The 72089-nt window shown below is 45.7% G+C and overlaps 1 protein-coding gene across 14 annotated transcripts; it reads right to left on the reverse strand.

Moving 5' to 3' along the window:
• Positions 1-10618: 10618 nt before the first annotated feature.
• Positions 10619-46918, reverse strand: LOC139278904 (uncharacterized). Of its 14 annotated transcripts, none has more exons than XR_011596373.1 (5): positions 46819-46918; positions 33546-33610; positions 15312-15393; positions 12002-12162; positions 10619-11688 (listed from the first exon to the last, which is right to left on the reverse strand). XR_011596373.1 is itself a non-coding variant. In XM_070898161.1 (4 exons), the coding sequence occupies exons 2-4, from the start codon at positions 18641-18643 to the stop codon at positions 11345-11347; spliced, it is 498 nt and encodes a 165-aa protein (XP_070754262.1). In that variant the 5' UTR covers positions 18644-18726; positions 46819-46918; the 3' UTR covers positions 10619-11344. The 14 variants fall into 14 exon arrangements, 6 of the variants coding, with proteins under 6 accessions (XP_070754262.1, XP_070754264.1, XP_070754263.1 ...); XR_011596372.1 differs by having other exon boundaries at positions 11913-12162; XR_011596375.1 differs by having other exon boundaries at positions 10619-12162; positions 15351-15393.
• Between the last annotated feature and the right edge of the window lie 25171 nt (positions 46919-72089).

Below are 72089 nucleotides of genomic sequence, written 5' to 3' on the forward strand. Positions count from 1 at the left end.
TAACTATACCATCCACCACAGGCCAGGCACCGAGAACTGTGCAGATGCTCTCAGTCTGCTACCATTGCCCACCACGGGGGTGGAAATGGCGCAGCCTGCAAACTTGTTGATGGTGGCGCAGCCCGCAGACTTGTTGATGGCCATGGAAGCATTTGAAAATGATAAATCACCTGTCACGGTCCGCCAGATTAGGACTTGGACCAGCCAAGATCCTCTGCTGTCCCAAGTAAAAAACTGTGTACTGCATGGGAGCTGGGCCAGCATCCCCGTTGAAATGCAAGAGCTAATCAATCCGTTCCAGTGGCGAAAGGAAGAGCTGTCCATTCAGGCAGACTGCCTGTTGTGGGGTAACCACGTAGTGCTACCCAAAAAGGGCAGAGAGACGTTCATCTCGGATCTTCACAGCACACACCCGGGTATAGTAAAGATGAAAGCGATAGCCAGATCCCACGTGTGGTGGCCCGGTGTCGACTCTGACTTAGAGTCCTGTGTACGGCAAATGCAGCGTGTGTGCTCAGTTGAACAACGCGCCCAGAGAGGAACCACTAAGTTTGTGGTCCTGGCCCTCCAGACCATGGTCAAGGATCCATGTCGACTATACGGGTCCATTTCTCGGTAAAATGTGGTGGATGCTTTTTCAAAATGGATTAAATATGAAATAATGTCAGGAAACACCGCCACCGCCACCATTGAAAGCCTGAGGGCCATGTTTTCCATGCATACCGGCCTGCCTGACATACCGGTCAGTGACAACGGGCCATGTTTCACCAGTGCCGAATTTAAAGCATTCATGACCCGCAATGGGATCAAACATGTCACCTTGGCCCCGTTTAAACCAGCCTCCAAAGGGCAGGCAGAGCGGGCAATACAAACAATCAAACAGAGCCTTAAATGAGTCACAGAAGGCTCACTCCAAACCCACCTGTACTGCTCAGCTACCGCACGAGACCCCACTCGCTCACAGGGGTGCCCCCGTCTGAGCTACTCATGAAAAGGACACTTAAAACCAGACTCTCACTGGTTCACCCCAACCTGCATGATCAGGTAGAGAGCAGGCAGCAGCAACAAAATGTAAACGATGGTCGTGCCATTGTATCACAGGAAATTGATCTGAATGATCCTGTGTATGTGCTAAACTATGGACATGGTCCCAAGTGGATCGCAGGCACAGTGATAGCTAAAGAAGGGAGTAGGGTGTTTGTAGTCAAACTAGACAATGGACAAATTTGCAGAAAGCACCTGGACCAAACGAGGCTGCGGTTCACAGACTGCCCTGAACAACCCACAGCAGACACCACCTTTTTCGAGCCCACAACACACACCCAAAGGATCAATGACACCACCCCGGACCAGGAAATTGAACCCATCATGCCCAACAGCCCAGCAAGGCCAGGCTCACCTAGCAGCCTTGCAGGGCCAACAACACGCCAGCCCAGCGAGGGCACAGCCAACACACCAGAACAGACATTTGTACCGAGGCGGTTCACCAGGGAAAGAAAGGCTCCCGACCGCCTCACCTTGTAAATAGTTTTCACTTTGACTTTGGGGGGGGGGGGGAGTGATTTGTGTATCTGTAAACCATGCACTCCCATGTTCCGCCACCAGGGAGTGCATCCCCTGAAGTCCCAAGGGGTCCCAGCATGGGAGCACTGTATATAAGCCGGCCCCGAAAGCCTGTTCCTCACCCTGGAGTGTCTTAATAAAGACTGAGGTCACAGTTACTTTAACCTCCCTGTGTGCAGTCTCATCTGTGTTAGGCACAGAACAGCACCCTTACTAGATTCTATGCAGGTGACCGGAAGGGCTTAATCGACAAGATATACTAGATTGGAGGCCGAATGGCTCACTTGGTCGATATTTTTCGGACAACCATAAAAAAACCTGATAGTGACTATCTTAAGTGACGTATGGATCCAAAAGTAGAGCCAGCCAAACAATTAATAAGCTTTGTTGAATGAAAAGAGACTTTTGTGAATGTCTGTCTTTGAATGAAAGTACTTGTGTGATTTTTGACTGCGGAATATTTGAGGTGGGAATTAATCAATTTTTCATGTGTCTGAAAGCGTGTTTGAAAAAATGGTGGAGCTCTCTGTTTGTTTTAGCTCCACCCACTTTTTCAGACAGAGTCAAAGTTTTTTTTAACTCTTCATAGTGTTGTCCTGTATGTGGGAAGTTTTAAGAAAGTGTGAACTTCGAATTGAATTACATTTTACGCTAGAAACGCAGGAGCGTATTTATTCGGATGATAAGTTACGGAGCTAGGAAATGTACAAAGGATAGGTTTGTTGAGCAAAAGATAAAAAATACATGGTCCCATTGGTTTATAAAAAAAAATTCGACACGCTCACTTACTTGTCAAAAGAAAACACGCAATCATTGATTACATTGGGTTGAAAGACAATAAATTTAGTCTAGGAATGAGATAAAGAACGGAGAAGGGATGTTGTAATGCCTTTAAAAAAAAGCTTGTGTGGGTCTCTCGAGGCTGCAGGCTGGGGAAGTACGCCCCCATTTTCCTTTGTGTAAAATATTGACTTGAAAGCTTCTAGCTCAGTAAAAAGAATTTTACATAAAAGATTGGCAGTACAATATTTGAATTGGGATTTTGAGATATTTCAGGTGATTCTCCTCGATAAACATTTTGATTGTATTGGAAAAGCTTGGGTTTCGAAGCCTTTTTAATAAAAGTACACATACTGCGTCAGAAGCTGAAGATTAAAAAGATGTAATTTATGAGATACTGCATCACAAAATTGAAGTTACAGAGCAAAAGATTAGAGTTTTTGATGTTCAGCTTCTAAAACAGAAGTTAGGCACATAAGTATAAAACAAGTCATTTGCATTCTGTGATCTGTGAATCACTATAAGCATAAAGGAGAAGTCCGATATAAAAAAAACGGTGTTACCATATTTGACATTTTGTAATTCAACAATAAAAACAAATATTACAAAAGTGGAGCAGAAATTAGGATGGGAACAGTAAGAGTTAATTTTGTTGTGAAGGTTTCAAGTACCACTGGTTAAGAAAAGGCACAACAAAATCCGATACATTTAAAATAAAAAGTTAAATCTGATCTCTTTTTTTAAAAAAAAGAGAAATAAAACTAAAAGGTTTGGAAACAATCTGGAAATATCTTAAGGGATCAGGTCAAACTCCTGGGCAAGTGGGGAACTATCTGCGAAAGGGACTTTGGAAAAATTAAAATGTTAAAACGGTAGGCTTTAGCAGTTTAGAACAAAGGACAATATAAGTTGAACGTGACTTCAGATACGGTGGTTGACGAGCCCCAGAAAGTGAGATGTAATGATCTTGAAACTGGAACATTTGAGATAACGGAAAGCAGCTTTCAAAGCCTACGTGCTAGACCCTGTTCTAGTTATGGAAAAGACATTTGAGATAAACGGAAAGTAAATCCCAAAAAGGCACAAATCGGACAAGCTGTGGTACAATACCTGGGACACGAAATATCCCAAGGAACTAGGACCATGTCCAATAATAAAATGGATCTGGAAAAGAGTACATGCCCGGAGAAACGTGCAAACAATCTAGTTGAAATAGAAATGGTAAGACTCTAACTAAAAACCTGGAATATCCAGGATGTGTTTTATCAACAGAATATAAACGTGATCACCACCGCCCTTCCAATTCTACAAGGATAAGCTACAAGGCTGCCCCTAGGGGGCCCAGAAGCATATACCCACAGCGGAGGGTACAACAACTACATAAAGCAGCCCCTAGGGGGCGGCATCTGAGTGTCAGTAGCGTTTATCTTGAAGCCACAAGAAAAGTGGGTAACAAAATGTTACCTAAATATTGTAAACCAGGGGAATTAACCTTGGGAAAGTTCGTGGTAGTTAAACTGGAACAGAAGTAATGTTGTTATTTGACAATGTGCAGCATGAAATATTACCTGTGAGCATAAATTTAACAGCCCAATACCTGCCAGAAAAGTTTAACCCCAAGACTAAAGCGTTGTACACACGATTGCTAGACACAATCCTGAGGAGAAAAGCTAGTGACACATCAGGAGCAAGGGAGATCACAAGCAGCTGAGACACAAAGGAGGAAGACAGAGGAGATCTACAGGGAATGACGTATTAACTGGAGTAAGTTCAGGGACCTCTCTAGTAGATGCACTAGATATACAGGCAATCCAGGCAGGAGTAGATCGTTTGAGGGGAACGATGGAGGTACTAATGAGGAAACAGGCCAGGATAGGGATAGGATCTTCAGAGTTAGGATCTAAATACTGCTAGAGAGTATATCCATATTGGAAGGCCATGCATGAACAATTAACGAGGTAAGTAAGCAGGAATGAGAGGACGATGCTGAGGACAGGAAAAGAGACACATGTCATGCCTATGGGAGATGGATGATTGGTCAGGTGAGACACAATATGGATCAGATACAAACCGGGCGAGTTCCAGATTGGATAAATAGCACCCAGTTGAAAGAAATGGCACAGCATACTGGGCCATTAGACGCCTGCACCCTGAAAGGAATGACTAGGGTGTATGCGGTTACAGGAGGATATGAGGGGATACAAACATAATACGAGGGGAAGAGTACATCCGCGATGGACCAGTATGAGATCAAAAAGAATGGAAATATAAGAGGAGTATCTTTATCCGGGTGCCGGAGAGAAGGAAGCCTAACTATATGCCCTCATCCAGAGGGAGACGGGAGCAAGAATAGCTGCAGGTTTGACAATACTACGGAAGGATGTGTCATTGGAATAAGCCCTGACCGAACCGAACCCACACATTACACCTATCAAAGGCGAGGAGAATATTGTGTGGTAACTAGCCTGGGAACTTACGATTACAGAGGCTTGACTTGTAACATTACAATGCCTAACTTTTGCTTTACTCCCAGAGTATCGGTGGCAGTGGGAAGAGCACGCATGACATATATACACGCCAGGAAGACAATGACATTAAATATAAGTGATGAGATTAAGCAAGATATTGATGATTACATGGAAAAGCAAGCACCAGCAATTCCCCTGTTACTTGAAGATTTAACTGAGCTCAAAGAACTATTAAGAAATAACATTAAAAGATATTATGAGCTAAAGGATAAAGGCAAAGAACTGGACAGCGAAATAAACGATAACCTGAAAAACCCGCCTTGATATTTGAGATTATACATCTGTGGATAAGGATCCTTTCACGTACTCTAGTGGCAGTACAGATAGTAAAAGCCTTGAGTTGGTTGGTGATGTTATGTAACAAGTGCAAAGGCAGGCGAGGCATACCCGAGTAAAGTTACAAGATAGGGATTAGAATTATATCCCATGTGTTAGTCCTAGTGCAGCTAATAGTGGTGCTGATGCTCCGGGGAGAATGTGCAGGCAGATACAAGAGATGCAGAGCGAAGAAGTTGGCCAAGGCCCGTAACCAAGAACGCAGAACGCCTTTGCTAGATCCAAAGAGGGGTAATCAAACGGCATGAATACCTAATATGAGTTGTGAGTGTCCCAATCCTATTGCCTGATCAACGAAACCGAGGCGGGAGACACACGAGACAGAGAAAGGAAAAATTGTTGTTCATGGTGGGTATTAGGGGTTACCACCTGATCAAATGGGGGATTGTAAGGGCAAAAACCTTAATTAGGGGTAAAGTATTTCGGTGTAATTAAAATAAAGTAAGAAAGACTGAGAGTAAGGTTTAAAATGCGTTCATAGTAGAATAGCTGAATTAGGCAGAAAAACTAAGGTCAGAGAAATTCTCTTAGGAGATAAGAACACCCACACAATTTACGTCGACAGCTCACAGAAATAATGAGAGAAGGCCACGATGTTCCAGACACAGGAGATAAGAGGGACAAAAGTCTCTTTAAAGCAGAGTGTAAACAGACTCTGGCAAACATAACAAGCCTGGGAAGACGTTCCCAGGAAAGTACACATAACCTGCAGGGGCTGTTCCCTAGCAACAGCTGTCAGAACTGAATGTACCAATAGAATCATTAGAAATTATTGTAACCAATGAAATTGGATGTAACCAATGTATTAATAGTAGGTGGGCGGGGACTGGTTGCAAATAACCAATGGAACATTTCCCCGCCTAGTTTCTGTATTTCGACTCTATAAACATGTAATTGCACCGCCTGTCCTGTGAGATCGGTGTTGAGAGCACTCAGTAACGGTACTGATGAGGCCGAATCTCCCTTGATTAATCAGGTTTTAATAAACAACTCTTTTCTCTATAAAAGACCTTCCGTGTGAGTGTTATATTTTTAATACTCCACAACAATTACCATCGCCAAACCCCCCACCATCAACATCCTGGGGGTCACAATTGACCAGAAACTTAACTGGACCAGCCACATAAATACTGTGGCAACAAGAGCGGGTCAGAAGCTGGGTATTCTGCGGCGAGTGTCTCACCTCCTGATTCCTCAAAGTTTTTCCTCCATCTACAAGGCACAAGTCAGGAGTGTGTTGGAATATTCTCCACTTGCCTGGATGTTCCAACAACACTCAAGAAGCTCGACAGCATCCAGGACAAACAGCCCGTTTGATTGGCTCCCCATCCACCACCTTCAACATCCACTCCCTCCATCGCCAGTGCACCGTGGTTGCAGTGTGTACCATCTATAAGAAGCAGTGCAGCAATGCACCACGGCTTCTTCGGCAGTACCTCCCAAACTTGTGACCTCTACCACCTAGAATGACAAGGGCAGCAGGTGCATGGGAGCACCATCACCTGCTAGTTCCTCTCCAAGTTACACACCATCCTGACTTGGAAGTATATCGCATTCCTTCATCGTCGCAGAATCAAAATCCTGCAACTCCCTCCCTAATAGCACTGAGAGTAACTTCACCACACGGACTGCAGCGGTTCAAGAAGGCGGCTCAGCACCATCTTCTTAGGGGCAATTAGGGATGGGCCATAAAAGTTGGCCCTGCCAGCGACGCCCACATCCCAGAATGAATAAAAAAAGGACGCATTTATTAGTACTGTAAAAATGGCCGCCCCTTGTCTCTGATTGGTCCCCTTGGAGGATAAGCCACACCCTGAAATTTCTCTGGAATGTGCAACTGGAATTGCCCAGTCTAAGTTCTCACTGACTTTGCAAATTGTAACTCGATCCACTTTGACTTCCAGAAGCCACAGAGGACAGAGCTCCCCAGAAGCCACCAAGTGCCAGCCGAAGTTCCTTACCTCAGCGCAAGTGCATCCCTCCCCCAGCCTAAGTCCCTTACCCAAGCGCAAGTTCATGACCTTATCCTCACCCCTGCTATAGATGGAGCATTGTGTGCGGATTGTTTATTGGGTATGAAGTGTCGGTGTCGTGACTTCTGGATTTCATCCATTCCAACGATGTCAGGTGTGGGTGTAAAGGGGGTTCGAAGAATGTGATTTGCCTTCCGAGTTCCCGCTCTCCCCCACCCCCCAACCAGGCTCTCTTCCCCCCCTGGCTCAGGGCTCGGCGGCCCAGCGGGGAGCTCGGCTGCCTCTCTGCCTGCCCACTCGGCAGCGGAGGATCAGCAGGCTCGGTCCGTCGGCAGGCTCTTGGAGGATCAGCAGCACACGTGGTCGGACTGATTCCGGTTTTGGGGCCTCATTTCCAGTTCGGGCAGGAGGATCGGGGCCAGGGACTCGACAGAAAAAGCACAGTACAAATAGTCACTTCGTTAAAAAAAACCTGTGGTACAGTTCTAACACCAGCCACCCTCCAGTACCTCATCAAAGTTGCCATTGTGAGCAGCTAGACACAATGCAGGTTATTTTACCTGAGTACTTTAGGCGCTCAAGAGGCTCCTAGGTGATCGAGATGGGGTCTTAAGCTGAAACACCGGTTTAGCCCGCGTTTAGCGCAAGATGCCACCTTGGTAAAGGCGTTGAAGCTTGTGCTAGGAATGACTGTCCGGAGGATCATTAAGAAGCTGATTGCCCCATACATTGACTGCTAGAGAGGCATTAAAGAGGCTGCACAGCATCTTGATGGCTAGCATTTGATCTAACACCCTCTCCCTACAGTGATCAGCTAATTGGGAGTAAATTAGTAATTGCAGAGGATTTCGAGCGCTACTTAATAGTCTTTCAGATTCTACTGTTCACTTGCTGCTGCAGGATTGGAAAGGACATTTGAAACACAACAGGAGACTTTCTGGAACAAATTGTCAAGACTTCACCAACACTCTATCAACATTTATTCTGTAAATTCTCTGACGACTTCACCTAACAAGAGTGAGTGCTGTGCTACTCTACCTTATTGAACACTTTATAGGAGTCACCATGAGAAAGGGAGTGCTTGGTCATCAGCATCTTGCTTGGGGTCCCCCTTGGTCTGCAGGAGGAAGGGATGGAGGACCTGGGGCCGGGCAGTGCAGCACCAGCTGCTACAAGAGAGAGGGACAGGGGGAACAGGAGGGTGAGGTGGACTCCTTCCCTCTGCAGGTAGGGGACATCCCTACACCCCTCCTCCTCTGGATCTCCTCCGCCAGTGGGCGCCCTTTCTCCAGGTCCCTGAGACATCCTTCCCCGTAGGCTTCTCTATCAGCCAGCGCACGCCACACTTTCAGTGGAAGTGGGTGAGTGCAGGCTACACATACAGTTCCAGGAAAATTGCATCTAATCAGCGCTTGAGTGCTAAACCTGCAGTTGTCGGTTTCTGCGCCTGCAGGCACATTGAAATCATGATAATCAGCAATTCGCCCCAAAATTGCGTGCTAAATCCACAATTTCAAACACATGTTTCTTATATAACACAGCGCCCATTTAGGGCCTTTTTTCGCCCTTTGGTCGAAATAATTTCCCCCCCCCCCCACCCCCCACGTGTCAGCAGCTATTCTACCATGAAGCGGCCGTCACAATTGAGCCCCATGCACGTTCCAGCAGAGGGTCAGTAGATATAACCCTGTCTGATTGTCCTCCCTATGCCTAGTCTAAGCTGAGATCACCTAACTCAGATTGTACTTAGTTCAAAGTTGACACCTTACTTGTATGGCTTCTTGTCATGCTGGATAGTTCACTAACTTGTGTGCCTTTGAGAAAGCTCATTTTAACACACTGTGCCATTTTATCCCCTTAGATTTCAATAATTTCTGGTGCAAAATAATTTTTATTACATCTGGAGCCACGGCTATATTGCTACTAGAGATATGGTCTATCCCTAAGACCAGGGTGACTGACCTATCTGCCTACTTGAGTGTCAGATAGAGGATGTACACAGCTTCCACTGGCCAACAGAGATACTCTGCCCAACCAAATCACCACTGATTTGCCTCTTCTCATGTGTTCTTGGTTTCTATAATGGGTGTCCAGCCTGGATCACCAGTTGTATGCTCCAGCGGTAAGTTGGAAACTACCCCCCATATATTCTACTTTTCCTCTCATTGTATAGTTATACTGGGGAGAGGGGGTACATTTCATTGTCATATGATTTTCCCTGATTGACCTGTATTATTTCCACCCCTAACCGCAACAACGTTTATAGCCGAGAGGTGATGCCAGTAAAGACCAAGGCCAGGAACTGGAGGTGGCAATTTTTGAAGCCGGGCGACAGGACACATCAGGGAATGGACTCTGGAGTCGAGGAGCAATAGTACGATCTATGGATATGTGGGAAATGGGGAGTGGAGTCACAAAAGATACATAGATGGGTCTGGGCAAAAGTCTGCAATTGTATGTCACAGAAATGCTTTTTTGTGGAATATAATTGGTTCATTTAGTAAAACAGCCAATTAAAAATCATACCACAAATATGTTTCTAAGATCTGATTGATTGAAGTTGTGAAATGTGATTTGTTTAAGGTTCAGTAATCTCTGGTTCAGAGATCTGATTGGTCGAAGAGACAATATAAAATACATTACTATATTTCTATAGTCATACGTTGCTTCAGTCTGACAGACATGAATGTTTATATAATGTCTGTCTGTCTGTCTGTCTATAAATTCACCAATGCTGCAGAGGTTGGAGAATTGTAGGCACAGTTTAGTAAATGCAATATCTGATTTACAGTCCCTTCAAGCAAAATTGCTTTCTTGGGGGCCGAAATTGGTCGACATACCGCCAACATACCGCCCAAAAATGCGATTTTGGTCAAAAAACACCTACATGCCACTCGGCGGAATATTCATCATTGACATACCACCGGGCGGTATGCACAACGTCCGCCATGCAGGGCTGCCTGCAGACCGCCCAAAAAGTCCGATTTTCATGGCATACTGCCGACATACCACCGGAGCTGCAAAACGTCCTGTAAAAGGTGGTTTTACACAAGAGTAAGTGCATGAATCTGCCATTTTGGAAATCGGTAACTGTCAGCCAAAGCAGCAGCTCTGTATCTCTGAGATGAACAGTGATTTTACAGTACAATTTTGATTGGAAAAGGTATATTTACTACTACTGAATAACTTATTAAGATAGAAAGGCATTTTAGTTATATTTTTTTCATCAAAAAATATTGTGGAGATTTAAAAAGAATGAGACCGGTATTATCTCAGCCTGTATTGCTGACAGCCTGTCTAATGGAGGAACCAGATGTGAGGAAGTTTATTGAGCAGAGTTATAAGGATAATGAAAGAGGTTGCAGAATGATGATGAGGAGGAGGAGGCCTTACCAGCAAAGGATCTTCAGGGAAAAGTTTGACACTGTACAAGAGTGCTTAAATTCAATTCAAACGTTTATGCAAAAATGTAAAAAATATACAGTTTAAAAATTTTATAAAACTTATAACTATAAAACAACTGTAACAACTTTAATAACAACTTTAACAAAACTTTAACAACTTTAATAACAAATTTAACAAAACTTTTACTACTTTAATAAACTTTTACAATTAAAACTTCAAATACAACAAAAAGACCCTTTACTTTCCCCGTCCATGCCCTCTGTCCCTTCCATGCCCGCATGCTACACCACGCTTGGGACTATTCCCCCCTTTCTTACTCCCGCCCTTCCCTTTCCCAATGCCTGTGGGCATGGACCTCCCCGTGTTGATACCAAGCTGGTGTGCAGCACCACACCCCAAGTGCCGTCGCTGTCGTTGGGGGGGGGGGGGTCAGACATTGCAGGCGCAATAACTGGGGCCTCAGGAGAAACTCGCGATGTGGAAGGTAAGGCTTCAGGGCTAGGAGATGATGTCAGCTCCCCACCCACAGTTGCTGCTGACCTGACTACTATGACACTACCATGTCTTGATCCCGTCGATTGCCGCATGGCTTCGACAGCGTCGACGGTTCGCTCCATCGCGGGATCATACGCAACCTTTCCTCCAACTGCCGCTCTGATAGAGCCGCGATGTTAGTGGCTATTGTAGTTATGGCCTTGAGCAGCTCTCCACCTATGTCGGTGCTGGCCTGTGACAGATGCACCATGTTCTGGTACACGCCTACAGTAACTGACCTTTTCTGCACCAACCTCCGTTGCTGTGGCAAAGGCGCTGTAACACTGGGGGTGCCTTGCTGCGCTCCGCTTGGTCCCGCAGAATCAGAGGAGCCACGGGGGAATCCCTGAATACAGACTCCATGGTGGAGGATGTTCCAGCTCTCCCACATGGAGCTGGTGTATCCTCCTCCGTCTCCACCCCCAGCTCCACTGGCTGCCGGATCAGCGGCTCTTCCTGTTCCTCTCCCTCTTCATCTTCATCTTCCTCGTCAGGAGAGGGCTGGGTGATGCCAAAGGTGGAGGCACTGGGTCTGTCATCTGTGTCGCTGTGGTCTGAATCATCCGAGTCTGGAAGTACAAAACAACATTTGAAAAAGCTTGGCACCAGGGAAGGAGTGAGGGTTACATTGGTACATAGTACAGTGACTTATTGCAGTCTTACTTAAATGTCCACCACTGCTGCAGTACTGCATTACATATCGCAGACAGACAATACATGTATGCATTGCGTAACATGCCCCCAACATTTCAGTACATCACATGAGGCCAACATTACAGTGCAATAAACTTACATTACTTAACATCAGGCCAACATTACAGTTACAGTTACATTGCATGACATGATAGGACTGCAACACAGACTGGATTGTATTCAACTGACTATCCTGTGTGAGTGGGTCAGCTCCAATGCCAGTGGTGGCACGGTTGCTATCCCCGAGCAGGGACAGGGCACGGATCTCAATGTCAGTAAGAGGCTCCTGGGTCAGTAAGAGGCTTCCCCCCTGGGCGACACTGATCGGCTGCTATTGTAGATGTCTTCTTCTGCAGAAAGTAAAGTAAATCAAAGTAAAAATCTTCAATCCATTTAACATCACACAGACATAAAAAAACCACTGCGTTGATCCTCTTGTCATTGCCGGAAAAGCACAAATACATTACCAAAACTAGTGGGAGGACAGAAGACTGGGAAGAGTTTAAAAGCCAGCAAAGAACAACAAAAAATGATTAAGAAGGGGAAGATAGACTATGAAAGTAAACATGCACAAAATATAAAAACAGATAGCAAGAGTTTCTATAGGTATATAAAAAGGAAAAGAGTGGCTAAAGTAAATGTTGGTCCCTTAGAGGACGAGACCGGGGAATTAGCAATGGGGAACATGGAGATGGCAGAAACTCTGAACAAATATTTTGTATCAGTCTTTACGGTAGAGGACACTAACAATATTCTGCCAGTGGATAGTCAAGGGGCTATAGCGGGGGAGGAACTTAACACAATCACAATCACTAAGGAAGTGGTATTCAGTAAGATAATGGGGCTAAAGGCAGATAAATCCCCTGGACCTGATGGCTTGCATCCTAGGGTCTTAAGAGAAGTAACGGCAGGGATAGTGGTTGTAATTTACCAAAATTCCCTGGATTCTGGGGAGGTCCCAGCAGATTGGAAAACTGCAAATGTGATGCCCCTATTTAAAAAAGGAGGCAGAGAAAAAGCAGGAAACTATAGACCAGTTAGCCTAACACCTGTGGTTGGGAAAATGTATTGGAGTCCATTATTAAGGAAGCAGTAGCAGATCATTTGGAAAAGCAAAATTCGGTCAGGCAGTCAGCATGGATTTATGAAGGGGAAGTCATGTTTGACAAATTTGCTGGAATTCTTTGAGGATGTAACGAACAGGGTGGATAAAGGGGAACCAGTGGATGTGGTGTATTTGGACTTCCAGAAGGCATTTGACAAGGTGCCACATTAAAGCTTACTGCACAAGATAAAAGTTCACGGGGTTGGAGGTAATATATTAGCATGTGTGTGTGTGTGTGTGGGTCTGTCTGTGTGATGTTAAATGGATTGAAGATTTGTACGTTGATTTATTTTACTTTCTGCCGTTGGCTAACTAACAGAGAATAGAGAGTCGGGATAAATGGTTCATTCTCAGGTTGGCAATCAGTAACTAGTGGGGTGCCGCAGGGATCAGTGCTGGGACACCAACTATTTGCAATCTATATTAACGACTTAGAAGAAGGGACCGAGTGTAACATAGTCAAGTTTGCTGATGATATAAAGATGGGAGGAAAAGCAATGTGTGAGGAGGACACAAAAGTTCTGCAAAAGGACATAGACAGGCTAAGTGAGTGGGCAAAAATTTGGCAGGTGGCGTATAATGTTGGAAATTGTGAGGTCATGCATTCTGGCAGAAAAAAAACAAAGAGCAAGTTATTATCTAAATGGAGAAAGATTGCAAAGTACCGCAGTACAGTGGGACCTGGGGATACTTGTGCATGAAACACAAAAGGATAGTATGCAGATACAGCAAATGATCAGAAAGGCCAATGGTATCTTGGCCTTTATTGCAAAGGGAATGGAGTATAAAAGCAGGGAAGTCTTGCTACAGCTATATAAGGTATTGGTGAGGCCACACCTGGAATACTACATGCAGTTTTGGTTTCCATATTTACAAAAGGATACACTTGCTTTGGAGGCAGTTCAGAGAAGGTTCACTAGGTTGATTCCGGGGATGAGGGGTTGACTTACGAGGAAAGGTTGAGTAGGTTGGGCCTCTACTCATTGGAATTCAGAAGAATGAGAGGTGCTCTTATCGAAACGTATAAGATTATGAGGGGTCTTGACAAGGTGGATGCAGAGAGGATGTTTCCACTGATGGGGGAGACTAGAACTAGAGGGCATGATCTTAGAATAAGGGGCCGCCCATTTAAAACAGAGATGAGGAGGAATTTCTTCTCTCAGAGGGTTGTGGAAGCTGGGACATTGAATAAATTTAAGACAGAAATAGACAGTTTCTTAAACGATAAGGGGTTATGGGGAGCAGGCGGCGAAGTGGAGTTGAGTCCATGATCAGAACAGCCATGATCTTATTGAATAGCGGAGCAAGCTCGAGGGACCGTATGGCCTACTCATGTTCCTATTTCTTATGTTCTTATGTTCTTTTAACCTTAAGATAAATAACATCAATCTGTGTAACACTGAACCTACATTTACATGGTACATAGCACATAGGGAGGGGGGGGGCATAATTAAAATCATTACTTATTCTTGCAACCCACACCAGGTCGTTCCACCTATTACAGCACCTTTCCCCGGTGCGTACCATCATAGTTTTCGAGGACACAGTCTCCCCGATCTCGTCCCATATTTGGTTGTACTCCTTTGGGAGGGGCTTTCCATGACCACCCTTGGTGAGGTCGGAGTGGCTCTCTGTGATGTGCTCCAGAAGGGCAGGTAACTCCGGTTCCTCGAAGGCAGGAGCCCTCAACCTCCCCTCCTTCTCGATGTTCCTGCGCTTTGATGTCTTTTTTAACATTGCCATAATCTTTTTACTGGCATGAATTTTGGTTTGTTAAATATCTCTTCTTGTCTTCAAAGTGAAGAATTATTTGTTGTTAGCGATATATTTCCACTGTGCTATGTTTTTTTAAACTCACTGCCCATCGACTACCTTGCTGCTCTTCTCACTCTCTCTCTCTCTCTCTCGCTCTCGCTCTCTCTCTACTCTTTAACTCACTGCGCATGCATGGGTGACCCCTGACCCCCGAAATCGTGGGTAAAACGCTTGTGTAAAAAAAACGGAGAAAAAAAAAATTTGCGCATGCGTAGTTCCGTGCCGTACCACCCATTGAACAGAAAGCCAATCTGGATCAACTACTAAGATACATAGCATCTGATGCAGACCTCTGACATACTACCAACATACCGCCGGAAAAATATTGAACAATTTTGTCCTCTTCCATCTCGGCGGTATGCATAGCGCCGAGAAATGGGCGGACCTTACCTATCGACCAATTTTGGGCCCTTGGTGTTTGCAATCAGTGAATTTACCCTTAAACGCTTGTGTTCAGCATGCATTTCCTGTAACAATTCACTGTCACTTTTTCTGTCATTCTTTCCATCTTTCTTGTGTGTTACAAGTTTCCATTGTGTTTAACTGAATATTTTTAATCCTTTTTTTTCTTATATTTACCTCTGATTGGCCCATTTTGTCCAGATCGCTCACTCTTACCTCTGGTCCTCCCAATTTCTGAATTACGGGTGGTGCTGATCTTCTGTAACACAAAACAAATGGAAGAAAAGATCAGGGAGGAGACCTGTGTAAGACTGGAATCAAGTTCTGTTACATAAATGACTGCGTTTGGTGCTACTTCTTGCATTAAAACATTTTTAAAAACAGAAAGAGACAGAAAGGCAAATGTAGAGAAACTTTCCATCGACAGAAAATGCCTTTAGATTTCACATAAAAATACTGATAAATATGTCTCCTCTCTAAATGATTTGGAAGTCTGCATAATAATTAGCCTCTATGTGACTCAGGAAACCATAGCATTTATAGTTTATGGCTTTAGAAAGGGACACACCAACATCCACATAGCAGAATAATAATTTGTTTGTTACACGGTACGTTGCTGTCCTTTTATAAAACATATCCTCTGCCCTATTGAGTAGTGCCAGGTGGTAACCAATAGTTTAGATAATGTAGAGCCAACAGCATTCAACAACATAAAAAGAAACTGATTCTATCATGTTGTATAATTCAGTCTGGAATGATTGATCTCTTGCCAAATTTATTTTCGTAACATTTTTCCAGTGTTGCCTTCAAAGTTCTTCTGTCTTCATTTGTCAACTCATCCCCCATGAATATGTAAGGGGTCAGAAGTAGCATCATCTTCCCTGTGGTGTTGAGACAATTTACTGTAATAAATTATTTCTGAGACAATGATTATCCAGCTATTTAGGGAGAAAATATGGAGAGAAATTTGAATTTCAAGACATACTATAGTTCAATTTAGAGTACCAGGTAATTAGTTTTCCACTTAATGATCTACTTCGATCAAGCTTCTATAAACAGCTTACAGCACAGAAGGAGGCTATTTGGCCTGTCGTGCCTGAAAGAGTTGTCCAATTTAGTCCCACACCCCAGCTTTTGCCCCATAAACCAGAAAATTAGTCCTCTTCAAATACATATATAATTGCCTTTTGAAAGTTCCTGTGGAATCTGATTCCACCACCCTTTCAGGACTTAACAACTCTGTGTGAAAAATGTTCTCCCCAATTCCCCTCTAGTCCCTGTGCCAATTATTTTAAATCTATGACCTGTTGTTACCGACCCACTTGCCAGAGGAAACAGTTTCTCGCTACTTGCTCTATCAAAACCCCTCATCATTTTAAATATGTCAATTAGATTTCCCTTTACCCTTCTCTGCTCTAAGGAGAACAATCCCAGCTTCTCCAATCTCTCCACGTAACTGAAGTCCCTCATCCTCGTTATCATCCTGGTAAACCTTTATGTACCCTCCCCAACACACTGACATCTTTCTATAGTGTAGTGCACAGCATTGTATGCAATACTCCAGTTGAGGCCTAACCAGTGATTTGTAAAGGTTTAGCATGACTTCCTTTTTGTATTCAATGCCCCTATTTGCAAAGCCAAGTATCCCATATTTTTCATAACCGCCTTATTAACTTGGCCTGTCACCAGCAAAGATTTGCAAATATGCACCCCCAGGTCCATCTCTTCTTGCACCCACTTCAAAATAGTACTATTTAGATTATACTGCCTCTCCATGTTGTTTCTCCCAAAGTGCATTACTTCACACTTATCCTTAAATTGTATCTGCCATGTGTCTGCCCATTTCACCAATCTGTCTATGTCCTCTTGAAATCAATCACTGAACTATGAAAGGACTGAGTATGGTAATTGTCAAGATTGTTACTTTGCCACGACTAATTCATATCCCTGCCTTTTGTCTTCCAAGACCTTCACGCATAGAGCAAGCGTCGCTGGAGATGCATGAGGACGATTCCTCAGAGGACCTCATTCCTGCTGAGGGGGCACCGTCACAGGATATACAGCCATGCACCAGCGCAGATACTCACGCTTCGATGGATCTACTTAGACAGTTAGTTGGATTTTCACTTGGTGAGTCACACCTCACAAGTGAGCATGAGAAGGCACTGGTGGCAGGGACAGCAGCGGAGAGTTCTCGCCGGAGGGGTGGGGGCACAATCTTTGCTCAGCTGGACACAGATGCTGAACCGTGGGGACCATCATTGAGAAGCAGAATCTTTGAGAGGTACGAACAGATGTGCCATGCACATTCTCCAAAATAGTGGAGAGGATGGAGCTGTCCAACTTGATCACTAGTGGATTGATGGCGCAGGGAATTGCGAGATTGTCTATCATGGAGAGAAAGTTTGCCTCCATGGAGCCTCAAGCCCAGCTCTCAAATGAGTCTATGCAGGACATGATCACGGCCATGCAGACTTTGGATGCCAACATGTCTGCTACCTTAAACAGGATGACATATACCTTATCCATGGCCTTACAATGTGTCACTGATCTTCACCAATGTCGTGTGCAGCAAAATGGTAGGAGTGATGTGGCACTGGCCCAGGAGAGGGATGATGGTGAAAGGGGAACTGGAAATTGGAACGCCACTCAACGCACTCCCACTTTCCCCACTGCCAGCACCGCCCCCCCCCCCCACCACCTTAGCCAGTATTCGATGTGCTGCCTCATGTCCCGATGGCCATGTCTGCCTCTGCACAGGTGGAGCGATCTTTGACATGGCCCGCAGTGGCTCCAATACCCAGAGGGCGTAGACCAAAAGCATCTCAGCAGTCAGGGCAGAGATCTGAACAGCCTGCTTCAAACTCTGCTGAAGCCCCACAGGATGGACTAAGTAGGAAGCGTAATTGAAGCAATTGTAATTCATCAAGGGTATGCACATGGGTGTTTGACCAAGGGTTCTGTTGCTAAGTATCTTATTCTTATACCATATAAAATATATTGATTAGCACAACTTCCATGCCTTGACCATTATTGCATCCCAAGTACCAACTCGCCCTTTCACTTGTTTCATGATGAATGCCAATACATTGGGTGAATGTTAAATAGGTGTATGCGTGGTTAAAGGACTGTTTTATGCAAAGGGATGGTGGGGAGAGGGGGAAGGGTGGTTGAGGTGGCGGTGGCTTTCATTTGTTATTTGTCCCAGTCGGAATAATTAACTTAACCGTCTAACTATGAGGACTGGTCTTCATATTCCTCCTCCCCCCTCCTTTTTAATGTGCTCCTCATCAGAAGATGACTGAAGAGCGCCTTGGTTCTCCTCCACCTGTAATCGTCCCTGCTGCACAATGTTGTGCAGGATGCAACACACCACTATAATTCTGGACACACTCGCTGGTGAGTACTGAAGGATGCCTCCATATCTATCTGGTCACCTGAAGCGCATCTTCAACATGCCTATGGCTTGCTCGATGACACACTTCACACTTGGTGGTCATGTAGCTCATTGACGGGTTTCCTCAGATGTGTCGTGAGCCAAGTTTGAAGTGGATATGCCTTACCTACTACGAGCCAGCCTTAAGTCTGGGTTCTGGAATTAAAAGGTTTGGAATGTTAGATGGCTGCAGTATGAAAACTTCATGACATATTCCAGGGAATCTGGCACAAACCGAATGAACCTCTTCTTGTGGTTGCAAACCAACTGTACATTGATGGAACAAAACCCCTTGCGGTTGATCAAAGCTCCTCGTTTCTGTAGTGGTCCTCGGATTGCCACCCTGTACTTGTGGGAAGCCAACCAGAGAGGCGAATGTGTGTGCCCACTCATTCTGGCTACTATTGTCACAGGGGAAGTTGATATAAGTCGACACCCTGGTAAACAACCCATTCGTCACCTGCTGTATACATTTATGGGCAGCCGACTGAGAGACCCTCGAGACGTCTCCGGTGGCACACTGAAAGCAGCCAGAGGCGGTGGTGATTTTGATAGCGACAGGCAATGCTTCACCACCAGCCCTAGTAGGGAACAGCTTTTCTTGAAGGAGGCTGCAGATGTCAGCGACCATCAGGACGCACTGCTCTTCAGATAGGTCTAGGAAGCTGAGTCTCTGTCCATAGACCCACTCATGGGTAGTGCCTCCTGTGACCTCACCCCTGTTAATTGCCTCTCTGCTGTTCTGTACCTCATCTTGTGCATCCCTCCCGTGCACCTCTCTCCAGTGCCCCTCGCTCCCGTGCCCCTCCCTCCTGTGCCCCTCCCTCCTGTGCCCCTCCCTCCTATGTACCCATCTCCTGTGCCCCTCTCTCCTGTGCCCCTCTCTCCTGTGTGCCCCTCTTCTGTGCCATTCCCTCCCTCCTGTGACCCCTCTCCCCTGTGTCCCTCCCTTCTGTGACCCCTCTCCTGTGTACCCCTCTCCTGTGCCCCTCTCCTGTGCCCCTCCATCCTATGTACCCATCTCCTGTGCCCCTCTCTCCTGTGCCCCTCTCTCCTGTGTACCCCTCTCCTGTGCCATTCCCTCCCTCCTGTGACCCCTCTCCCCTGTGTCCCTCCCTCCTGTGACCCCTCTCCTGTGCCCCCCTCTCCTGTGCCCCTCCCTCCTGTGCCCCTCCCTCCTGTGCCCCTCTCTCCTGTGCCCCTCTCTCCTGTATACTCCTCTCTTGTGCCCCTCTCTCCAGTGCCCCTCTCTCCTGTGCCCCTCTCTCCTGTATACCCCTCTCTTGTGTCCCTCTCTCCAGTGCCCCACTCTTGTGTGCAGATGTGCTGAAAGCAGCCATTTGTTACCTTCGATTATAAGAACATAAGAAATAGAAGCAGGAGTAGGCCATACGGCCCCTCGAGCCTGCTCCGCCATTTAATACGATCATGGCTGGTCTGATCATGGACCCAAGTCCATCTCTCTGTCCGCTCTCCATAATGCTTTATTCCCTTATCGTTTAAGAAACTGTCTATTTCTATCTCAAATTTATTCAATGTCCCAGCTTCCACGGCTCTCTGAGGCAGCGAATTCCACAGATCCACAACCCACAGAGAAGAAATTTCTCCTCATCTCTGTTTTAAATGGGCGGCACCTTATTCTAAGATCATGCCCTCTAGTTCTAGTCTCCCCTATCAGTCGAAACACCCTCTCTGCATCTACCTTGTCAAGCCCCCCTCATAATCTTATACGTTTTGATAAAATCACCTCTCATTCTTCTGAATTCCAATGAGTAGAGGCCCAACCTACTCAACCCCCTCATCTCTAGAATCGACCGAGTGAACCTTCTCTGAACTGCTTCCAAAGCAAGTATATCCTTTCGTAAATATGGAAACCAAAATGGCACGCAGTATTCCAGGTGTGGCCTCACCAATACCCTGTACAACTGTAGCAAGACTTCCCTGCTTTTATACTCCATCCCCTTTGCAATAAAGTCAAGATTCCATTGGCCTTCTTGATCACTTGCTGTACCTACATACTAACCTTTTGCGTTTCTTGCACAAGTACCCCCAGGTCCCGCTGTACTGCAGCACTTTGCAATCTCTCTCCACTTAAAGAATAACTTGCTCTTTGATTTTTTTTCTGCCAAAGTGCATGACCTCACACTTTCCAACATTATACTCCATCTGCCAAATTTTTGCCCACTCACTTAGTATGTCTATGTCCTTTTGCAGACTTTTTGTGTCCTCCTCACACATTGCTTTTACTTCCATCTTTGTATCATCAGCTAACTTGGCTACGTTACACTTGGTCCTTTCTTCCAAGTCGTTAATATAGCTTATAAATAGTTGGTGTCCCAGCACTGATCCCTGCGCTACACCACTAGTTACTAATTACCAACCCGAGAATGAACCATTTATCCCGACTCTCTGTTTTCTTGTTAGCCAATCCTCTATCCTTGCTAATATGTTACCCCACAACCCCGTGAACTTTTATCTTGTGCAGTAACCTTTTACGTGGCACCTTGTCAAATGCCTTCTGGAAGTCCAAATACACCACATCCACTGGTTTCCCTTTATCCACCCTGCTCGTTACATCCTCAAAGAATTCCAGCAAATTTATCAAACATGCTTCATAATTCCATGCTGACTCTGCCTGACTGAATTTTGCTTTTCCAAATGTCCCGCTACTGCTTCTTTAATAATGGACTCCAACATTTTCCCAACCACAGATGTTAGGCTAACTGGTCTATAGTTTCTTGTTTTTTGTCTGCCTCCTTTTTAAAATAGGGGCATTACATTTGAGTTTTCCAGTCTGCTGGGACTTCCCCATATGTAGTGGTGTACTGCATACTGACTGATTCAGCAAAGCCTCCAATTGGTGAATGAATGGGCCTCGATGCATAGACATTTAATGGCTCAGGTAGTAATGTAGGTCTGTCTCTGGACCTGACTTGCAATGATAGTTTTCTTATTCCTCCCTTTCCACCATGGCCAGTAATAGAATTGATGCTGCACTCCTGCTGTTTGCAGTCTCCCTTTGCCAATAACCATAAGCTCTTTGTAAGCTGACCTACTATGTGAATTTTACCTGCTCCCACTGCTTTCATTGCTAGTTGACATGAGTCTAATTAACACTATTTGTGAAAAAAGCAACTTTGTTAGAATTGAGTATGTTCCATTTAATTGGTGCTTAGCAAGCAGTTAAAATACAAAAGCGCCATTAAGTCGGCTCCCTGATACCGTATTTTACTTGTGGGGTCATTTTTGACGTGTGCACGGAGGTTAATAAAAGGGGCATTAACACAAGTTCAGAAAGTTACACCTTAACACATTTGCACATGTATTATACCAACTTTCAGAGTAAATTAGACCTATTGTTTTAAAGAATGTGTTCAAAGAATCTTGCAAATAGACAATGGCTATTAGCCACAGTCAGTGAAGAGCTGCCCCCAACTTTTTCAACAAACTATTAAAATTGGTACAAAACACAAAAGCAAAATACTGTGGATGCTGGAATTTGAAATAAAAACGTTGATTCAGTTTCTCTCCACAGAAGCTGCCTGACCCGCTGAGATTTCCAGCATTTTCTGTTTTGATTAAAATTCTTAAGTTTCTGCCTGGTGTAAAGTTGAGCCCGCCCTAAAAAGAAAACAAAAGAAAGCATTCGGTTGTATACATTAGGAGGTGACCTTGTCTCCTCGCTGTCTTCATTTAACAAAAGTTTTTGCTGAAACATTTTTGCTTGGGTTTTTGACATTGCATGGAAACTACTGAATTGATTATGTCTATTGTGTTGGTTTATGTATTATTTCTGTAAACCTCAGTTGTAATCATTGAAGGGTAGCTCAAAACTCTAGCGTTGCTCTTATAGATAACTATAAATGTATTATGCAAGAATGATGTATAGCCAAATGATTAAAACAAACAGCCAATGGGTGATTATCTCTGTGAGAATTAGAAAAGATAATTTTAGAACACAAGGTATTATATATGGAAGCTAATCAACTAAGGAGCCACAGTCGTAGTAATATACAACAACCTACAGTTATGAAAAGTGTTATTCAATTAAGCACACTTGATATTTTTAGCCTGAATTGAGTTAGTACCAGCTGCAGCTCAGATATAAAACTCTTGCTGCTGTTGCATAATGCTTTACATTCTTTTGAAAAGCAAATTAACTTTCCATGGTAATGGCAAAGGATGAAACACACCGCACATAAGAGCGTAACTTCCAAGTAACTTATTTCAAGACAAACGTTTAATCTATCAATAGAAGTATATCTGAATAACGACAGCGTGAATTCTATGACATGTTTTGTGCTCTAATGTATTTCAGGGTTTTATTTATAGCCGCCCGGGGTGGAACAGTGGAAGTATTAGCTATGGTTTCAGTCCATGTCTTTGATTGCTTTGCAAAATGTAGAGTCACTACAACAAGCCCAATTGAAAATAAAAGCTTTGCAAAGCATTGTGATTAACTTTATTATATTGATGCTTTTTTTCCCAATCCAATTCTGTTGATCTTTCTTTGAAGTTTTAATCAGAAAGTGTTGACGAGGTCACCAGGATGCTGGGTTGAAGAACATACTGAGACTGACAGGGAATTGAATTATTATTATTTGAGATACCATCAAAAAATCTATGATGATTCACCTTTAACTGTATATGTTGATTCAGCTCCATGACACTATTGTGCTCAGTAACCCTTCCAAGCCAATACACAGGACTCATCTGTTCTGTCCGGATAAACACTTGAATAGTTGTAGTAATAACTAGATACTCGATTGCATGCCAAGCAGCAGACTCCATCCCAAGCGCTATTTCGAGCAGACATGAGTCCACTTTATGCCGATAGCTTCCTTTGATTACATGTTTCCTTCAAACCACAAAGTAGTCTCATTGCATCGGCGAGGCACCCAATTTTGTCTGAAACACTCGAATTGGTGTAATACTAACTAGTTACTTTTATTTCCAGATCCTCTACAATATTCCATCAAAGAATAACAGAGGAATACAAGACCAAACATTGTAGTTAATTGCTAAAATGTGCTTACTCCCATCAGGGAGCCATCTAGTATTCAGTTAACAATATGCAAGTATATGTTGCCATTTATTATACGAAAGTATTTAGAAAATTGATGCACATTGAGAAAACAACAACAACTTCCATTTATATAATGTCTTTAAAGTAAAACGTCCCAAGGTGCTCAACAGGAGCGACTATCAAACTAAATTTGACATTGAGCCACATAAGAAGATATTAGGACAGGTGATCAAAAGCTTGGTCAAAGAGATAGGTTTTAAGGAGGGACTTAAAGGAGAAGAAGAGTTAGAGAGACAGCAAGGTTTCAGGAGGGAATTCCAGAGCTTTGCAGATTACACTAAAATTGGCTGTGTGGTTGATAATGAAGAAGAAAGCTGTAGACTGCAGGAAGATATCAATGAACTAGTCAGGTGGGCAGAATAGTGGCAAATGGAATTCACATCTGGTGAAGTGTGAGGTAATGCATTTGGGGAGGGCTAATAAGGCAAGGGAATACACATTAAATGGTAGGACACTGAGAATGTAGAAGAACAAAGGGACCTTGGAGTGCATGTCCATAGATCCCTGAAGGTAGCAGGCCAGGTAGATAAGGCGGTTAAGAAGGCAGACGAAATGCTTGCCTTTATTAGCCAAGTCATAGAATACAAGAGCAGGGAGGTTATGCTTGAACTGTATAAAACACTAGTTAGCTAGAGTACTGTGTGCAGTTCCGGTCACCACATTACAGGAAAGATGTGATTGCACTAGAGAGGGTACAGAGGAGATTGACAAGGATGTTGCCTGGACTGGAGAATTTTAGCTATGAGGAAAGATTATATAGGCTGGGTTTGTTTTCTTTGGAACAGAGGAGGCTGAGGGGAGACCTTATTGAGGTGTATAAAATTATGAGGGGCCTAGATATAGTGGATAGGAAGGACCTGTTTCCTTTAGCAGAGGGGTCAACAACCAGAAGGCATAGATTTAAAGTAATTGGGGGGAGGTTTAGAAGGAATTTGAGGGGAAATTTCTTCACCCAGAGGGTGGTGAGGGTCTGGAACCCACTGCCTGAAAGGGTGGTAGAGGCAGAAACCCTCACCACATTTTAAAAGTACATGGATGTGCACTTGAAGTGCTGTAACCTGCAGAGCTACGGACCAAGAGCTAGAAAGTGGGATTAGGCTGGATAGCTCTTTGTCAGCCAGTGCAGACACGATGGCCCGAAATAGCCTCCTTTCGTGCTGTAAATTTCCATGATTCTTCCATGATTCCTCCCTCCTACGTAAGTGGCTCGATAGGACTGGTACCCCAGGCCCAGGCTCAAGTTTGGGCCCGAGCCACTTGCGCTAATTAAAAAATGGCGCTCGCTCCCGCTGCTGCACCTCAGTTTTGCTGCCATAAACAGTTGACCCCTGCCCGCCCTAGTCACTCACTCACTTAAAGGCTGCTGCCACTTATAACAAACTGAGAAGAAGCTGTTCCCCGCTGAATGGCAAATCGCATATTTTTCTGCATGTGCAGATAAGCAAATTTTTTCCAACAAAAAAATCACGAGATTTAGGTGTTCCATTATGAGATCACAAGTGAAGCTTTATTTCACTCTGAAATTGCATTTCTCACAATTCCATTGCGAGTGTTGGCAATACTGAGTGTAGCAGGCTGAGGACAGAGATCTGTGGGCGGGGACAGAGAATTAAAATAGCAAGCAGCCGGAAGCTCGGGATCACGCTTGCGGACTGAAAGAAGGTGTTCAGCAAAGCGGTCTGCGTTTCGTCGCGGAGCGGAGACGGCATTGTGAGCAGCGAATACAGCATATTAAATTCAAAGAACTAAGTTGCTGCTTCACCTGGAAGGAGTGTTTGGGGCCCTGGATGGTGAGAATGGAGCAGATGAAAGGACAGGTGTTGCATCTCCTTCACTTGAATGGGAAGGTGACAATCCAATATGACGGATGGGATGGCATGGCAGCTCCCTCGGGAGTTCTCCCTGAACAAATTTTCCCTGGCCATCTGCTGCCATCCTTCACTCTTCTCTCCCCCAATCTTGCCCCCTCCACTGTTTAAGATCCCCCTGGCCCTAATAGTGGTGCAATTCCTATCCCTAAAGTATCTCCCTTACCCCTAAAACCCATGTTGCAAGGGCAGCTACCTGGGTCCACTGCCCATCCCCCAACCTTGCCTGCTCACCTTCATTACTGAGCGCCGGACTTACCTTCCAGATCAATCTTCCTGCTACCAAGCCTTTCGCTCCCCACTGGACGTGGCCAACTCAGCTGCTTCACCTGATCCCCGATGGCGTCCGGTGACCCTCCGACCATCTCCCAGCACAGGTTTGGGACCGACGTTCTCTCTCCGCCCTCACGTTCGGGCCTCCATCCCTCCGGTGACATTCGGGCCTTCCTCCCTCCGGCGACGTCCTGGTCTCCCTCCGGCCGCTGGCCCCACTCACCTGCGGAGCCCCTGGCGAGCATGTGGTGCGCACAATGGCGGCAACCATTCTAACCTCTCTGACCTCTCCTCCTATCACGAAGTGGACCTCTGGCCATCCCAATGCCTGTCCTCAGTCAGGAGCTAATACCTGGGAGAGGGAAGCATTACCTCAAATCTCTTTCCCCCACTTTCCACGCCTCGGATCTCTCACCATCACACCGAAGGGCGCTGCTCAATGCTGAGCTTACGGCTCACAACCTACCATAGGCAACTAGTCTCATACAGTAGAGCCTGGTCTCCAGTCATCTTGGATCCCCCTTGCCACTGGGCCAAAACCTTGTTCCGTCAAGCCAGTGTGGCAGCCAGTGTGCAACGGCCACCCCACGTTAAAAGAACTCACGCACAGGCATCTTCCACACTTCAAAATGAAGTTCGCAACCTGGAACGTCAGGACCCTCATGGACAACCCCAACAGCGACAGACCGGAACATCGCACCGCCATCGTTGCTCGGGAACTCAGGCGCTTTGACGTCGACATTGCCACCCTAAGTGAAACCCGACGGGCAGGGGAAGGCCAGCTGAAGAAACAAGTTGGTGGTTAAACCTTCTTCAGGAAAGGCAAACCAGAAGAACACCGCCTCCATGGAATTGGCTTCGCCATCAAGAATGAGCTGGTCGGCCACCTCAGAGATTCCTCCTGCAGGATAAGCGAACAACTCATGATTCTCCAGTTCACCCTATCCCAGAACCAGTGCGCCACAGTCATCAGTGCGTATGCCCCAACACACGACGCAACAGATGAGACCAAAGAGGAATTCTACTCCAGTCGTGAACAATCCCTGTCCCTAGTCCCTACGGGTGACAAACTGATCCTCCTTGGTGATTTCAATGCCAGAGTTGGTAAGGACACAGGAATATAATGTTGTAAGGTGTGAGGTTATCCACTTTGGCAGAAAAAAAAATCAAAGAGCAAGTTATTATTTAAATGGAGAAAGATTGCAAAGTGCTGCAGTACAGCGGGACCTGGGGGTACTTGTGCATGAAACATAAAAGGTTAGTATGCAGATACAGCAAGTAATCAGGAAGACCAATGGAATCTTGGCCTTTATTGCAAAGGGGATGGAGTATAAAAGCAGGGAAGTCTTGCTACAGTTATACAGGGTATTGGTGAGGCCACACTTGGAATACTGTGTGCAATTTTGAGTTCCATATTTAAGAAAGGATATACATGCTTTGGAGGCAGTTCAGAGAAGGTTCACTAGGTTGATTCCAGAGATGAGGGGGTTGACTTATGAGGAAAGGTTGAGTAGGTTGGGCCTCTACTCATTGGAGTTCAGAAGAATGAGAGGCAATCTTATTGAAACGTATAAGATTATGAGGGCACTTGTCAAGATGGATGCAGAGAGGATGTTTCGACTGATGGGGGAGACTAGAACTAGGGGGCATAATCTTAGAATAAGGGCCCGCCCATTTAAAACTGAGATGAGGAGGAATTTCTTCTCTCAGAGGGTTGTAAATCTGTGGAATTCGCTGCCTTAGAGAGCTGTGGAAGCTGGGTCATTGAATAAATTTAAGACAAAGATAGACAGTTTCTTAACCAATAAGGGAAGAATGGGAGCGGGCCGGGAAGTGGACCTGAGTCCGTGATCAGATCAGCCATGATCGTATTAAATGGCGGAGCAGGCTCAAAGGGCCATACGGCCTACTCCTGCTCCTATTTCTTATGTTCTTATTAAGCCACTAAAATAGGCCACACTGGAGCAAAAGCTTGTTTTCTAGATGGGTGGATTATGTGGGTGGATTAGAGAGGAAATTGAGCTCAATAAAATGATTAAGCCAAGAAAAGTTATGCATGGAAAAACTAGGCCAGTATAGAGGAGTTAAAATGGGGAGGGGTGATGCTGTTCTTGTCTCTAAATTATCCAATATTCTTTCTGACAGAGGTTCCCAGATTTGGTCAGTAAGGTTTCTCTGATTTAAAACCCAACTTCTAAGAGTTTCGCCACAGCAATGCTCCACTCAATATGATCATTTCTCTTCTTATTGTCTTTGTGCTCCATAAATAGATGCTGCAGCAACTCAATAAGTAAAAAGGGCGCATGATGTGATATTGAACCAGAGGTGAACCTTGGAGCAGTTTCTTTCTTGTGCTGGGTGAGGAGGTGCTACAATTGGTCTTATTGTCTCAGTCTAAGGAGCGAAAAAATTGAACAGGGTTTCTGCTCAGGGGTGAGCTGAATGATTAGGTCCTGGATATGCTGTTTGTGGGATCTTGATGTGCCAAAATTGGCTGCCATATTTCCCTTCTAGAATAGTGACCAAACTTCAAAAAAGAACTTCATTGGCTGTGAAGCATATAGGATGGTCTTGAAGTGAAAGTGGCAGAAACCCTCACCATATTTAAAAAGTACTTGAAGTGCCGTAACCTACAAGGCAACCGGTCAAGAACAGAAAAGTGGGATTAGGCTTGATAGCTCTTTGTTAGCTGGCGCGGACATGATGGGCCAAAATAGCCTACTTTCGTGCTATAAATTGCTATGATTCTATGACCTCTGGGGAGGCGTGATCAGCAGAGAGTGGGTAGGGAAAACCAACTCCAGTGGTAGCCTGCTCCTGACAAAATGCCTGGAGAACACGACCTTGTCATCACCAACATCCTGTTCCGTCAGAAGGACAAGGCATCGTGGCAACACCCTCGCTCCAAGCACTGGCACCTGCTCGACTACGTCATCATCCGAGCGAGGGACCGGAAGGACGTGCGCATCACCTGCGCCATGACAGGAGCCGATAGCTGCAGGACGGACCACCGCCTAATCCTCTCCGTCATCAACATCAGTGTAGCCTCAAAACAGCGATGGCAACAGAAACAATGCCGCAGAAAAACTAATGCTGAGGTACTCAAAGACCCAGTTAAGAAAACCTATACAGCCAGCGCCTCAGTGTCAACCAGGCGACCCTCGATGACCCCGAGACGCAGAGTGCTCACAGCACCTGGTCTGCCCTCAAGGCCACCATAACCAGCGCCTGCGAAGAGATGCTCGGTCACTCAACCAGGAGCTGGCCAACAGCCATGATGTGCGAGGATTCTTCATCGCAGTAAAGTCCACCTATGGCCCAAGCACCCAAGGCCCCATCCCACTGCTGGCCAAGAACAGGGAGGCATTTGTTAAGGACACCGAGGCAGTCAGGGCCAGCTGGAAAGAGCACTTCAATGATCTCCTTAACCGAGACTTTGCCTTTGACACGAGTGTCCTCGACTCCATCCCGCAGCATTCTACCCACCACCATCTCAACAAAACTCCAGCCCTGCATGAGGTAGAAAAGGCCATTCTTCAGCTCAAGAACAAGGCAACGGGAGTGGACGGAATCCCTGCTGAGGCACTAAAGTATGGCGGAGAAGCACTATTGGCATGAATGCATGACCTCACTCTCTTATTTGGATGTAGGAGAGCATGCCGGGAGATCTCAGAGATGTCGTAATCGTGTCCATCTTCAAAAAAGGGAACAAGTCCGACTGCTGCAACTACAGAGTAATCTCCCTGCTGTCGGCCACTGGGAAAGTCATCGCAAGAATCCTCCTCAACAGTGTTCTCCCTGTGGCTGAAGAGCTCTTCCCAGAGTCACAATGCGGATTCTGTCCACTAAGGGGTACAACGGACATGATCTTCACCGCGCGACAACTACAAGAGAAATGCAGGGAGGAGCACCAACCCTTGTACATGGCCTTCTTTGACCTCACCAAGGTCTTTGACACTATCAACCGTGAGGGATTATGAAATATGCTCCTCCGTTTCAGCTGCCCCCAAACGTTTGTCACCATCTCCGCCGGCTCCACAACCAACGGATCCACCACAGACCCAATCCATGTCTGGACTGGGGTCAAGCAGGGCTGCATCATCGCGCCAATGCTCTTCTCAATCTTCCTTGCTGCATTGCTTCTTCTCACTTTCAACAAGCTCCCCGCTAGAGTGGAACTAAACTATAGAACCAATGGCAACCTGTTCAACCTTTCTTGCCTCCCGGCTAGATCCAAGGTTGTCCCATCTTCTGTCATCAAACTACGGTTCGGCCTCTGAATGTGCGTCTGCGCACATTCAGAGGCCGAACTCCAAACCATTGTCAACATCTTCACCGAGGCATATAAAAGCATGGGCCTTACACTAAACATCCGTAAGACAAATGTCCTCCACCGACCTGACTCCGCCACACAGCACTGCCCCCCAGTCATCAAAATCCACGTCGTGACCTTGGACAATGTGGACCAATTCCATACCTCGGGAGACTAACATCAGCAATGGCAGACATCGATGACGAGGTCCAACTCCAGTGCGCCAGTGCAGCCTTCGGTCGCCTGAGGAAGAAAGTGTTTGAGGACCAGGACCTCAAATCTGGCACCAAGCTTATGGTCTACAGGGCAGTCGTGATACCCACCCTCCTATATGGCTCAGAGACGTGGACCATATACACAAGACACCTCAAAGCGCTGGAGAAATACCACCAACGCTGCCTCTGCAAGATCCTGCAAATCCATTGGGAGGATAGAGGCACCAACGTCAGTGTTCTCACTCAAGTCAACATCCCCAGCATCGAAGCACTGACCACACTCGACCAGCTCCGTTGAGCGGGCCACATCGTCCGCATGCTCAACACGAGACTCCCCAAGCAAGCACTCTACTCGGAACTCCTACACATCAAGCGAGCCCCAGGTGGGTAGAGAAAATGCTTCAAGGACACCCTCAAAGCCTCCTTGATAGTGCAACATCCCCACCGACACCTGGGAGTCCCTGGCCCAAGACCGCCCAAGGTGGAGGAAGAGCATCCGGGAGGGCACTGAGCACCTTGAGTTTCGTCGCCGAGAGCATGCAAAAATCAAGTACAGGCAGCGGAAGGACCGTGCGGTAAACCAGACTCCCCACCCACCCCTTCCTTCAACCACTGTCTGTCCCACCGTGACAGAGACTATAATTCCTGTATTGGACTGTACAGTCACCTGAGAACTCACTTTTAGAGTGGAAGCAAGACTTCCTCAAATTTGAGGGACTGCCTATGATAATGTCTTGAATGGAAAGGTGCCATGGGAAGGGGAGGGGGTGTTGGGGGTGATTGAAGAGTCGACCAGAACATTGTGATGATGAAAGGGGAGGGGAAGATATGTTTGGTGGTGGCATCATGTTGGAGGTGGCAGCAATGGCAGAGGATGTTCCATTGAATGTGGAAGGTGAGAACAAGGGGAACCCTATCGTGGAGGGGAAGGGGTGAGAGAAGTGTGGAAAATGGGACGGACATGGTCGAGCGGCCTGTCAACCAACGTGGAAGAGAATCCTCAATTGAGGAAGAAGGAAGGCAAAGCGGAAGCACTGGTGGCATCATCAGAACAGAAGCTACAGACATGGAGAATCTGGGAATATGAAGTAGCATCCTGACAGAAAGCGGGGTGAGAGGAAGTGTTATCAAGGTAGCTGCGGGAGTCAGTGGGCTTATAGTAGACATTGGTTGACAGCCTAAACCCAGAAATGGAGATAGAGAAGTCAAGGAAGGGAAGAGTCGGAGATGGGCCATGTGACGGCGAGGGAGGGTTGGAAATTTGAAGCAAAGTTGATGACATTTTCAATTTCAGGGTGAGCGCAGGAAGAGGCGAAGTTGTTCAATATAAGAACAAGAAGGAGGATGCTGGATGGGAACTAGTTGGGCCTCTGTCGTGGGGGGGGGGGGGGGTGGGCGGGAGGGAGAGGCGGGGGGTGATGGGAAGAGATATAGAGGGACTGGTCGTGTTAAAGTGGTGGAGGGCGTTGGAAGAGTCGCGGATGCAGGTTGGAAAAGACTGGACGAAGGGAGACAAAATAAAGTCGAGATAGGAAGAAATAAGTTCCTTGGGGCAAGAACAGGCTGAAACGATGGGCAGTCCTGTTTGTGGATCTTGGGACAAAGGTAGAAGTGGGCTGTGTGGGTTTGGGGGACTATGTAGTCGGAGGCCATGTGGGCAAGAACTCCAGAGGACATAGGTTTGCAGTTAGTTAGTCATGTCCTTGCACATTTGGTTTTTACATATTTTTTGCTGAAAGTGCGAGCTGATAAAGACGCAGCGAGAGAGACTAGTCTCCTGGGATCTGAGTGAGCACGCCAACCAACTGTGTATCTCCTTAACCAATCCGATTGAAGGATTGAGAAATAATAGCGGCAGGACTGAGAAGGAAGTGTAAATTAGAGTGGATGAATTCATTGTCAAATCAGGTACAGAAAGAGAAATAAAAAGAGGGAAAGAAATATTGGATTTAAAGAGAAAGAAAAGACAGAAAGGAAAAGTAAAACAAAAAATGTAACATTTGAAATTTTACATTTTAAAATCTCCAACAACAATTAAAACCTGAAGTAATGAGACTCCACCCTTGTAACAATTCATTTTTAGTGCCAGAGAGTTTGTTTGGCAGAAATGAACACTTATCATGCCATTAAAAGGGTAGTTAGGCTGGAATGGACAAAGACATAACTTTTTGTGTTGAATTTACTTCATATTTACGATGCAACGACAACAACTTCACGCAATTCAATGCATTTTAATGGTGAGGCAGACAGAGAGATGCCACTTTTGCGAAGCTAACTGGAGAGCAACTTTTGGATATCCGAGTTTAACCGCGCATCTGCACCTCGCTTGAAATTGCTGCACCATTTTCACATAAATAATGGCAAGTACCATTATGCTCACAGTTATTTTGACATGAAAATCTGGGCCATTATTTTCTAATGAAATCATGGCCCCAATCTTGACTGGGGAGGGTTTTGTGAGCGAGGGGGGAGGGGGGGTGGGTGGGGTAGGAGTTTTGTTCACAACACTCGAACTCTACAGCGTGTGTCGTTTTTCAAGATTGAGAGGCTTGGTTCTCTGTTGGGCGGGGATTGCTCGGGAGGAGGCCGCAGGCCAGGAGCAGGTACTGAGTCTACAGCTGGGTTAATAGGAGCGGGGGGGGGGGGGCGGGGTTGCTGATTCCTGGGGGAATCCTGGGAGGTTCGATAGCGGAGGGGGGTCTTTGGATTAGGGGGTGGTCTGTTGGCGGGCGGGGAAGTAGGTAAGCTTGGTGGGCTGGGAGAAAGCACTTCTGGCCTGCTTACCGCTCCTTACAATGGGGCCACTAAGCCCTTCGAAATTATTCAATTTGGCTGGGGCTTCGACCTTGCATAGTGAGGCTGGGTATTGCTGCTTCACCTGCTCTCTTGCTCTGCCAGGCGACCGATATGTACCCATAATAGCACAGCCGGCCACCCAGATTAGTTGAACTCGGGAATCTCTCCCTGACCATGCATACTCTCACGGTGAGCCAATCTGGCACTTAATCTGAGATCAAGGAGAACACTTCGATATCTAACCCAGCAGTACAATAACCATTTTTCAGCACAGGGCTTTTGTTCGAAACTTATGTGAATGTACTTTGCTTTTAGGTAGTCCCTGTACCTTGGTTGTTTCACACTGCGACTGTGTATTAGATTTGCACATATCTCTCTGTTAATTTTAGCCTGTACGAACTTGTCTACTAACTACAGCATGGTACCTTCTGCCTTTTGAAGGGCACAGAAGCCTGTGATGGGCACCTAGGTGATGTCCAGTGGTCACGACCTGAATGAATAATTACATAAGAACATAAGAACATAAGAATTAGGAACAGGAGTAGGCCATCTAGCCCCTTGAGCCTGCTCCGCCATTCAACAAGATCATGGCTGATCTGGCCGTGGACTCAGCTCCACTTACGGTCCCGCTCCCCGTAACCCTTAATTCCCTTATTGGTTAAAAATCTATCTATCTGTGACTTGAATACATTCAATGAGCTAGCCTCAACTGCTTCCCTGGGCAGAGAATTCCACAGATTCACAACCCTCTGGGAGAAGAAATTCCTTCTCAACTCGGTTTTAAATTGGCTCCTCCGTATTTTGAGGCTGTGCCCCCTAGTTCTAGTCTCCCCGACCAGTGGAAACAACCTCTCTGCCTCTATCTTGTCTATCCCTTTCATTATTTTAAATGTTTCTATAAGATCACCCCTCATCCTTCTGAACTCCAATGCGTAAAAACCCAGTCTACTCAATCTATCATCATAAGGTAACCCCCTCATCTCCGGAATCAGCCTAGTGAATCGTCTCTGTACCCCCTCCAAAGCTAGTATATCCTTCCTTAAGTAAGGTGACCAAAACTGCACGTAGTACTCCAGGTGCGGCCTCACCAATACCCTATATAGTTGCAGAAGAACCTCCCTGCTTTTGTATTCTATCCCTCTCGCAATGAAGGCCAACATTCCATTCGCCTTCCTGATTACCTGCTGCACCTGCAAACTAACTTTTTGGGATTCATGCACAAGGACCCCTAGGTCCCTCTGCACCGCAGCATGTTGTAATTTCTCCCCAATCAAATAATATTCCCTTTTACTGGTTTTTTTCCCCAAGGTGGATGACCTCACACTTTCCGACATTGTATTCCATCTGCCAAACCTTAGCCCATTCGCTTAACCTATTTAAATCTCTTTGCAGCCTCTCTGTGTCCTCTACACAACCCGCTTTCCCACTAATCTTTGTGTCATCTTCAAATTTTGTTACACTACACTCTGTCCCCTCTTCCAGGTCATCTATGTATATTGTAAACAGTTGTGGTCCTAGCACCGATCTCTGTGGCACACCACTAACCACCAATTTCCAACCCGAAAAGGACCCATTTATCCCAACTCTCTGCTTTCTGTTAGCCAGCCAATTCTCTATCCATGCTAATACATTTCGTCTGACTCCACATACCTCTATCTTCTGCAGTACCCTTTTGTGTGGCACCTTATCGAATGCCTTTTGAAAATCTAAATACACCACATCCATCGGTACACCTCTATCCACCATGCTCGTTATATCCTCAAAGAATTCCAGTAAATTAGTTAAACATGATTTCCCCTTCATGAATCCATGCTGCGTATGCTTGATTGCACTATTCCTATCTAGATGTCCCTTAATGATAGTTTCAAGTATTTTCCCCAGTACAGATGTTAAACTAACCGGCCTATAGTTACCTGCCTTTTGTCTGCCGCCTTTTTTAAACAGAGGCGTTACATTAGCTGCTTTCCAATCCGCTGGTACCTCCCCAGAGTCCAGAGAATTTTGGTAGATTATAACGAATGCATCTGCTATAACTTCCGCCATCTCTTTTAATACCCTGGGATGCATTTCATCAGGACCAGGGGACTTGTCTACCTTGAGTCCCATTAGCCTGTCCAGCACTACCCCCCTAGTGATAGTGATTGTCTCAAGGTCCTCCCTTCCCACATTCCTGTGACCAGCAATTTTTGGCATGGTTTTTGTGTCTTCCACTGTGAAGACCGAAGCAAAATAATTGTTTAAGATCTCAGCCATTTCCACATTTCCCATTATTAAATCCCCCTTCTCATCTTCTAAGGGACCAACATTTACTTTAGTCACTCTTTTCCATTTTATATATCTGTAAAAGCTTTTACTATCCGTTTTTATGTTTTGCGCAAGTTTACCTTCGTAATCTATCTTTCCTTTCTTTATTGCTTTCTTAGTCATTCTTTGCTGTCGTTTAAAATTTTCCCAATCTTCTCGTTTCCCACTAACCTTGGCCATCTTATACGCATTGGTTTTTAATTTGATACTCTCCTTTATTTCCTTGGTTATCCACGGCTGGTTATCCCTTCTCTTACCGCCGTTCTTTTTCACTGGAATATATTTTTGTTGAGCACTATGAAAGAGCTCCTTAAAAGTCCTCCACTGTTCCTCAGTTGTGCCACCGTTTAGTCTGTGTTTCCAGTCTACTTTAGCCAACTCTGCCCTCATCCCACTGTAGTCCTCTTTGTTTAAGCATAGTACGCTCATTTGAGACACTACTTCCTCACCCTCAATCTGTATTACAAATTCAACCATACTGTGATCACTCATTCCGAGAGGATCTTTTACTAGGAGATCGTTTATTATTCCTGTCTCATTACACAGGACCAGATCTAAGATCGCTTGTTCCCTTGTAGGTTCTGTAACATACTGTTCTAAGAAACAATCCCGTATGCATTCTATGAATTCCTCCTCAAGGCTATCCTGTGCGATTTGATTTGACCAATCGATATGTAGGTTAAAATCCCCCATGATTACTGCCGTTCCTTTTTCACATGCCTCCATTATTCCCTTGATTATTGCCTGCCCCACCGTGAAGTTATTATTTGGGGGCCTATAAACTACACCCACCAGTGACTTTTTCCCCCTTACTATCTCTAATCTCCACCCACAATGATTCAACATTTTGTTCATTGGAGCCAATATCGTCTCTCACAACTGCCCTGATATCATCCTTTATTAACAGAGCTACCCCACCTCCTTTCCCTTCTTGTCTATCTTTCCGAATCGTCAGATACCCCTGTATGTTTAATTTCCAGCCACACTGCAACCACGTTTCTGTAATGGCCACCAAATCATACCCATTTGTAATGATTTGTGCCGTCAACTCATTTACTTTATTTCGAATGCCGCGTGCATTTAGGTAGAGTGTTTTAATACTAGTTTTTAAACCATGATTTTTAGTTTTGACCCCTCCTGCAGCTCCTTTATATTCAGTGGCCCTTTTTGTTTTTTGCCTTGGGTTTCTCTGCCCTCCACTTTTATTCATCTCCTTTCTGTCTTTTGCTTTTGTCTCCTTTTTGTTTCCCTCTGTCTCCCTGCATCGGCTCCCATCCCCCTGCCATATTAGTTTAACTCCTCCCCAACAGCACTAGCAAACACTCCCCCTCGGACATTGGTTCCGGTCCTGCCCAGGTGCAGACCGTCCTATTTGTACTGGTCCCACCTCCCCCAGAACCGGTTCTAATGCCCCAGGAATTTGAATTCCTCCCTGCTGCACCACTGCTCAAGCTACGTATTCATCTGAACTATCCTGTGATTCCTACTCTGACTAGCATGTGGCACTGGTAGTAATCCTGAGATTACTACTTTTGAGGTCCTACATTTTAATTTTGCTCCTAGCTCCTTGAATTCGTCTCGTAGGACCTCATCCCTTTTTTTTACCTATATCGTTGGTACCAATGTGCACCACGACAACTGGCTGTTCACCCTCCATTTTCAGAATGTCCTGCACCCACTCCGAGACATCCTTGACCCTTGCACCAGGGAGGCAACATACCATCCTGGAGTCTCGGTTGCGGCCGCAGAAACGCCTATCAATTCCCCTTACAATCGAATCCCCTATCACTATCGCTCTTCCACTCTTTTTCCTGCCCTCCTGTGCAGCAGAGCCAGCCACGGTGCCATGAACTTGGCTGCTGCTGCCCTCCCCTGATGAGTCATCCCCCTCAACAGTACTCAAAACGGTGTATCAGTTTTGCAGGGGGATGACCGCAGGGGACCCCTGCACTACCTTCCTTGCACTGCTCTTCCTGCTGGTCTTCCATTCCCTAGCTGATCATCTTGGGCAGGCTTTTTCACTCACAGCAAGTATTAGTTCATGGGGTGTTCAGTGTGCTGAAGGAAACTGCTTATTTTTGCAGCGAGCACAAAACGAAAGTGTTGGAGGAGAAGCCCAAACCTCAACAGTGGCATCTTGCAATTAGAAGGCAATCAGCAGTAAGATTCAGAAAGTAGGGCCGGCAATGCTTGCTTGTTCTGTAATGCTACTTTCTGTCAGCAAGAGATGCACTTGTACAGTGTAAAATAAATGATTTTACCACATCATCTGCTGGTAGTAAAACAGAACTGCAGGAGCAGAAGTAATTGCATTTTTAAAGGGAAAACCAAAGCTCGTGCCCCAGTGTTGCTCCTTTAAATGGAATTAAAATGCTGACAGTTGTTTCCTCATCACCACTATTCATCTGGAGAATTTCTCAGATAAAGATTTTAAATTGCTGAGATTCATATAGATGCTGGAGGTGCTGACATCATCTAATGTCTGTGGGCTCGATTTTAACTCAGAGGACTTATCCACTTCTTTACCGACCCGATCTGGCCGACTGTCATTTTAAATTGCAGGCGGCAAGGGCACCTGCCCTAAACCAGCAGCATTCTCTTTAAACAAGCAGATTGGACTCCAATGGCGTAATCGGGGCCTCATCCACCATTTTAACCTATGGCCTGGGCGGGGGTGCAGAGCTGGATTCCCTGCTTGAAACAGGAGCTAGGGCCTCCTCCCCCTCCGCTGACCGGGATTGCTACTAATCTACGAAGAAAAGTCTGCTATTTGTTCTTTGAAAAATCTGCAAAGAATGGAATTAAACTGCTTAGCAGCTCTGTTTAATTCATTCATGAATTATTTCATAGCTGCTGCCTTAATTCATTGACAATTTTCTGTTATTGATACTGTAAAATCTATCTGTGAATAAACCTGCTTGGTAATTCTGTCTGATACACAAGTGTCTGCTATGACTGATATTATTGGGATCTTCCATATAAACCCAGACACAATGTATAGGTTTATTCATTGGCCCAGATTTTGGTGTGTCAGGGCATATAATGGTGTCTGCCATTAGTTACAATTGCCCTTGCATGTTTAGGTCTTTTAATTTTTTGCGTGGTATATTGTTGATGTCATGTATCCAGACATGTTTACTGCTTGTACTGTTACATGATGTACCACCAGAGGGCACTACAATGGGAAACTTGCACACCAGCAGTATGGGCACTAAGGTGTGCCATCAGAGGGCACTGCAGTGGGAGACTTGTAGGTTACCTGTACACGTGTGCCAGGCCTAGTATAAAAGGCAGGCCACCATGTGTGATCCTCACTCTGGAGTTACATTAAATGGACTAAGGTCACTACAGTTCAAGTACAATATATTGCCTCGTGGAGTCATTATCAGAGCATTTAAAGACATAACAGTTGAATGTGTGAGCTGATAATGTTGCATCGAGGGAAACAGGGCCTTTGCCATTGTATATTACCCCAGAATACTTTGGGCACTAGATCACACGAAGTTTGAAGGGAGAATGAAAGCTTGCCTGAGCTGACATTTGTGCTTGGCATGAAAACATTATCTGAGGTGAGCTTGAATCATAACAATGTATTCCAGCTCCAAGATCCATACAAGACTCACTGAACATACCTCTCTGTAAGGAGGAGACGAGATTATCCACAGTCACCCATTATATTTGATATCTTCATCAATCAAGTGTTGGATGGCACTATAAGGGACAACCTTGAAGTACCTGTTCTGTGCATTTCCAATACAGATGATATGTTGTGGAATTTATTTGGGGATCTAGTATGCGCTATTTATCATCTTGACAATGGACTAACCAGTGGGACGTGGCAGTGGCAATTTAATGGCTTTGCATGGCTCAAGAGGGAATATAGAAGATATTCATTCAAAGAAACATGGGCAGCTTCCAACTTGTTGATTCATTTAGAAACATAGAAACATAGATGCAGGAGTAGGTCATTCGGCCCTTCGAGCCTGCACCACCATTCAATAAGATCATGGCTGATCATTCCCTCAGTACCCCTTTCTCGCTTTCTCTTCATACCCCTTGATCCCTTTAGCCATAAGGGCCATATCTAACTCCCTCTTGAATATATCCAATGAACTGGCATCAACAACTCTCTGCGGCAGGGAATTCCACAGGTTAACAACTCTGAATGAAGAAGTTTCTCCTCATCTCAGTCCTAAATGGCCTACCCCTTATCCTAAGACTGTGTCCCCTGGTTCTGGACTAACCCAACATCGGGAACATTCTTCCCACATCTAACCTGTCCAGTCCTGTCAGAATCTTATACGTTTCTATGAGATCCCCTCTCATCCTTCTAAACTCCAGTGTATAAAGGCCCAGTTGATCCAGTCTCTCCTTATATGTCAGTCCAGCTATCCCTGGAATCAGTCTGGTGAACCTTCGCTGCACTCCCTCAAGAGCAAGAATGTCCTTCCTCAGATTAGGAGGCCAAAACTGAACACAATATTCCAGGTGAGGCCTCACCAAGGCCCTGTACAATTGCAGTAAGACCTCTCTGCTCCTATATTCAAATCCCCTAGCTATGAAGACCAACATACCATTTGCCTTCTTCACCGCCTGCTGTACCTGCATGCCAACTTTCAATGACTAATGAACCATAACACCCAGGTCTCGTTGCACCTATCGTTTTCCTAATCTGCCACCATTCAGATAATATTCTGCCCTCATGTTTCTGCCCCCAAAGTGGATAACCTCACATTTATCCACATTATACGGCATCTGCCATGCATTTGCCCTCACATAACCTGTCCAAGTCATCCTGCATCCTCTTAGCGTCCTCCTCAAAGCTCACACCGCCATTCAGTTTAGTGTCATCTGCAAACTTGGAGATATTACACTCAATTCCTTCATCTAAATCATTGATGTATATTTTAAAGAGCTGGGGTCCCAGCACTGAGCCCTGCGGCACTCCACTAGTCACTGCCTGCCATTGTGAAAAGGACTCGTTTATCCAGACTCTCTGCTTCCTATCTGCCAACCAGTTCTCTATCCACGTCAGTACATTACCCCCAATATCATGTGCTTTGATTTTGCACACCAATCTCTTGTGTGGGACCTTGTCAAAAGCCTTTTGAAAGTCCAAATACACCACATCCACTGGTTCTCCCTTGTCCACTCTACTAGTTACATCCTCAAAAAATTCCAGAAGATTCGTCAAGCATGATTTCCCTTTCATAAATCCATGCTGACTTGGACCGATCCTGTCACTGCTTTCCAAATGTGCTGCTATTTCATCCTTAATGATTGATTCCAACATTTTCTCTGCTACTGATGTCAGGCTAACCGATCTATAATTACCCGTTTTCTCTCTGTCTCCTTTTTTAAAAAGTGATGTTACATTAGCTACCCTCCTGTCCATAGGAACTGATCCAGAGTCGATAGACTGTTGGAAAATGATCACCAATGCATCCACTATTTCTAGGGCCACTTCCTAAAGTACTCTGGGATGCAGACTATCAGGCCCCGGGAATTTATCGGCCTTCAATCCCATCAATTTCCCGAACACAATTTCCTGTCTAATAAGGATATCCTTCAGTTCCTCCTTGTCACTCGCCCCTCGGTCCCCTAGAATTTTCGGGAGGTTATTTGTATCTTCCTTCGTGAAGACAGAACCAAAGTATTTGCTTGAATTGGTCTGCCATTTCTTTGTTCCCCATTATAAATTCACCTGAATCCGACTGCAAGGGACCTACGTTTGTCTTCATAGCGAGGGGATCTGGCTTATGTTTTAGATTCAGGTGCAAGCTATGTGATGGTTTTGTGGCAGAAAGGGAAAAATGTTTCAGAGAAAAGGGCTCTGGTCTACTGTTAGAACATCTTAAAGTGGTTTAAATGCTCAAAGTATTCCAGCATGCTTAGTTTTAGCATTTTAGTCAGAGGGCGAATGTGGAAACATAGAAACATAGAAAATAGGTGCAGGAGTAGGCCATTCAGCCCTTCTAGCTTGCACTGCCATTCAATGAGTTCATGGCTGAACATGAAACTTCAGTACCCCCTTCCTGCTTTCTCGCCATACCCCTTGATCCCCCGAGTAGTAAGGACTTCATCTAACTCCCTTTTGAATATATTTAGTGAATTGGCCTCAACTACTTTCTGTGGTAGAGAATTCCACAGGTTCACCACTCTCTGGGTGAAGAAGTTTCTCCTCATCTCAGTCCTAAATGGCTTACCCCTTATCCTTAGACTGTGACCCCTGGTTCTGGACTTCCCCAACATTGGGAACATTCTTCCTGCATCTAACCTGTCTAAACCCGTCAGAATTTTAAACGTTTCTATGAGGTCCCCTCTCATTCTTCTGAACTCCAGTGAATACAAGCCCAGTTGATCCAGTCTTTCTTGATAGGTCAGTCCCACCATCCCGGGAATCAGTCTGTTGAATCTTCGCTGCACTCCCTCAATAGCAAGAATGTTCTTTCTCAAGTTAGGAGACCAAAACTGTACACAATACTCCAGGTGTGGCCTCACCAAGGCCCTGTACAACTGTAGCAACACCTCCCTGCCCCTGTACTCAAATCCCCTCGCTATGAAGGCCAACATACCATTTGCTTTCTTAACTGCCTGCTGTACCTGCATGCCAACCTTCAATGACTGATGTACCATGACACCCAGGTCTCGTTGCACCTCCCCTTTTCCTAATCTGCCATGCATTTGCCCACTCACCTAACCTATCCAAGTCACTCTGCAGCCTCATAGCATCCTCCTCGCAGCTCACACTGCCACCCAACTTAGTGTCATCCGCAAATTTGGAGATACTATATTTAATCCCCTCGTTTAAATCATTAATGTACAATGTAAACAGCTGGGGCCCCAGCACAGAACCTTGCGGTACCCCACTAGTCACTGCCTGCCATTCTGAAAAGTATCCATTTACTCCTACTCTTTGCTTCCTGTCTGACAACCAGTTCTCAATCCATGTCAGCACACTACCCTCAATCCCATGTGCTTTAACTTTGCACATTAATCTCTTGTGTGGGACCTTGTCGAAAGCCTTCTGAAAGTCCAAATATGCCACATCAACTGGTTCTCCTTTGTCCACTTTACTGGAAACATCCTCAAAAAATTCCAGAAGATTTGACAAGCATGATTTCCCTTTCACAAATCCATGCTGACTTGGACCTATCATGTCATCATTTTCCAAATGCGCTGCTATGACATCCTTAATAATTGATTCCATCATTTTACCCACTACTGAGGTCAGGCTGACCGGTCTATAATTCCCTGTTTTCTCTCTCCCTCCTTTTTTAAAAAGTGGGGTTACATTGGCTATCCTTCACTTGATAGGAACTGATCCAGAGTCAATGGAATGTTGGAAAATGACTGTCAATGCATCCGCTATTTCCAAGGCCACCTCCTTAAGTACTCTGGGATGCAGTCCATCAGGCCCTGGGAATTTATCGGCCTTCAATCACATCAATTTCTCCAACACAATTTCCCGACTAATAAAGATTTCCCTCAGTTCCTCCTCCTTACTAGACCCTCTGACCCCTTTTATATCCGGAAGGTTGTTTGTGTCCTCCTTAGTGAATATTGAACCAAAGTACTTGTTCAATTGGTCTGCCATTTCTTTGTTCCCCGTTATGACTTCCCCTGATTCTGACTGCAGGGGACCTATGTTTGTCTTTACTAACCTTTTTCTCTTTACATACCTATAGAAACTTTTGCAATCCGCCTTAATGTTCCCTGCAAGCTTCTTCTCGTACTCTATTTTCCCTGCCCTAATCAAACCCTTTGTCCTCCTCTGCTGAGTTCTAAATTTCTCCCAGTCCCCGGGTTCGCTGCTATTTCTGGCCAATTTGTATGCCACTTCCTTGGCTTTAATACTATCCCTGATTTCCCTCGATAGCCACGGTTGAGCCACCTTCCCTTTTTTATTTTTACGCCAGACAGGAATGTACAATTGTTGTAGTTCATCCATGCGGTCTCTAAATGTCTGCCATTGCCCATCCACAGTCAACCCCTTAAGTATCATTCGCCAATCTATCTCAGCCAATTCACGCCTCATACCTTCAAAGTTACCCTTCTTTAAGTTCTGAATTAACTGTTTCATTCTCCATCCTAATGTAGAATTCCACCATATTATGGTCACTCTTCCCCAAGGGGCCTCACACAATGAGATTGCTAATTAATCCTCTCTCATTACACAACACCCAGTCTAAGATGGCCTCCCCCCTAGTTGGTTCCTCAACATATTGGTCTAGAAAACCATCCCTTATGCACTCCAGGAAATCCTCCTCTACCGTATTGCTTCCAGTTTGGCTCGCCCAATCTATGTGCATATTAAAGTCACCCATTATAACTGCTGCACCTTTATTGCATGCACCCCTAATTTCCTGTTTGATGCCCTCCCCAACATCACTACTACTGTTTGGAGGTCTGGAGAAAAGCTTTTCATTTCTCGGTGAAGAAAACGAGCTGAGCCAATGAGAATCAGGCACTGCGATAAGCGGGCATTTGCGATAATGAAATAATTGAGATAATGCTAAGGCAGTCAGAACTATGAAAGCCTTCAAGGTCACTTGGCCTACACATTTAAAGTATAATAAACAAAGCCTGTAGAACAGAGCTGGAGGCCGAACAATTAGAAGTGGGGTAAACTCTAAATACTTGGGGCCCGAAATTCAATACCGCTGGAAAGCTGGTGCTCCCCCCACCTTTTTTTGGCCATAGCACCAAAACACTTTCGTGGCTGGGCATATTCAGCTCTAAAAGTGAACAAATGGGTTTCAGCGCTAATGAACCCTTCCAAAGTGAATTTCTCAGCGGTGTGGCTGTCTTAATCTGAGTGTTATCACCACTGAGAAATTCAGCATGGGTAAGGGTTTCTAATGAGCCAGCTGCTCACTGACCTTTGTAAAGACTGGGGTTTGCAGCAAGGGGAAGGAGGTTGGAAGGATGGCTGGTGTAAGAGGTGCAAGGAGAGCCAACAGGTTCACTGATATGGAGCTGGAGACACTGATGGACGGTGTGGAGGACAGAAGAAGAATACTGTTTCCTGACGTGGGGAGACCTGGCAGACAGGCAGTACATAATGCATGGAGGGAGATTGTAGGGGAGGTGTCTGGCACCCTCCCAGGAGGGTGTTGGCCAGTCTGCACCCGGCTCTTCCAGGGTGGCAATGGGTCGATGCCTCCTAGCTCTCGGGCGACAGGGATCCTCCTCCTCCTGCACCTCCTTCTCCTCCTCCTCCTCCTCCTCAGGTGGTACTGCTGGCTCGACCTCCAGCGGCTGTCCCCTCCTGATGACCAGGTTGTGCAGTATGCAGCAGACCTCGACGATGATGGAGGCCCATTGAGGAGAGTACTGCAAGGTGCTACCAGAGCAGTCCAGGCACTGAAACCTCTGCTTAAGGATTCCTATGCACTGCTCGATGAAGCACCTGGTGGCACAATAAGCGTCATTGTATGCACGCTCTGGCGCTGTCCTGGGGTTCCGCAGAGGAGTGAGCAGCCAAATGGACAGGGGACATCCCTTGTCCCCAAGCAGCCAACTGCAATCCTGATTCTGGCCAGTGAAAATGACGGGCACACTGGTCTGGCACAGAATGAACGAATCATGACTGCTGCCTCCCTTGCCCAATGCCTGTCTGCACCGTGCTGACGGCGATGCCTTCTCCTGTGCGCCGCCCTGCTTCTGAGCAGGTGTACCAGGTGTCGCCCTCCCAACACTTCTCCCATCCTCAGGGTGAACCCTGCCAAGCAGGACTCTACAGCCCACAGGACCCCACTAAAGAGTCAGACCTGAAAGTTGTACAAAAGTACAGGGGTATATGCAAACCTCTGAGCAGCACTCAGCAGGTTTAATGGAGCCAAAACAATTAATAAAATGATATCAAAACCTAAATACTGTGGACTATGGAAAATGAAATAAACACACTAATAACTAATAAAATTATATCAAAAGATAAACACTGTGGATGCTGGAAAATGAATTAAAAATAATAAGTAATAAAACTATTTACCTACCAAAGGGCCCCAGCGGTGTCGCGTTCGAGCACCGCATCGAAAACCTCGCGAGGGCACTGCCAGGAAACGTCTTACCTTTTCCTCGGTGAATTTCACTGTGGTAGTCCCTTTCCAGCAGCCCGCACGCTGCAGAGCTCACCGCTGGAAACATACCTTTACAGCGGCTTCACCGCGCCGTTTCAGGCAGAAGTGAACACCACTGAAATCCTCGCCGAGCTGAATATGGTTCGGGGAGGGAAAAGTACCCGACTGCGGCGGCCGATTGATTTTTTCGGTCGACTGCCCAAACTCCGCGGGAGCCGTCCCTTCGGGGACGGTGAATTTCGGGCCCATGATGTCAGCACACGTGCACCTACGCATACTGTTGCAGCTCAAGGTAGCCAAATAGTATAAAAATGTTTCTCTCCACAGACCCGCTGAGATTTCCAGCCTTTTCCGTTTTTATTAAGGATGGGACCTGTTTTTTTCTCTAAAAATTAGAACGCTCTCGGGGCAGTTGGAAGTCCTGCCGTTGCCTGCGCTCGCAGCAGATATTTAAATGAGACAGATTGTGACGCCAATGAGTCTGCAACGCTAATTTGATGTGCCATTTTCGACGTTGCTGCTCCATTTAACACCTTTGCCTAATCACGACCAGCTGACCATATGTTCAGCAGCAGGAAGGAAACTTCAGCAGCATTATTTAAAGGGATCATCAACAACTTGCAGCTGACTTGCTTTTTCAGTTCCACTGGCTCTGTGTAAGTTTGTGGAACTGTTTGGAGCTATTCAAAGTTGCTGAGGTGACGCGAGTGTTGCTGCAACTGGAGGAGGCCTTGCTTTTAATTTCAAGGGCTCTAGTCACACCACTTGCTCCCAGTCATGGGGGCTCTACTTGCAGTCGCCCTCATGTTCGAGTATGACCAGGAGATGGAGCAAGAGGATAAGCAGCTCACAGAGAGAGGAGGAGGAGGGGCAGGAGGGCTCTCAGCAGGAGAACTTATCCACCTTCCCTGTACCTAAGCCAGGAACAATGTATTAGGAGGCTTAGCATCACCAACGAGGTGGTCACAGAACTCTGTCACCTCCTGGAACCAGACCTGCAGCCTCAAAGCAGGCTGACAACGGCTCTCCCAGTGGCCCTCAAGGTCACCGTGGCCCTCAACTTTTCACCATCAGATCCTTCCAGTCTGGAGCCGCAGACATAGATAACGTCTCCCAGTCCGCTGTCCATCGCTGCATCCGGGAGGTCACAGAGGCTCTGTACTCCAGAAGAAAGAACTTAAAAGGCCTAGCAATTTGTGTTCACCATGAAAGTTGTCGGTAGAGTAACCGGCCGCTGAAAATGGCTGCAACGCAAAGGAGAATAAATTTGTCTGGGGGGGGGGGGGGCGGAGATTGGTGGCGCAGCGCTAACCTTCCGTGCAATGCCATCCTGGTGGCGTTAGTGGAGACTTCCGAGACGAAGTTCCCGTCCTGAAGTGGTGATCGAGCTTCACACCACCTCTGGGAGCGAGGCTGTGGAGCTCACAAGGAATTGTGGGCAGTCAAATGGGCTATGAATTAAAGGGGCAATGCACTCAGAACTCATAAAAATTAAAATTAAAATTGAGTTTTCAGCCCTTTCTGCCTTTCAAAACAGAAATTAAAACCAAGTCCCAAATGTGAGTATTCAGCTCTTAAAGCTGAATTCCCTTCCGAACCTCTAAAAATGGGAAAAGTTCTTCAGCATTATCACAAGTGCTTGAGAAAGCCAGGGTCTGCAGCACTCCACCTTTGTGCAGGGGGTCAACACTGCAAGAACGACCTTCTACCCACAAGGGCCAGGATGCCCTCCAGAAAGAAGGATGTGGGACTACATCACCGAGACCGTCACTGCCAGCAGTGTCACCCCACCACCTGGCCCCAATTCCAAAAGAAGCTTCATGACTTCAGACCACTGGTCAAGATCAGTGAATGTAACTTCTTAAACTGTCTCCTATCAACTGCATCACTAGCCTCACACACTGCTCAATGCACGACTCCCACCAATCCCTTACCTACCAACAATCTGCACCAATCACGAGGCACATCTCCCACTCCTAGCCTCACCTCACCACCTTGGAGAAGGCGGTGTAGGCCATTCTTGGCAGGGGCAAGGCTGAGTCCTTGGCCTAGCAGCGGGGCAGAAAGGATACAAGATGCTGGTATCCTCATACGTTATCCTCCTTCTGGCATGCACCCCTTGCTTTCCCACCCTCTCCTCGCCACAACTATACCCTTGTGCCTTCTTCATTTCACACATCCAGGAAATGTAACTTGCCAATAAGGAACATAAGAAATAGGAGCAGGACTAGGCCATTTAGCCCCTCGAGCCTGCTCCGCCATTCAATAAGATCATAGCTGATCTGATCTTGACCTCAACTCCACTTCCCTGCCCGCTCCCCATAACCCTCGACTCCTTTATCATTCAAAAATCTGTCTATCTCCAACTTAAATATATTCAATGACGCAGTCTCCACAGCTCTCTGGGTTAGAGAATTTCAAAGATTCACAACCCTCTGAGAGAAGAAATTCTTCCTCATTTCCGTTTAAAATGGGCGACCCCTTATTCTGAAACTATGCCCCCTAGTTCTAGATTACCCCACAAGGGTAAACATCCTCTCTGCATCACCCTGTCAAGCCCCCTCAGAATCTTATACGTTTCAATAAGGTCACCTCTCAGTCTTCTAAACTCCAATGAGTATAAGCCCAATCTGCTCAACCTTTCTTCATATGACAACCCTTTCATCTCAGGAAGCCTTAAAGAAGAGGTATTTAAGGAAGTGATCCTAGAAATAGTGGATGCATTGGTGGTCATTTTCCAACATTCTATAGACTCTAGATCCGTTCTTATGGATTGGAGGGTAGCTAATGTAACACCACTTTTTAAAAAAGGAGGGAAGAGAGAAAACAGGGAATTATAGACCGGCTAGCCTGACATCGGTAGTGGGGAATATGTTGGAATCAATTATTAAAGATGTAATAGCAACGCATTTGGAAAGCAGTGACAGGATCGGTCCAAGTCAGCATGGATTTATGAAAGGGAAATCATGCTTGACAAATCTTCTAGAATTTTTTTGAGGATGTAACTAGTAGAGTGGACAAGGGAGAACCAGTGGATGTGATGTATTTGGACTTTCAAAAGGCTTTTGACAAGGTCCTACACAAGAGATTAGTGTGCAAAATTAAAGCACACAGTATTGGGGGTAATGTATTGACGTGGATAGAGAACTGGTTAGTAGACAGGAAGCAAAGAGTAGGAATAAACGGGTCCTTTTCAGAATGGCAGGCAGTGACTAGTGGGGTACCGCAAGGTTCAGTGCTGGGACCCCAGCTATTTACAATATACATTAATGATTTAGACAAAGGAATTGAATGTATATCTCCAAGTTTGCAGATGACACTAAGCTGGGTGGCAGTGTGAGCTGTGAGGAGGATGCTAAGAGGCTGCAGGGTGACTTGGACAGGTTAGGTGAGTGGGCAAATGCATGGCAGATGCAATATAATGTAGATAAATGTGAGGTTATCCACTTTGGTGGCAAAAACAGGAAGGCAGAATATTAACTGAGTGGTGACAGATTGGGAAAAGGGGAGGTGCAACGAGACCTGGGTGTCATGCTACATCAGTCATTGAAAGTTGGCATGCAGGTACAGCAGGCAGTGAAGAAGGCAAATGGCATGTTGGCCTTCATAGCGAGAGGATTTGAGTATAGGAGCAGGGAGGTCTTACTGCAGTTGTACAGGGCCTTGGTGAGGCCAAACCTTGAATATTGTGTACAATTTTGGTCTCCTAATCTGAGGAAGGACATTCTTGCTATTGAGGGAGTGCAGCGAAGGTTCACCAGACTGATTCCCGGGATGGCAGGACTGACATACGAAGAAAGACTGGATCGACATACGAAGAAAGACTGGATCGACTAGGCTTATATTCATTGGAATTTAGAAGAATGAGAGGGGATCTCATAGAAACATATAAAATTCTGACGGGATTGGACAGGTTAGATGCTGCAAGAATGTTCCCGATGTTGGGGAAGTCCAGAACCAGGGGTCACAGTCTAAGAGTAAGGAGTAAGCCATTTAGGACCAAGTCGAGGAGAAACTTCTTCACTCAGAGAATTGTGAACCTGTGGAATTCTCTACCACAGAAAGTTATTGAGGCCAGTTCGTTAGATATATTCAAAAGGGAGTTAGATGTGGCCCTTACGGCTAAAGGGATCAAGAGGTATGGCGCGAAAGCAGGAATGGGGTACTGAAGTTGCATGATCATCGAGAGCTCGCCGGACAAGCGGCTGATGCTGTCGCAGATCTACGACTGGATGGTCCGCACTGTGCCCTACTTCAAGGATAAAGGAGACAGCAACAGCTCGGCCGGCTGGAAAGCTATCGTATTTGAAGAATACAATCGGCAAACATCTTGCCAAGTGGATCTTGATTGTAGCAGTGGACCATTGTGGGATTCAGCCTGGAAATACAACCAATTGAAATCGCAGCTACATCCTCTTGAAACCTCTAAAACTCAGTAAATAGAAGACACTGTACATTAATGATTTAGACGAGGGAATTAAATGTAGTATCTCCAAATTTGCGGATGACACTAAGTTGGGTGGCAGTGTGGTCTGAGAGGAGGATACTATGAGGCTTCAGAGTGACTTGGATATGAAGTATAATGTGGATAAATGTGAGGTTATCCACTTTGGTGGTAAAAACAGAGAGACAGACTATTATCTGAATGGTGACAGATTATGAAAAGGGGAGGTGCAACGAGACCTGGGTGTCATGGTACATCAGTCATTGAAGGTTGGCATGCAGATACAGTAGGCGGTTAAGAAAGCAAATGGCATGTTGGCCTTCATAGCAAGGGGATTTGAGTACAGGGGCAGTGAGGTGTTACTACAGTTGTACAGGACCTTGATGAGGCCACACCTGGAGTATTGTGTACAGTTTTGGTCTCCTAACTTGAGGAAGAACATTCTTGCTATTGAGGGAATGCAGCGAAGGTTCACCAGACTGATTCCCAGGATGGTGGGACTGATATATCATGAAAGACTGGATCAACTGGGCTTCTATTCACTGGAGTTCAGAAGAATGAGAGGGGATCTCATAGAAATGTTTAAAATTCTGACGGGGTTAGACAGGTTAGATGCAGGAAGAATGTTCCCAATGTTGGGGAAGTCCAGAACCAGGGGTCACAGTCTAAGGATAAGGGGTAAGCCATTTAGGACCGAGATGAGGAGAAACTTCTTCACCCAGAGAGTAGTGAACCTGTGGAATTCTCTACCACAGAAAGTTGTTGAGGCCAATTATTCAAAAAGGAGTTAGATGTAGCTCTTACTACTAGGGGGATCAAGGGGTATGGCGAGAAAGCAAGAATGGGGTACTGAAGTTGCATGTTCAGCCATGAACTCATTGAATGGCGGTACAGGCTCGAAGGGCCAAATGGCCTACTCCTGCACCTATTTTCTATGTTTCTATCAGCTATGATCATATTGAATTGTGGTGCAGGTTTGAAGGGCCAAATGGCCTACTTCTGCATTTATTTTCTATGTTTCTATCAACCTAGTGAACCTTCTCTGAACTGCCTCCAATGCAAGTATATCCCTCCTTAAATAAGGAGACCAAAACTGTACGCAGTACTCCAGGTGTGGTCTCACCAATACCCTGTGCAGTTGTAGCAGGACTTCCCTACTTTTATGCCCTTTGCAATAAAGGCCAACATTCCATTTGCCTTCCTAATTACTTGCAGTAGCTGCATGCTAACTTTTTGTGTTTCATGTACAAGGACCGTCAGATCCCTCTGAAGAGCAGCATTTTGTAATCTCTCCCCATTTAAATAATAATTTGCTTTTTTATTTTTCATACCAATGAATAACCTCACATTTTCCCACATTATACTCCATCTGCCAAATTTTTGCCCACTCACTTAGCCTGTCTATATCCCTTTGCAGATTCTTTGCATTGTCCTCACAACTTGAGGAGCCAGAAGAGGGAGAGGAGAGTGAGGACAAACAAGAACAGAAGATTGATTTGACACTCCCAGCCAGCCGTCTGCAAGATCAACCAGCAAAGGCCATTTGCAGTGTCCCCCACTGAAAGTCAGCAGTCTTCCACCAGCCATGCTGCAGCCAATGATGTAGAACTGCATGCCATCAATAGGATGGACAAAGGCACACACAAAACAGTCACTAAGGGAATGCATAAGGGTGATGAGTTGATTTCTTGATATCATATTGGAAGGATAGATGTATAAAGTTGGATTGGAAAGTTTTTTTTGTGGTGGCTTTTATTTCAGTATCTTGGCCAAGAGGACACTGTGATGGTCGGTAACCGAGGGACGGTAAGGTGTGGGACTAATGTTGAAAGGGGAATTGGGGTTATGGTCAATGTTCACTCTAATTTTTTTTGTACTGAGCAGGCCACGATCTTCTAAGAGCGCGACCTTTTCATCCGTGAAGAAATTTTAAAAATAGCAACAACCACTCGTACAACAATAAATTTTGCAATAACAACAGCAACAACAACCACTTAAAAGCATACATACAATAATGCCATATTGCCACCCCACTGTCTTAAATCACGAGCCAATCAAACAAGATTTTATCTAAGTTTAACATAACTTTTCTGCTTTTGAATTCTATTCCTCTAGAAATGAGCCCCACTGCTTTATTTGCACGTTTATGGCTTTTTTAACCTGTGTTGCTACTTTTAGTGATTTGTGAATCTGTACCCCTAGATTCCTTTGCACATCTACCCCATTTAAACTCTTATTTCCCAAGGAGTATGTGGCCTCCTTATTCCTCCGACCAAAATACAGCACCTCACATTTATCTATATTGAAATTCATTTGTCATTTACATGCCCATTCTACAAGTTTGTTTACAGTAGCATTAATTAAAAGCTTTTAGTTCGTCATGTACAAACTCTATTTAATACAAAAATTACTTGTCAGAAATGATTGATGTAAAAAAACTGCATAACAATGCATTAACACCTCAGAAACTTCAGTTACATGGTTAGGCACCGACAAACAATCCAAAAGCCCAAGGTGAGCTGAAAGAGCGGTATCTATTCGTGCAATTTGTATTCATTTTAAAGTTTTTAATGTATTAGCCCATCCCTCATGTCACTATAGCAATGGCTGCACAAGCAGTAGGGGCAGCACTTCCCTATGGCGTTGACGTGCTGTACGTCCTCATAAAGAATTAGAATATTAATCACAACCAGACAACCAACAAATATAAAGTGCTGTAGTTCTTTAGATCACAGTATTAAAAAGTTTTGAACAAAAACCGGTATCCGTATTTCCAACGTTAATCACTTCCATTAATAAACGTTGTCTTCTTGAACCAGCACACCCCCATGTAACATGTCAGAAATGCAGCACTTAGTCACAAGTACAGAACAACACGTACACAATTTGCATCACCGAATTAAAAACAAAAAGCAGGAAAAGCTATGATTTGGCAGAAATAAACATTCATCTTTCTACCTGGACAGTAGAACCAATCAGACTGACTTGGAAATGTTTACTAATATGTTGACGTAACGATGTTAATTTATGAGTTTTGCTTCTAATGTTTTTTTCTCAAACATTCTCCACAATATTAATCCCTGCTCTTATCACGAAAAGTGTTGAATTATTTTAGGTACTTCCCAATGAAATAGTGGGAAACAAACGTCATTGTATATTCAATTTTTTATCACCTATTTCAAACATTTATACCAAATCAAAATTGTACATTATCAGTTTAATCGAAAGTCTTTCTCAATAAACAAACCGTAGTTTCTTCTAAAATAGCTTCCTGCAATTTTTATACATCATTACATAACTCACGTTTCTATTAACACTCCACTAAACATTTAAGCGGAAATCTATATTTACATTACTCCTGGGACATGTTACGAATATAGAACGACAGATAAAATAAAATGGTTTGTGTTTTTCTCCCTTTTTGGTTCTTTGCCCAAATGTCTTTAAGATATATTTTTTAAAGTCAACAAAAAATAATATGCAACTCCTACAAACTCTCCCCGCCCTCCCCCTCCTCAGCAACACAAATCCTCCCCTCCCTCACCAGTATAGTAACATGTTTGTGTAACGTTCCCCACTTCAGTCGATCGTTCAAAAGAGAAATTGAGAAATTTCCATTTTAAAATGTTTTAAGCATTTAAAAGCATTTGGACCTCAAGACCTGCATGAAACTGGTTTAGATGAGGGGAAAATTGATTTTTGTTTCTGTTTCTTCCAAAATCAAAATTGAAACTTGGGAAGGACAAAAGTGTTTTTAACCCTCAATTTTGTGAAAATATTTAATTTCTTTCAAGTGTCGTTGCAGCTTTGACAGAAGTAGTTCCAAGTTTCTCTTTCCCTTTTCAACGCTGACATTAAATATAAAACAAAAATTAATAAAATAAACTATTTCAAATGGTGATCAAATAAGAAAGTGAATAAAGTGGTTAAACTTCCTACGAAGGCAGTGAGGTTATCTATCCCCAGTCTTGGCGATGAGTTGAGATCAGTTTTGGAGAAGTTGTTTCCTCTTTTTCTGTTGCCGTTCCCTCCATCTCACAGACTCTGAGGTACAAACAGGGGCACAAACATGTTCCCCTCTCTCTCATAACATGATTTAAATAACCCTGATAGACTCTTTCAAAAAGGGGACAGCACCTGTCAAAACCCAACTGGAACTTAATGCAGGACATTCAACATCACTTTCCCATATTTTTTTCCGGATTTCTGAATTTAAAACAAATTCTCATTTTTGTTTCACCGGGGGCCTAAAGCTTGTTTGCTTTAGCCTCCTTCCAACAGCCAATGTACATGTGCTGCACCTCCACTTGTTGTTCCAAAGTGCAGCCGCCGCTCAGTCCCCGGGAACGGACGTCACACGTCTGGACCCGCACCCCTCTCTCTGTCCCTCGCTCCCTCTCTCTCAGTTCCCCTCTCTCCCTATCTCTTCCGTCCCCTCTCTCCCTCCCCTCTCTATCCGTCTCTCTCTCTCCAGTCTCTCTCTCTTTCCAGGCTCTCCCCCCAGTCTCTCTCTCCATTCTCTTACTCTCTCTTTCCCCAGTCTCTCTCTCTCTCTCCCCAGTTTCTCTCTCTCCAGTCTCTCTCTCACTCTCTCCAGTCTCTTTCTCACCAGTCTCTATCTATCTCTCCAGTCTGTCTCTCTCTCTCTGTCTGCCCCCAGTCTCTCTCTCTCTCTCTCTCCCCCCAGTCTCTCTCTCTCCCTTTTCAATCCTCGATCATCCCACCGATCACCAACAGATCCCCGGAACTCTGCATGTAGCCGACAAAAGCGTGGCCCAACTGGATACTGCCCATGCACAGCTCCAGTATACCATGAGCACTGGTGAAGAGGAAAATAATTGACCTAAAACATGAACTCTGTTTCTCTCTTCACAGATGTTGCCTGACCTGTTGAGTATTGGCAGCATTTTCTGTTTTCTCAGCGTCCTGATTTTACCACCCGAGGTTTTGAAGCACTCCCTGCACAATTAACATCTATTGCAGCAAGCCACTACTTCAATAAAATAAAAACAATCCAGTCAGAAAGCTTAAATGCAAACGTGCCTGAAAAATGTGTGTGTCCCTTTAAATAAGAACATAAAAAATAGGCGCAGGAGTAGGTCATACGGCCCCTCGAGCCTGTTCCGCCATTTAATACGCTCATGGCTGATCCGATCATGGACTCAGGTCCACTTCCCTGCCTGCTCCCCATAACCCTTTATTCCCATATCAGTTAAGAAACTGTCTATTTCTGTCTTACATTTATTCAAAGTCCCAGCTTCCACAGCTCTCTAAGGCAGCGAATTCCACAGATTTACAACCCTCTGAGAGAAGAAATTCCTCCTCATTTCTGTTTTAAATGGGCGGCCCCTTATTCTAAGACCATGCCCTCGAGTTCTAGTCTCCCCCATCAGTGGAAACATCCTCAGTGCATCAACCTTGTTCAGGCCCTTCATAATCTTATATGTTTTGATAAGATCACCTCTCATTCTTTTGAATTCCAATGAGTAGAGGCCCAACCTACTCAACCTTTCCTCATAAGTCAACCCCCTCATCTCTGGAATCAACCTAGTGAACCTTCTCTGAACTGTCTGTTGACAGCACATCTGTTAGTCTCTTAACACACTGGGTTTCCCTGGCTGAGCGCTAGGATTGAAGTTGGCCATGGTGACATTAAGTCAGTGTTGCACACTGACTGACGTCATCAATCTGCCATTTTGTTTGCAGGGAGCTAATACTTACCAGAAGTGCTACAGAGAGGAGCAAAATGGAGTAAACCGTGGGACCCAGCACCAACGTTTTGCTGGTAACAGGTGGTGTTAAGCCCCTGAATTTTTAGGTCTGCAACAGAAGGAAGCAGAACGAGCGTGCATGTGGCTTTTGCCAGGATATCGGGATTCCCCAGGGCGCCATCGACTACATAGACATGGCTTTGCGGGCACCGCATATCAATACTGAGATCTTCCTTAAATGCAAAGACTACCACTTACTTAATGTTGTTGTGCGAGCACGCCAAGTGCATCATGATGGTGAATGCCCGCTATCCTGGCAGCAGTCTGGAAGCCAGCTCACCCTGCACCAGTCCGACATGCCAGTAATCTTCCAGCCACCAATTTGATCCCAAGGGTGGCTGCTCGGAGACAGGGGCTGCCCACTCTACACCTGGCTGATGACTCCCCTCCGCAACCCACCACTTATGGCCAGCATTCATATAATGAGAGCCATGCTGCCATAAGGAACGTCATCGAGCAGACCATCAGGGGGGTGCTAAAGCAACGTTTCCACTGCCTTGACGGCTCTGGAGGAGCCCTCTAGTACTCACCGGAGCAGTGCTGCATGCTCCACAACTTAGCCATCATAAACCCACCATGGGTTCTGGGACCACCTCAAGAGGAGGAGGAGGAAAAGGAAGAGAAGGAAGCAGAGGAGGAAAGGAGGAGGCAGGCAGCAGATCCCCGTTTTGGACGGGCTGTTTGTGAGCACCTCATCAGACTCAGGTTCCAGCGAATGAAACCTCAGAACCCTGTATCTTAACTGTAATGACTCAAGAGTCTGGTTACTGTAAACTCACTCAGGTGCAACCTGATCCATCTTTGTTCCAGCCCAAGAGTGCCAGCGTGACAAAGACACCCAGCTTATATCCAGGTGACCAAGCACACATGCCAAATACAGCCCGATGACATCCGACCGCGGCGCCCTCTGGTGTCTGGTGACCCCCAAGCATTAATACATAACAACATCCCCCTTTTAAAATCTTAACAGTCTTTTTACAAATTAAGACGGTATGGGGCTTTCCTCTCACGAGTTGATCATCTCAGTTCAACTTTGGCTCTGGGCGAGCGTTCTGAGTTCATTGATACTGAGGGCTGAGTAGCCGATCTGATGGGAATGGTCATGACCAGATCAGAGACTGAAGGTTCAGAGTCAGTAATGTCAGCAGAGTCCTCTGATGAGTGAACAATAGTTGGTTGGTCACTGACTGCATCTTCCTCACTCGGTTCCAGTTCATCCGTGTGCTGCAGTTTAACCTGGTCAAGGTGTTTCCTGTATGTTTGCCCATTCTTGAGCACAACAATAAACACTCTGTTATCCTCCTTGGCTATAACAGTGCCGGTGATCTACTTTGGACCTTGACCATAGTTCAGTACATAAACCGGATCGTTGACCAAGATGTCACGTGACACGGCAACACGATCATGGCACCATTGCTGACTTTGACGTCTGTTTTCAACACGATCATGTAAATCACGATGAACAAGAGAAAGCCTGGTCTTGAGATTTCTCTTCATCTTTAGTTCAGCAGGAGGAACCCCAGTAAGCGTATGAGGTCTTGACCTGTAACTGAGCAATATACATGACAACCGTCTCTGCAGTGAGCCCTGAGTTACACGCTTCATACTTTGCTTGATCGTTTGAATGGCACGCACTGCTTGACCATTAGAAGCGGGCTTGAATGGAGCTGATCTCGCATATCTGATGCCATTGAGTTTCATGAACTCCTGGAACTCAAAACTTGTGAAGCAAGATCCGTTGTCACTTACAACAATGACAGGCAAACCATGAGTAGCAAACATGATACAAAGGCTCTCAATGGTAGCTGTAGATGTGCTGGATGACATAATAACACACTCTATCTACTTAGAATACACATCTACTACGACAAAAAACATCTTTCCTAGGAACGGGCCTGCAAAATCAATGTGGATCCTCGACCATGGTTTGGATGGCCACGGCCAAAGACTCAGTGGAGATTCACTGGTACTTTACTTAGCTGCATGCAAGTATAGCACTGATGCACGCATGATTCCAGATCAGAGTCAATTTCAGGCCACCATACATGAGACCTAGCAATGGACTTCATCATGACAATACCAGGATGAGTGCTATGAACTTCACGTACAAATTTTTCTCTACCTTTCTTAGGCATGATTACACGATTACCCCACAGTAAACAGTCTGACTGAATGGACAGTTCATCTTTGCGACGGTTGTAAGGTTTGGTCTCCTCATGCATCATCACAGGCATGGCAGACCAATCACCATTGAGTACACACCGTTTCACAACCGATAAAATAGGGTCATGGCTGGTCCAAATCCTAACTTGTTGAGCAGTGACAGGGGGTCCTTCACTCTCAAAAGCATCCATTGCTAACAATAGATCTGCAGGTTTAAGGCGTCTCCATCTCAGTTGCGGGTAAGGGCAGACGACTCCGTGCATCGGCACAATTCTCAGTACCAGGTCTATGACGAATGATGTAATCATAGGCAGACAATGTCAGCGCCCACATTTGAATGCGGGATGATGCATTGGTATTAATACCTTTGTTTTCCGCAAACAATGAAATGAGTGGCTTGTGATCCATTTCTAGTTCAAAACGAAGATCCTTTGGCTCATTATCGACTGACTCGCACCCGTGTCCAGCTCCATTGATACAGGCACGGCATTCAGCTTCACATTAATGACTATCGGCTGGCTCTTGCTCAGGAATGAATACAGTCCATTCACTTCCTCCTCTACTATGCAGGGAGGTCCTATTGCAGTTGTACAAGGCCTTGGTGAGGCCACACCTTGAATATTGTGTACAGTTGTGGTCTCCGAATCTGAGGAAGGACATTCTTGCTATTGAGGGAGTGCAGCGAAGGTTCACCAAACTGATTCCCGGGATGGCAGGACTGACATATGAAGAAAGACTGGATTGACTAGGCTTATATTCACTGGAATGTAGATGAATTAGAGGGGATCTCATAGAAACATATAAAATTCTGATGGGATTGGACAGGTTAGATGCAGGAAGAATGTTCCTGATGTTGGGGAAGTCCAGAACCAGGGGTCACAATCTAAGGATAAGGGGTAAGCCATTTAGGACCGAGATGAGGAGAAACTTCTTCACTCAGAGAATTGTGAACCTGTGGAATTCTCTACCACAGAAAGTTGTTGAGGCCAGTTCGTTAGATATATTCAAGAGGGAGTTAGATGTGGCCCTTATGGCTAAGGGGATCAAGGGGTATGGAGAGAAAGCAGGAATGGGGTACTGAAGTTGCATGATCAGCCATGATCATATTGAATGGAAGTGCCGGCTCGAAGGACCGAATGACCTACTCCTGCACCTATTTTCTATGTTTCTATGTTTCCTTGGGTTGTGTATCCGGGCCATCACTGAATTGGTCCTCATCAACCACGTGGTGAGCTGCACCACGCTTGCTCCAGTGTGGACACATCCTGTGAAGATGCCCCACTTTCGAACATCCATTGCATGTGTATTGTCTAAACTAACACTGATGAGGCCAATGATTGCCCCCACAACGCCAACAGGGTGTAATCTGGTTCGAACCAGCTGGCGGGTTCTGAGCAGCGGCAGGTTTCACGTAAGCAGCTCTGCCCGAAGACGCCGCCATCTTGTTTACAGTACTTGCCCTAGAACTCTGACTTATCGATGATATCTGCCTCAAATTATCATTCGTCATCATGCATGCCTGGGCAGTCGCGATGGCCTTTTTCAAATCCAGCATCTCTACAGCCAACAGTTTCCTGAGGATCGCATCATGGCTGATGTCTACCACAAGACATCATGCAGCATGTTCCCGAATTTACACGGCTCAGCAAGATGTCGCAGGTCAGCGACAAATCCCGACACGTCCTGGCCATCAGCACGAACATGCATGTAGAAGCGTGATATGATGATCCTCTCTTTTGGCTTCAAATGGTTACCCACCAACGTACACAATTCCTCGTATCCTTGTTCCACCAGATGTACAGGCGAGAGAAGATTCTTTATGAGGCCGTAAATTTTCAGACCACAAACGGTGAGAAGAACTGTCCTGCACTTAACTGCGTAGGCCTCAGCCTCCATGCCGTTGGCCACAAAATACTGATACAGGCAGTCGACAAAATCCACCCAATCATCACCCCCCACGAATCTCTCCATGATTCCAACAGTGCCCATTGTGCACGCGAATGTTCTTAAATTACCTCCTCGCTAATTTTAATGACTCAAGAGTCTGGTTACTGTAAACTCACTCAGGTGCAACCTGATCCATCTTTGTGCCAGCCCAAGAGTGCCTGTGTAACAAAGACAACCAGCTTATATACAGGTGACCAAGCACACATGCCACATGCGTACAGCCCGATGACCTCCGACCGCAGCGCCCTCTGATGTCTGGTGACCCCCAAGCATTAATGCATAACATTAACACTTCCCCATCTTACCAGTCTTCTGTCACGGAGCATCACAGCGTCCACTTGGGCATAAAGCTGAAATGAGAGCAACCACAAAACACACATTGCAAACAATGTTCCCTGTAAGCTGCGTCTGTTCTGTGTGGCCAATATCTTTTACAGCGCGGCCCCTTTAGATTTTTGCACATGCATGGTACAGGGTACAGGGTACAGGGTACAGGGTACAGGGTACCTACAATCGAAAAGGCAGTGAGTGACCTGTGTGCAACCTTTCCCATGTGGCTGCATAGCTTAGAGGAAACATTGATTCCAAACATGATTTATAAATTTATCAAATGCATTTCAAAAGAACACAGTCAACTAATCACCCTTTGGCATTCCTTTAGCGTCTGTCTTTCGTTTATCTTTTCCTACTCTAGTGTTCATACAAAGTGCTCCCCCAGTGGCTGCAGTACGGCTGGTGGAAGGCTGCTGACTTTCCGTGGGGGAGACTATAGATGACATGACAACCTCGAGCAGCTCTGGGCCGAGAAGGCCCAGTTGTAGATTGCACCACCTCGGCATGGGCGGCAGCAGTCTGGGCTGGCTGGATGACAGACAGTAACGAGGGCAATGGCGGAGTGGTAGTGGTGGGATTAGGGATGCTGTCATCCTGAGAGAGGACAGCGGGTCCTTGCTCTATGGAGCCACTGCCACTCTCCCGGGGCGGCGCCTCAGTATTCCTAGCCATATGTTGGTGAACAGATTGCTGGAGTTCTGTGAGACCCTGCAAGCCCCTTTCCAGACTTGTAAACCTAGCCATGAGGGCAGCAGTCTGAGTTCCCACTGCAGCACTGAGACGTTGGGTCGATTCCGCCTGTACTGCCATGGAAGCTGCGACTTCACCCATCACACGTGGCATCACGGTTGGGTCCACAAGGTCTCTAATGGAGTTGCCCATCGTTTCTATCCTGGAAATCACAGGCTCCAAGCTCTGCACAAACCCCTGTGCAATGTTGGAGCCGTGCTCCTCTATGCTCCTTGACAAGAGGCTCTCTGGCAGGCCTGCCATTGCACCAAACTTTCTGTGTGCATGCCCTTCTTCTGAAGGCTGTCCTATCGAGTTCATCATCTGAGTCTTGAGCAGCAGAACACGTGCATGAACTCGCCCTCTGAGGAGCTGGCCCCCGAGCTACCCTTTCCCCCGGCCTGGCCGCAGTCCACTCGTGCTCAGTGACTCACCACGTGCAGATTGCGCCTCTATACTATCCTCTAATGTACGAGCAGTGCCATTTTCTGAGCTGGTGTCTGTGAGTGTCAGATGCAGTGCAGGTGTGTCTTCTCCTCGAATACTGTCCTCCTCCATCAGTTCGGGGACAGGCTGGGCTGCTGGTAATTCTTGGGTATCTGAAACGAGAAAGACACAAGAGTCATGTTGTGGTGAGGGAAGGGCACGGGAAAGCAACATATTCATGCATACACCATCAGGAGCTTGTAAGTGAGAACAGATTGTGCGATGAGAGGAAAGTGGGATGTGAGATGAAGGATTAGGTATGAGCATTCTATCATTACCGGGAGCAGCGGTGAGGGCAGGCCTGGTCAGAGACTGAGCGGAGACTGGGGAATCAAAAGTGGAGGAGAGAGAGAGAGAGAGAGGCCAGACTCACTGGAAGCAGCAGCGAGAGAATAAAAAACACAAGGAGTGACATCACAAGATAGTTGGTAACTGATTCGTTGGTAAAGATCACACCCTTTTTTTTGCTCTTCAAGTTAGGGGCCGTGGTTAAGGGTTAAGGACCTGGTTAGAGATTAAGCAGAAAGATGAGATTGGTAACTGTTAGTACTATGTTAAATTAGTAACTGTTAATACTATCTTAAATTAGTAACAGTTAATACTATCTTAAATTAGTAACTGTAATACGATATTATTTTAATAACTTGACTTAAATACAGCTTAGTCTTAACTTCATGCAAAGTTAGTTAATAGTCGAATATATAAAGCTCGGTCCCTCGGAATGCACATTCTGTGACATGTGAGGACTCCAGGATGCTTCCCGTGTCCTGGACAACCACGTGTGCAAGAGGTGTCATCAGCTGGAGGAGCTCGAGCTCCGGGTTTTGGAGTCACTGCGGTGCATCCACGAGGCTGAGAGCTATGTGGATAGCAAGCTAAGGAGTGCACAGGCAGAGAAGAATTGGGTGACCGCCAGACAGAAAAGGAGGTCCAGGCAGGTAGTATGGGAGTCCCCTGAGTGTATCTCGCTCTCCAACCAGAATTCTGTCTGAGTACTGGTGAGGGTGATGGTCCCTCTGGAATGTACAGCCAGAGCCAAGTCCATGGCTCAGCTGTACAGGAGGATGGAGGAAGAAGAGTGGAAGAGCAATTGTGGTAGTGGATTCGATAGTTAGGGGAGCAGACAGGTGTTTCTGCAGCCGCAGACGTGAATCCAGGATGGTATGTTGCCTCCCTGATGCCAGGTTTAAGCATGTCACTGAGCGGCTGCAGAACATTCTGAGGGGGGAGAGTGAACAGCCAGAGATCATGGTCCATATCGGCACCAACGACATCGGTAGAAAAAGGGATGAGGTCCTGCAGGCAGATTTTAGGGAGCTAGGAAAAAGATTAAAAAGCAGGACCTCAAAGGTAGTAATTTCTGGATTACACCTTGTGCCACGTGCGAGTGGGTATAGAAATAGGAGGATAGAGCAAATGAATGCATGGCTGGAGAGATGGTGCAGGACAGAGGGCTTCAGATTCCTGGGGCATTGTGGCCAGCTCTGGGGGAGGTGGGACCTGTACAGGCCGGACAGGTTGCACTTCAGTAGAACCGGCACCAATGTCCTAATGGGAGGGTTTGCTGGTGCTGTTGGGGTGGGTTTAAACTAAGTTGGCACCAGGATGTAACATTAGAAAGGAGAAACAAAGGGCATAAAATATTGGGAGAGAGGGATAACATTAAAGCAAGAAATAGTAAAGTATTAGGTGGGGTCAGACTAAGAGACAACACAGGATGGTCTAAGATAGGTTTGCAGTGTATGTATGTGAACGCATGATGCATAGAAAACAAGGTTGGTGAGCTGCAGGTGCAAATAGCCACATGGAAATATCATGTTGTGGCAATAACAGAGACCTGGCTCAAAAATGGGCAGGATTGGGTATTAAATATTCCTGGATGCAGGGTGTTCAGGAAAGATAGCGAAGGAAATATAAAAACAGATAGCAAGAGTTTCTATAGGTATATAAAAAGAAAAAGAGTGGCTAAAGTAAATGTTGGTCCCTTAGAGGACGAGACCGGGGAATTAGTAATGGGGAACATGGAGATGGCAGAAACTCTGAACAAATATTTTGTATCAGTCTTTAGGGTAGAGGACACTAGCAATATTCCGACAGTGGATAGTCAAGGGGCTATGAGGGGGAGGAACTTAACACAATCACAATCACTAAGGAGGTGGTACTCAGTAAGATAATGGGACTAAAGGCAGATAGATCCCCTGGACCTGATGGCTTGCATCCTAGGGTCTTAAGAGAAGTAACGGCAGGGGTTGTGGATGCATTGGTTGTAATTTACCAAAATTCCCTGGATTCTGGGGAGGTCCCAGCAGATTGCAAAACTGCCAATGTGACGCCCCTATTTAAAAAAGGAGGCAGACAAAAAGCAGGAAACTATAGACCAGTTAGCCTAACATCTGTGATTGAGAAAATGTTGGAGTCCATTATTAAAGAAGCAGTAGCAGGACATTTGGAAAAGCAAAATTCGGTCAGGCAGAGTCAGCATGGATTTATGAAGGGGAAGTCATGTTTGAAAAGTTTGCTTAAATTCTTTGAGGATGTAATGAACAAGGTGGATAAAGGGAAACTAGTGGATGTGGTGTATTTGGACTTCCAGAAGACATTTGACAAGGTGCCACATAAAAGGTTACTGCACAAGATAAAAGTTCACGGGGTTGGGGGTAATATATTAGTATGGATAGAGGATTGGCTAACTAATAGAAAACAGAGAGTCGGGATAAATGGTTCATTCTCTGGTTGGCAACCAGTAACTAGTGGGGTGCCGCAGGGATCAGTGCTGGGACCCCAACTATTTACAATCTATATTAACGACTTGGAGGAAGGGACCGTGTGTAACATAGCCAAGTTTGCTGATGATACAAAGATGGGAGGAAAAGCAATATGCGAGGAGGACACAAAAAATCTGCAAAAGGACATAGGCAGGCTAAGTGAGTGGGCAAAAATTTGGCAGATGGAATAAAATGTTGGTCATGCACTTTGGCAGAAAAAAATGAAAGAGCAAGTTATTATTTTAATGGAAAAAGATTGCAAAGTGCTGCAGTACAGCAGTACCTGGGGTTACTTGTGCGTGAAACACAAAAGGATAGTATGCAGGTACAGCAAGTGATCAGGAAGACCAATGGAATCTTGGCGTTTATTGCAAAAGGGATGGAGTATAAAAGCAGGGAAATCTTGCTACAGCTATACAGGGTATTGGTGAGGCCACACCTGGAATACTGCGTACAGTTTTGGTTTCCATATTTATGAAAGGATATACCGGTACTTGCTTTGGAGGCAGTTCAGAGAAGGTTCGCTAGGTTGATTCCAGAGATGAGGGGGTTGACTTATGAGGAAAGGTTGAGTAGGTTCGGCCTCTACTCGTTGGAATTCAGAAGAATGAGAGGTGACTTATCGAAACATATAAGATTATGAGGGAGCTTGACAAGGTGGATGCAGAGAGGATGTTTCCACTGATGGAGGAAACTAGAACTAGAGGGCATGATCTTAGAATAAGGGGCCACCCATTTAAAACTGAGATGAGGAGAAATTTCTTCTCTCAGGGGTTGTAAATCTGTGGAATTTGCTGCTTTAGAGAGCTGTGGAAGTTGGGACATTGAATAAATGTAAGACAGAAATAGACAGTTTCTTAAACGATAAGGGGCTAAGGGATTATGGGGAGTGTGCAGGGAGATGGAGCTGAGTCCTTGATCAGATCAGCCATGATCTATTGAATGGCAGAGCAGGCTCGAGGGGCCGTATGGCCTCCTCCTGTTCCTATTTCTTATGTTCTTATGTATGAAATGTAGGAGATGGTGTGGCAGTAGTGGCTAAAGAGAATGTTACAGTGCTGGAGAGGGAGGATATCCTGAAGGTGCCATGGACAAATCTATATGGCTACAGTTAAGAAACAATAGATGTGCCATTACACTACTAGGTGTATTCTATAAGCCATCAACTAGTGTGAAAAATATGGAGGAGCAAATTTTCAGAGAAACTACAGAGAGATGCAAAGACTATAGAGTAGTGATAATGGGGGACTTCAACTTTCGTACTATAGACTGGGATAGTAATAGTGTAAAGGGCAGAGAGGGAGAAGAATTTCTGAAGTGTGTTCAGGACAACTTTCTTGATCAGTATGTTTCTGACCCAATGAGGAAGGAGGCATTGCTGGATCTGGTTCTGAGGAATGAGATGGGTCAAGTGGAGCAAGTGTCAGTAGAGGAACATTTAGGGAACAGTGATCATAGTATCATAAGGTTTAGCTATGGAAAAGGACAGGGAACAATCTAGAGTAAAAATACTTAATTGGAGGAAGGCAAATTTCAGTGGGATGAGAACAGAATTGTAGAGGTAAAATGGGCTGCCTTTAAAGAGGAAATAGTTCAGGTACAATCGAGGTACATTCCCACTAGGGGGGAAGGTAGGGGAACTAAAGCCAGAGCTCCCTGGATGACAAAAGAGATAGAGAGTAAGATGAAGCAAAAAAAGAGCATGTATGACAGATGTCAGGCCGAGAATGCATCTGAGAATCAAGCTAAATATAGGAAGTTCAGAGGAGAAGGGAAAAAGAAAATAAGAGGGGCAAAGAGAGGGTATGAGAATAGAATGGCAGTTAACATAAAAGGTAATCCAAGAGTCTTATATAGGCATATAAATAGTAAACGGGTAGTAAGCGGGGTGGCCTGATTAGGGACCAAAAAGGAGACCTACACATGGAGGAAAAGGATATGGCTGAGGTACTAATTGAGAACTTTACATCTGTCTTCACCAACAACAACTTGTGTTTATATAGCGCCTTTAACATAGCAAAATGTCCAACGGCGTTTCACAGGAGTGTTATAAGATGAATAAAAAATTTGACACCGAGCAACATAAGAAGAAATTACAGCAGATGACCAAAAGCTTGGTCAAAGACATGGGTTTTAAGGAGCATCTTAAAGGAGGAAGATGCTGCCATAGACATAGTAAAGGAGGAAGTAGAGGAGATACTAGATGGGATAAAAATTGATGAAGCGGAAATGCTAGAAAGGCTGGCTGTACTTAAAGCAGATAAGTCACCAGGACCGGATGGGATGCATCCTAGGGCGCTGTGGGAAGTGAAGTGAGAAATCGTGGAGGTACTGGCCATAATCTTCCAATCCTCCTTAGAAACGGGGGTGGTGCCAGAGGACTGGAGAATTGCAAATGTTACACCCTTGTTCAAAAAAGGATGTGAAGATAAACCCAGCGAGATTCTACCTCCCTCTGACTATTTGGGGGTCTATATTACACTGCCAGCATTGTGATTGCCCCTTTTTTGTTCTTCAGTTCAACCAATTTGGCCTCATTTGATGAGATTTCTAACATATCATCCCTCCTCACAGCTGTAATTGTTTCTTTAACCAATACTGCAACCCCCCTCCCTTTTATCTCCCTCTCTATCTCGTCTGAAAACCCTGTGATCAGGAATGTTGAACTGCCATTCCTAACCATCTTTAAGCCATGTTTCAGTAATAGCTATGATATACTTCCATATGTCTGTCTGCCTTGTTCACTAGACTCCTTGCACTGCCAAACTCTTTCGTTGTCTATTTCCCAGCCTTTGCTTCCTCTGCCTTCCAAATTCACTTACTAATTTACTGCCCTCAATTTCCAGCTCTGCTTCTCTTCCCATGAAATCTATCCCATTCCCTGCCAAGCTAGTTAAAACCCTCCCCAACAGCACAAGCAAACCTCCCTGTGAGGATATTGGTCCCTGTTGAGGTGCAACCCATCCGGTTTGTACAGATCCCACCTCCCCCCAGAACTGGTCCCATTGCCTCAGGAATCTAAAGCCCTCCCTCTTGCACCATCTCTCCAGCCACACATTCATCTGCTCTATCCTCCTATTTCTGTACTCACTCATGCGTGGCACTGGGAGGAATAGAGAAATTACTACTTGGAGGTCCTGCTTACTAATCTTTTTCCTAGCTTCGTAAATTCTGCCTGCAGGACCTCATGCCCCTTTCTACCTATGTCATTGGTATCAATATGCAGCATGATCTCTGGCTGTTAACTCTCTCCCCTTAACCCTGGCACCAGGGAGGCAACACACCATCCTGGAGTCAAGTCTGCGGCCACAGAAACGCCTGTCTGTTCCCCTAACTATTGCATTATTGACCTTCCTCCTCTCCCCCAACCACCTCACCTTCCCCCCCCACCCCCGCCATATACGGCTGAGCCACCCATGGTGTCGTGGTCTTGCCTCTGGCTGCAGTCCCTAGAGGAACCAACGCCCTCATCAATATTCAATGGCGGTTAGAGAGCGAGATGCTCTCAGGGGACTCCTGCACTACCTGTCTGGTCCTTCTTGACAGTCTGGCGGTCACTCATTCTCTCTCTGCCTGCTGACTCTAAAGTTGCGGAATGACCACTTCACAAAACGTGCTATCCATGAAGCTCTCAGCCTCACGGATGCACTGCAGTGACGCCAGTCGTTACTCAAGCTCAGAAACCTGGAGCACGAGCTCCTCCAGCTGGTGACACTTCCTGCACTTGTGGTTGAAACATCCTGGACTTCCCACATGGCACAAGATGTGCATTCAATGGGACTGAGGTGCCCTGACATGCCTCTATTTATTAGACAACTAACTAAACTTTTTAATTAAAACCCACTGCCCTAACTCTGAGAGAGAAAGACAAGGCTAACACTCACCAACCAATCACCTACCGGCTGTCCTGTGACATCACTTCTTTATTTTTTTTGTTGTTTCTTGGTTTCGCCAAATATATCTTGCCACCTCCGCTGCTGCTGGCTCCTGCTCAGATCCTCACTCTGTGGACTCTGTGACTGACCCTCCAATTATTTAGAGAACTGCTTTCTCAAGTTCCATGGGGTTCTTAAGTCTGGCTTACCCTCCACCCGTCTGCTGGTGCTCCTGGCGTTTGTGCACAACCTTTGCCTGCAAGAGAAAGGGAGTTGTGTCAGTGAGTGTGGTGCAATGTATTTGGATGATGTGCCAGCCATGGTTGAATAGTTGGCAGTATGTGCAAAGTGTGAGATGTGGGTGTGAGTGTTGCAGTAGTGGTAAGTGTGTGAGGGTGAAGTGAAGCTATGTTGTGAGGTATGAGTGGTGATTGCTAGAGATTGTTGGTAGGTGAGTGATGGGGGTGTCGTGCACTGAGCAGTGTGTGAGGCTTGTGATGTAGATGGTGGGATATGGCACTTGATGCATTCACTCCCTTTGACCACATGTGTGAGGTCATTAAACTTTTTGCGGCACTGGATCCAAGTTCTGCGAACAACACTCATCGCAGTGATGGCTTGAGCAATCTCCTCCCACAACCTTCTGGTGTTCAGCCATGAAAGCCTCCTGCCCCCACTGTGGGTGGAGGACCTCATAGCGTCTTTGTACCCCCAGGAACAAGGCCTCCAGTGCTGCATCTGAAAATCTTCTTGCCCTTTTTCTTGGGCTATGGCTTTGTTCAGAGTGACAATGAGGTGCTACTGCAACAGAGCACCTCCCCTTTAATTAGTGCAGGGACTCAAGCCAAACTTCATTGGCCAATGCACTCCACCCAATATTGGCCTCCTGTTCAGTGCTAGGCAAATCAGCAGTGCAATTCGAGCTGAGATCAACGCTGCTTCGATAATGAGCAGGCAGCACAAATTTTGCGTGCTGCTTGCACCACTTTAAATGGGTGCAGGCACATAACGCTGCCCTCGCCATTTTTCGGGCCTTATCAATTTATAAAAATTCATTCAAGGGACATAGAAGTCACTGGCATGGCCAGCATTTATTGCCCATCCCTAACTGCCCTTGAGAAGGTGGTGGTGAGCTGCCTTCTTGAACCACTGTAGTCCGTGTGGTGAAGGTATTCCCATAGTGCTGTTCGGGAGGGAGTTCCAGGATTTTGACTCAGCGACTATGAAGGAATAGCGATATATTTCGAAGTGAGGATGGTGCAGGATGGTGTGTGACTTGGAGGAGAAATTGGAGGTGATCATGTTCCCATGCGCCCGCTGCTGTTGTCCTTCTACGTGGTAGAGGCCACGGGTTAGGGAGGTGCTGTTGAAGAAGCCTTGGCGAGTTGCTGAAGTGCATCTTGTAGATGGTACATACTGCAGCCACGGTGGAGGGTGTTAGCTAGGATGCCAATGAAGTGAGTTGCTTTGTCCTGGATAGTGTTGAGCTTCTCCAATGTTGTTGGAGTTGCACTCATCCAGGCAAGTGGAGAGTATTCCATGCCACTCCTGACTTGTGCCTTGTAAATGCTAGAAAGGCTTTGGGGAGACAGAAGATGAGACACTCACTGTAGAATAACCAGCCTCCGACCTGCTCTTGTAGCCAGAGTTTTTATGTGGCCAGTCCAGTTAAATTTCTGGTCACTGATGACTTCCAGGGTGTTGATGTTGGGGGTTTCGGCAATGGTAATGCCATTGAATGTCAAGGGGTGGTGATAAGACTCTCCCTTGTTGGAGATAGTCATTGCCTGGCACTTGTGCTGCATGAATATTAATTGCCACTTATCAACCCACTGACGGAGATTCTAACCAGCATACGGTCCTGAGCTCCTGGAAATTGCTGAAAGTTATCATTTTGGAATATGAGATCAATTAATTGATGAGAATATCAGTGAGTACATTGTAACTTTAAAAAAGCTATTCATTCATTGTCATTTTGGAAACTTTCAGGACCGAGCATTGCGTGACCACTATATCGATGGATATGGCTGACCAATACTCCTGAGAATTCATGCCATTTCCAGTCATCAGACAACCGAGGTGAATCGCCTGCAGGTTAAAAGTAAAAGGCAATTGGGCCCCAAGGCCTCATCAACTGGCCAAGAGTAACAGAGCATTGAAGTCGTGCTATCGGCACCTGGGACAACACACTACTCAAAGCTATCCATATGTGAAGGCAGAGTGTTTCTGGACATCTTGCGAAGGCGTGATGACTGAAGAATAATCCAACTTTCAATGCAATAAGTAGAAATCACCAGAGACTACATAGCATTGAAGAGAAGCATACAGGACGAGGAGGTACTGGAGATAGACCTCATCAGGAGCACGAAAGTATCTAATAGCGATTTGCGAACTATTATCATCCAAGTAGACGTTGCAGGGACCAGGATACCCATGGAAATCGACACTGGTGCATCCGTGTTCGTAGTACCAGAATCGCTATATCTCAACAAGTTGAGATAGAGCTGTGAGGCTACTCAGGAGAGCAAATCCCTGTTGTAGGACATACCGGTGAAATACAAGGATCAGCTTCAGGCTTGCCTCTCATAATAGTGGCAGGAGACAAGCCTGCCTTGAGAGGTAGAAATTGGTTGGGATCACCGAAGCTGGATTGGAATGATACTTTTCATGTGGAAACTGTTATGTATGGAGAAAGAGTCAGTCTGAACACTGTGAGCTCAAAGTAAAGTGTTACCTTAGTCTTTTATTGCAGGTCTCCAGAGTGTCTCTCCAAGCTGTGAAGCCTCCTTAAATACCTGTGCTCCCAAGGGATTATGGGATCCATTGGGAATCCAGGGGATGAGCCCTCTGGTGGCTGTACAGAATAAATATGTCCACATATATAACAACATTCCCCCCCAAAGTCAATAGTGTAACTATTTACAATGTGAGTCGATCTGGGGCCCTTCTTGCCCTGGTTGATCATCTCAGTGTGAAAGCTGGTGTTGTTGAATCATTTGTTGGGCCTTCGCTGGGCTGCTGTGCAGCTGGCCTTGCTGGGCTGCTTGGTGTGTTGGGTCCTGCTGGGCTGCTGTGGATGATGGGTTCTGCTTCGTGGTCAACCATGGTGCCGGCTGCCACTGGTGTTGGGGGATCAAAAAAGGTAGGGTCCAAGGTGGGTTGCTCAGGATAGTCCGTAAATCTGAGTTTGATTTGGTCCAAGTGTTTCCGTGAATGAGTCTATTTGAAAGATTGACCTAAAACACCCTGCTCCCCTCTTTGGCCACGGCAGTGCCAGGAAGCCACTTGGGACCTTGTCCATAATTCAATGCAAATGCAGGATCATTGATTTCAATCTCGCGTGACACATTTGCGCTATCATGGTATGCACTTTGTTGAAGCCGCCTGCTCTCTACCTGTTCATGTAGATCAGGGTGAATTAATGAGAGCCTTGCCTTAAGTGCTCTTTTCATGAGCAGTTCAGCAGGTGGGATCCCAGTGAGCGAGTGGGGTCTTGTGCGGTAGCTAAGCAGGAATCGGGATAGGCGAGTCTGCAGTGAGCCTTCAGTTATCCTCTTCAAGCCTTGCTTGATGGTTTGCACTGTTCTCTCTGCCTGACCTTTGGACGCTGGTTTAAACGGGGCAAATGTGACATGTTTGATCCCGTTACGGGTCATGAATTCTTTGAACTCAGCACTAGTAAAACATGGCCCGTTGTTGCTCACCAGGTCATCGGGTAGGCCGTGTGTGGCAATTATGGCCCACAGGCTTTCAGCGGAGGTGCGAGCCGACATTATCTCACATTCAATCCATTTGGAGTACGCGTCTACAAACACAAGGAACATTTTACCCAAGAACAGGCTGCATAGTCGATGTATACTCTAGACCATGGTTTGGAGGGCCAAGACCATAAACTTAGCGGTGCCTCCCTGGGTACATTGCTCAACTGCGAGCATGTATTACATCTGTGAACGCAGGACTCTAAGTCCGCATCGATACCGAGCCACCACACGTGGGATCTATCGCTTTCGCTTTCATCATTACGATGCCTGGTTGGATACTGTGGAAGTCATTGATGAAGGTGTCTCTGC

This window comes from Pristiophorus japonicus, chromosome 13 (assembly GCF_044704955.1).
Source record: "Pristiophorus japonicus isolate sPriJap1 chromosome 13, sPriJap1.hap1, whole genome shotgun sequence".
NCBI classification, from domain to species: Eukaryota; Metazoa; Chordata; class Chondrichthyes; family Pristiophoridae; genus Pristiophorus; species Pristiophorus japonicus.

Excerpts from the sequence above, each read along its gene's own strand:
- LOC139278904 (XM_070898158.1), bottom strand. The coding sequence starts at position 45,782 with ATGCGTAGGTGCACGTGTGCTGACATCATGGGCCCGAAATTCACCGTC. Across the intron at positions 15,394-45,575 it reads GCGGTGAAGCCGCTGTAAAG|AAGATCAGCACCACCCGTAA; the intron begins GTATGTTTCCAG and ends TTTGTGTTACAG. Across the intron at positions 11,689-15,311 it reads ACAAAATGGGCCAATCAGAG|ACTCGGATGATTCAGACCAC; the intron begins GTAAATATAAGA and ends TTGTACTTCCAG.